The following is a 72089-nucleotide window of genomic DNA, read 5'->3' as shown; positions in this document are numbered from 1 at the left end:
ACACACACACACACACACACAGATGCACAGCCATCTGTTTGTACAGTATATGCCTGCGCAGAAGTCACAAGCAAGTTAATTTAGGATCTTCACCTTGTGTAGTTGACAGTCCCCCCCATCTGTAAATAGAGGCTCTAAATCTAAGCTGTGGAGTTCCGTGAGAGGTGTCAAAATGAATGAAAGCATTAGCACAGTCTGTGACTCACTGGTGATGGGCTTGGTGCAACCCACGCACTTCTTGGCGTAGAGGTTGCTGAAACAGTCCAGGCAGTAAGGGTAATTCTCTCTGGAGGTGAAGCGCAGTCCTGACAGCTGCTTCTTGCAACCAATGCAGAGAAAACAGTCACGGTGCCAGGGCTTGTCTTGGTAGGTGACCCCACCTGTTGTTATGGCCTGAGGGAGATACAAAAGAAAGGCGAAGAGCAAACAACTCTTAAAGCTGAGAGTGTAGAAATGGATGAATTAACACTGAGGATTTTACTGTATACATACACACATAAATGCATGTCACGCAGAGGTTTTTCTTGCTAGCCATCCCCTTAGTATTCAGACACAGTACAAGCAACATAAAAATGCCGGACAGCGTGGGAGATTTATTGCAGCAGTCAAAATAAATACAACAATTGGCCGTAAACTTACTTTCTTACAGGCACAGCACTGGTAGGCAAACTGCTTCTCGAAACAGGGCACACAAAAGAAGCTGGTGTCTTTGGGGATGAAGGACTTTGTTCCTATTGGCTGCTGGCAGCGGTGGCACAGGAAGCAGGTCTCATGCCAGCTGTTCCCCTTGTATTCCATTTTGCGGGAACCTGGCACAGGGGAGAAAGGAGCAGCTTAGTCAGCATATGGTACCTCAGTGGCAGTAACACATTCTGACCAGAAATAGACCACCTCTACCTGTAGGGTTAGGCAGGGCAATGTAATCCACATAATCTAGTATGGGCCAAAGATGAGGTAATCGTTGCAATGAACTATAAAGGTCTGATGTGATTTTGCCTCAAATGATCGGCAAGAGAATTATGCTTTCATGCTTTTTTAATTTAAGTTATTTTTTGCACATGATTTATTAATATAATATTAATATTATCATTAATATATCCAGTATTAACGTTGGATTTGGAGTTGCTTGACTTAATTAACATAATGTTTGGAAACATAATTGTTTTTGTCACTTATCTAATATCATAAAAATGATCAAATTAAAGGAGAAAGGTGTGCTCCTCTGAGCGCAGATCACTCATGCAAAATGGCAGAAAATCTAGTTTGGTGGAAATGGGTGTAGCCTACTGTATAGACGAATCCACAGACGCGCTGCCTGTAGCTGCCTGTAGGCGGCCATTGCTGCGGTGTTGCGGTGCGGAGCGTTGACACCGCAGCTATGGCTGCCTACAGGCAGCACGTCTGTGGATTCGTCTATATGGGTAGTTGCATCATGATCCAAGGAATCGGAATCCAGGGGGGGGGGGACTTTGATTGCACAACCTACAGGTCAAGACTTGTGGGCCGGCCAAAACGTAAAGTGGCCTGTCATATGAGCCAGATTTGAAAACTTCTTCCTTGTATTACTGGGAGCATGCATGCAAAGTTTCAGTCCGATTGGTCCAGCGGAGTACGAGATTATCTGTATATGGATGGACGGACAGACGGACAGACAGACAGGGAAAACATAATCTCCGTCCGCCTATAAAATCCTCAGTGTTCATGTATCCATTTCTAACTCTGAGAGTTAAAAGTGTGCCATACCTGGCATGATAGTTTTTTTGCAGGTGTTGCACTTGGAGGAGTGCTCTTGGGAGTAGCACTCTGTGCACATCAGGAGGTCATCCTTGCTAGCAAAGGCCTTCTCCACCAGAGAGCGGCTGCATTTGGCACACTTAAAGCATTGCTCGTGCCAATGGCGATCCTTATAAGACAGGTCCTATCAAAGTTCAAAAACTTTATTTACTGTACTTACCACTGTAAATATTACATATATATATAGACATATTATATTTAAATAAAAAGGTTTGATAAAATACTGAGCAACCTTGGTCTAACCCTAACGTCGGTCTCTGGTTCGATTCTCGACCAGGGAGATGTTATGCACGCCATCCCCTCCTCTCTGTCCTTGCTTTCCCGTCTCTCTCCACTATTTATTTATCTGAATACATCAATAACATCCCATAATGATAACAATGATAATAATAATAAAACTGCTATCCAATAAATGGTGTTGATACTGTGTTGGTGTGTCCTTCGGTTGACCATAATAATCATGTGGTTAAAATCGTTTCTATGCTTAACCTTTTCCATCAAGTACTTTAGGAAGCTCAGCAATTAACTTGTTCCTTTCCTAGCTACTTCCCTCATCTCTGACGTAGAAGCCATTCTTTTCAGGTCAGTGTTGGCTCGCACTTACCTTGCAGTTGCAGCCAATTGGTAGAGAGCAGCCGTCGCAGCAATTAGCGAACAGGTTCTCATAACACTTAGTGCAGTACTGCGTGTCCTCTTTCATTATGTACTTCTTCCCCAGCAGGGAGTCTTTGCAGTAATGGCAGTCGAAGCGCTCACTCATGGACATGGTCACTCGTTTCTCTTCTTAGCCGCAGGTCAAAGAGTGAAAGAGGAGAAAACTGACTGTAGGGAAGAAAAGGAGAAATACAAATTCCAGTAACAGATGCTCCTTCATACAATCAGAGCCTGAGCAATATCTTCCCGTTCTTATCGACCAATTTTTCCTTCCTGTCCAAAAGCATTGGCAAATGGTGAAGAGTGACCTTCTGTTGAAGTAACTAAGTCTCTACCTCAGTTGATGTGGAGCAGAGGATGAGGCTGAGCTTGGGGCTGTACAGACTACAGAGCAATGCAGGCAGTCGAGTGGGCATGGAAAGGGGTGAGGCAGGATTAAGGGGATACATTGGGGGCTCATCTATAAATACTGGCCCTCTTATTAGCGATAATCTCTGGGGAGACTGTACATGCTCCACTGCATCATTCTCCGCCTTTTAAGGGAGTTGATGGTGTGCATGCCACCAAGCACTTGTCAATTTAGTTTTTATTCTTAAGTCATAGAAATGTGGGGACGCAATGAAGGATGCATGTTATGCAGAAGGCATGCAGCAAACATTGACACATTCAAAAAATATATATAATTCAATATTAAAGGTAGGGTAAGTAAGTGATATTTTTTGGTATTTTTCTTTTGTTTGTTAAAAAGGTTAAAGTACTATATTCTGATAGTAATTATTACTACAGAGCGTTTGTTCGGTCACAGGGGTCTCTCCAGCTCTAGTAAACGGAATATAGTACATTTTCAGGCAGGTGACACATTTTAAGCCAATCAGGAGAGAGCACTGAAAATGCATTTTCTGTTTAATAAAGAGCTGGAGAGACATGGGGGACTCCTTATATGGACAGGACACTCTATAGTAACGAGCACTATCAGAACATAGACCCATTTTGCAATTATTTGAATAATTGCAAATCACTTACCCCACCTTTAATATCCATTTAGATAACATATTGATTCTTCTATGAAGAACAAAATATGTGAAGTAATTAAAACATTGCTAAAGTGAGAAATCTATGTTTGAACACCACAGCTGACTCTTCCTGTTATACTCTTAAATCAAGTCAATTTGTTTCACATCATGTGAAGAATAGCCTACTTTCTGCTCATAAAACTGCTGAACACCATCACTTACAGGCTAATTTTCAGATTTTGCCTCAAAACCACAGTACAGTAGAATATAATATCTATTTGGATGGCATGTCATGTCATGTCCGGACACATTTATGGCCCTGGTCCATGTCTGCTCCACACAAGCAGTAGTACAGTAGATGGCTTACTGTACAGTGGGGAGTTGCCATTCGCCAAGTGGATGCCAGGCACTGAATATTGCCAGGCCCTGTCAATGGCTTATGACAGTAGCTTTAGATGTTTGGAAGCTTTGGCTCTGTGAAGATTGTGATCAACACAGACTGGAAATGGCTGCTTGATTATACTGGTGAATTTCATTTGAAAATCACATCCATTGCTAATGTCACTGTGTTTAATGGGCCCTGTCTCTACAAATGGGAAAAGATCTCACCAGTGTCCTGAATATTACATAATAACTAACAAAATGGAGAAGATCGACTATTGTTTGTTTACAGTATGTTTGGCCGTATCAACTAAACAAATGGCAATAAGTGAAATGGTAGAAAATACATATGTTAGACAGCATGTACTCAAACACCATGCATACCAACTGCCACTTTGCCACCTCATTAAAACATATTTGTGCTTGATTATCTCTGACAGACAGCCAAGTAATTACATTTGAATCTCAGACCATGTGGTCATATCATTTTTCAGGAGGATCAGGATGCAGAGGTCTATAAAAATAGGCTTAGAAGACCACCGGCCCAGCCCAGAGGTCTAATCCTTCATACACCCACACAGGAAGGTCAGTGAGTGGAATATGCCTGAGAGGAATGCAACTTCGATTAGATGGACACACTTCCTCAACATCTTCTCTCTTTAGTCCAGACACATAGCTGGGATACAATTCCCTTACACGTAAGGCAATTCAGTCTTGTAATGGCAATGTTAGTTATTCCATATGGGTTTCCACCTCGGAATAGGCACACCATGCAAATTTGTTGAATTTGTTTCCAGACAACTGGGTTTGTTTTCCAATGTGCTGTGTAGGAGTGATGTCCACAAACCTCTATGGGCAAGGGGGAGATAGACCCAAGTTATTGTTGACCTGCATTCAGCTGTCATTTGGACATATTGCCACATTTTATAAGGCTGGCTTACAGTTGAAAATTACCATATCAGGTTGTGGATGTAGGGCCAGGAAAAAGTTCTGGGAATGGGAAATGGCTTATTTTAAAATAACATCATACTGGCCAAATTCTTTGTAAGTAGGAGGATACATTGGATTACAGTTTTCAACCGCCTCTGGATTACGATGGCATTGTATCAGTTGCCGTCGGCGTCCACATCAGCAGATGCAAATAAAAAAAGCCAGACCTTGAATAAACCCTCACTTCAGTTATAGCTGTTTGAGCCACTCACATGTGTCCTGTCTTTGTTGCATGAGTTGGTAGGCTACTGTGTGTCTGTCCTGTGGCACCAGTCACTGTGGGTCTGACCTATTTTCATCAGCAAAAGCAAAACCACTAATGGCTCCAACAAAACCACCATTTTCTCTCGGTCGGTCAACTTCATGAAATAGTCCTGAATTATTATATTTTTTGTAGGGACACACAAATAAAGGGATTTTTCTTGTGCAAATTTAAATATTAATACAATTGTAATATAATGTGCGCACACATGCACATTTGTGAATTTTCTCAAGTATACAATAAATGCCCTCTCCAATTCACACAATCTCTGGTAGATCACAGGACCAGAGGCTGTCTTTGTCTCTTAGATTATTAACTTTTTAGATAGATGCCAGACTGTTCCAGCTCTGCAGAGCAAAAAGCTTGCTGATCTTGCATATTCCTTTGCCCCGTTTAATCCTCTGAAGTCAACCAGGGGGAAGCTGCCAACAGATTTCGTATGCTGGCTGTCTAGCCCCAACAGAAAGGCCTTTATCTGACCTGGACTCTGATGTCCTCTTATTTCTAATGCATTTCATCTTTAGAGTGAGGTGTCAGTGTGGCTGTTCTCCCCCCCCCCCCCCCCTCACTTAATCAAATGATCTCAGAGAAGAACGGATGCATTTTCTGTGCCTCCTTTGAGGTGGTGACTGGTAGACTAGAGGGATCAACCCTATACAGGCATTTCTCTCTGAAGGACAAAAACCTTGCCGAACTGGAGTTGACATTTCGTCAGCATGGTGATGACAGTATAAGTGGGACCCATTAGGTTCAGACGAGGGGGAAGCTCTGGTAGTTAATGAGGAGTCACACAGACCTGTTCCTCTGAGCTAGGCTCAAAACTCTTCTCTGACATGGAGAGCCTGCTCTCAGCAAAGCATTCAGACAGAACAAGATAGCCACACTGGGGGTTGGAGGGGACAAGAAGGTACAATCACAAATTCTATGATCTAGCAAAACCTTACACCCCTTCAGGGAGGCACTGTAAGTGCCAGGGTAATGCCCACCCCCACCACCAATCTCGCCATTTGGGTCATGGTGGGAGTGGTTGACAACTAAGACCTGTCAGAAATCAGATACAGTATATGAGATGTGGTGCTAAGGAGAAGAGAATGTAGAAGCTATTAAAGCTATTAAAGCGCTCAATCTGTGACATTCATCCAACTGATTTCATTCAGTGTTTGGGACAGTAAATAGCCAGTTTACTGTCTATAGTACTCATTTGCCATATTCTAAATTGTTAGAAATCACCAAATGTGAACTTACCTAGAAGAATGCAGAATCTTTGCTGAGCCTCAGGCAACTGCAAAACGCAAAGACGAACTTGAGTCCCTTGACCAGCCTCCTCTTTTCCTGTAGCTTTGAGCATCAGCTGCGATGACTGCAGAAATATTTTCCCAGGCATACTAACTTCACTCCTCCAGTGCTTTGTGCTTTTTTGGCTAACACAAACACTGCAGCACAAATACACAACTCCACAAGTTTCCTATGAAAATATTCCACATTCTGGCTAAAGCAATGACCTCGATTAGGCTCCAGCAGCATTAATAGCTATATGGCAGGAATTTGATCTGGATGATGGCTCACACTAGTGAATTGGATTCCAGGAGGATTGAGGGAGTAGCATTTAAATAGGGTATTTTTCTTGAGATAACTATTTTAAAATAGCATTACATCACTGCTGACACATACAGTATAGTTTTGCCTGAGAATTATGTCTAAACATTTACAAGGACATCATTATTGTCTAAAGTGAATGAGGAATTCAAGGCCGGCCAGAGAGAATTAAGGCACAGAATTCATACATTTGTTTTATTATGTAACTAGGTCAATATGAAGACTAATGAAGGCAGGGAACTCTCATGTGACACTTTCTTGAGAGCTCCTAGTTAGAGGGACAAATCCTGCCATGAATTTTGAACCTGAACCTTCATGTTAATCCCCATGCTGACATCAGTGGATTATTTCAGTGTTTATGTTTCATTTCAAGTAAGGATTTGGCCCTCTCTTTGCAGTAGAGGAAATGGACTGAGCTTTGTCAACTCCATGTCTTGGATGAGATGTCTACAAAGGCCAGCATGCCAGTGAGGATACGGGGTAACTAACAACAGCTAGAGGATCGAGGCGTAAACATCATGAAATGCTCTCCAGGCTCCCATCCATCATGTATCATAGCTTTTAGGCCCTATTTATACCTCTGCCTGCATTACTACATTGCATGGCACTGTGTAATACAGCAGGCAGCAACTGTGGAAATGATAGCTGCTTCTAATGTAAGATTGTTATAATAGGTAACATAGTTTAAATGTGACAGGATCCACACCCTGAGTCTGATCTGATGGTCCAAACATTTCATGTACACCAGTGTTAGTTACTTTTTGAACAAAATCTGACCCCGATCTTTTCTTGCATGTCCCTTCTCTCTCTGCCCTTGGTTTCCGGTCTCTCTACACTTACTTATCTGAAATAAAGGATAAAGAAATCCTTGACTACACAGAGTTATGCCAGGGACACATTTTGTGTCACACACACACACACACACACACACACACACACACACACACACACACACATACACATACACATACACATACACACACACACACACACACACACACACACACACACACACACACACACACACACACACACACACACACACACACACACACACACACACACACACACACATTTGAAATATTTATTTATGTCCACATAAACAGAAGTACAGGATGTACAAAGGACATAAACACTGCCAGTGCAGTCAGATAAAGGGAAAACAGCCAGTTACAAAGTGCATGTGAAGCATAGCGTTGTTACATACAAAACAAAAGATGGCATACTTGTCGAACACAGCGGACAACAATCATGGGTAAAGGAAACAACGCCTCCTCCAAATTGAGCGGCTTCCTATAATAGCTGATATTGAGCAGTACCTTGCTAATTGTTTAGGCCTCCTTTTGGAGAGGCCGGCCATTTGCAGGCCCCTCACAACCAACTTGTGCACATGTCCTAGACTACCAAAGATAAAAAACAAAAGTTTACATCTGTAGCCTAGCTGAGAGATGGTCTGCTCTAGCTGATGATATTTTAGCACTTTGGTTAGGAAGGCTTCCTCTAAGCTGTAATCAAAAGTACAGCCGACCTCGAGAATGAACACCTCCCTATGGTTTTCACTAACAACAATGACATCAGGGGTGTTAGCTGAAATGTTAGAGAACACAGAATCATCGTTACACAGGTTAAACATGCTCGGCTTCACAGTAGAATGCTTATACAGCATGATGGAGGACCTGAAAATAGAAGTGATATCTTTTGATATCAAATCCACAATTCTGTCATGCCTACTTATGTATACAGTCCCCTGTATACATGGCACCCATTTAAGATGTGGGACATGGTTTCAGCTATTTGTTCATGACCATGATGTATACAGTGAGAAGCATGGTTGCCTGGAAACCAGATGGAGAGGTTAAGTTTAGATGGTAAAACCTGCAACCTCGCTTTCAGAGTAAAGACAACAATGCATTCGTCTAAAGCAACATTTTTGAACACAGAGTGAGAGACAGAATGGTCCGCAGCAGGGAGACATGCAGTCTTCCCTTGCAGCCTCAGCTCGGTCCAATTCTGCCGCTGCCTTTGCTGTTGTGCCCATAAGAGGCGGCATTAGTCAGTGGGAGTTGGTGTTCTGCTCCACACACAATCATAGATGCTCTGAAAGAGATACTGGAGTCAGATATAAAGTCCTCCAAGACAGCCATCGCCTCAGAGTTAGACCCTACCCACTTCAAGGTAACATCAGCCCAACAGCACAGATCGTTTAAGTCCGGCCAGTCTGACCACACACCGAAGCCGGGAGAGCGACTGTCTAGCTTTCCACTAGGTTTCCTCCTGAAGCCTAGGAAGCTAGGATCCGAGCCACATGCCAGGAGGACCTTACGTCGTTTTAGGTCCAGGAACAGAGATGAACGTGCAAGCTCTCTCACATACTGGTCATCGTTGTTCAGCATATTTAACAAATGGGAGAGCCTCGTAGCAATGTATGTCCATTCAAAATTGGGAACACCCATACCACCCTCACGTTTACTGTGAAATATAATGTCACGTGTTGTGTGTGTGTTAAGACCATTCCATTGTCTCACTAGGTGCACAGCTTAGTCAAATCACGTTGTGATTTTCGTGGAACATGTACATTGGAGAAAAGATGTTGTACCTTGGCCAATGCTATTATTCTGACTGCCTCCAGTTTCATGATTAGAGGCAGAGGCGATGCGTGGATTGAATCAAGTCTGCTGGAGTACTCAGAAATGATTACCTCGACCTGGTCTCCCCACTCGCCTGCCACATTAAACTTGTGACCCAAATATGTGTAAGTCTCGTGACGTGAATAGACTTTAAGGGGTTTATTGCAAATTGTGAAATCAGTTAGTGTATCTGTTTTGGAGTGATACCAGCGGTTGCCCCCGCTCCGCCTTTCATACAGTATAATACTGCACATTTGGATTCTTTTACCTCTAATCCTGACCATTCCAAAAAGGAATCGGTTTTGGAGAGCATGTTCTTTATTACAGCCCCATGATGAGAGGCTATCTGGACATCGTCTGCATACCCCTGAACAGGGTTAGGGGAAATTATATTGGCGGGGCACACATACAGAGCCATTTTAACCACTGATTAAGTGCTTACACAAAATTAACAGCGCTCCATGGACAGCCACCTACTTGGAGAGGGATGGGGTCTGTCAGCTGTTTACCACAGATTACCTGTTTGAATGAACCAGTGTACACATCTCTTTAACAATGTCAACATAAACTTGCGGTAGATGGAATTCCTCAAGAGCTGTTATCATGACATTATGTGCTAAAGTGCCAAATGAAAAACTGCAAAGTATTCACTAGACCCATGCACTACTAGACCCATGCTGGTTTCAGCACACCCCAACCCCCTCTTGTGTGTTGGCTAGTGAGGCGCGTAGTCAGACCTGATAGAATGGGTTTCATTGCTCGCATACTGGTTGCACGCATACTGGTTCTTATCAGTGTGACATCGTCTGTTAAGGGGTCTATTTACTTCTGACACCAGCAGGTGTGAAACAGCTAGACTACAGGCCATTCATATAAACTGTCTCTTCCTATATAGCCTCAATTTACAACTCAGACAAGGTGTGCAAGACTCAAGAGAATCAAGGGGGGTTTATTTGTCAGTCATTCAGGGAAGCAAATAAATGTTGGTAGAACATGTTCCGCAACGGCTGTGATAACACAACAGTAGAATATAACACGAGAATAATCTTACCTGTACTATAAATGTGCAAAATCTCTGTGTACCTGTATGCTGAGCTATGCATAACGTTTGTGCTGCGCAGCAGTATAAATGGAACAACGTATCGTTCACCACCTTTTGTTGAAAGAAAGAAAGAAAGAAAGAAAGAAAGAAAGAAAGAAAGAAAGAAAGAAAGAAAGAGATGAGGTCCATCTGATGGCACCCTTTGGCGCCGGCCCATTTTGTCCATGCATGTTGGGACATGCATGGACCAAAAGGGCCGGCGCCAAAGGGTGCCATCCTAGCAATAATAATAATAATAATAATAATGGATGTACTGAAATTAAAATATAAGAAAAAATGTATAAGATAAAAAAGTTACAAATTACATACAGGACAGGTAAGATGAAGTTATACGATAAAATCTCTTTAAAGGAGTAGTTCACACCATGATTTTTTTTGTTTTTGTCCCATTTCTAAGCCAATAATTTGATGACGGGTAAAATAATCTCAAGGCTTCATGGGGTGTGTAATTGATAGAAAATAAGTATTTTTTTGGGTGAACTACTCCTTTAAGGCAGGTGGTCAAATATCTTTAGCAGCAATGAGGGATATGCACAGGGGCCATTCACACTGAGCACTATAACAATAACTATATCCTTCACCATTTTTAGTTGGTGTGAACTCTGCCATCCACTTGACTTAGAACGATTTTTAAAACTCGTAACTTATAGTTATAGTGCTCAGTGTGAACGGCCCTTAAAGGGGGGAGAATAATTTGAATTATGATTTATCGAATGTGCAGAAGGTAAACAGGAAAATTACACTTATCTTTGAACATTTTTGCAGATAACATTGTGCGATTAACTCAAACTTTTTACACATTGAATGCAGTTTTTGTTTTATGTTTATACAGTATATTTCTGTTCCTTTGTTTTCATTTTTTGTCCATGTCCTTGTTCAGGGCTCTGACAGCCACAACGGAAAAAAGTCTTTCTGAGCCTTGAGACACCTCAAGCTCTTATCAGTCTGCATCGTCACAAACAGTCCGTTACTGGGGTGGTTTGTCCTTCAAAATCCTTTTTGAAGAGTGTACATTCAGGGCTTTCACCCAGCCACACAACACTTTACATAGTGTGTTTTACATACAGTAATCCTCCTCTCTATGACTAAACTTTTTGTAGAGGGCAAATATTTTAGATAATAGAAGTGTTATCAGTTGATTTTCTAAAGTGTAGTGTTATGTTTGTTTCAAATCTGAAACAATATGACATCCAAAAAGACAATTGATCTTTGTTGGGAACAAGCCATCTTGATTGATTCCAGGCAAATGTTTAAAAATGAAACAAAGTTGTGAAGTTATGTTTTGAATCAGACCATATGAAAAACACATAATCTACTATAGTGTGTGAGTCTGTCTGTCTGTCTGTCTGTCTGACTGACTGACTGACTGACGCCGGGGGCGGACATACAAATCAGAATGGTAAGCTACTGTTTCTGTTGTGTCTGCCGTCACATGGTAATGCATATATATGCATTAAGGTCCATGTAAAAAGGTATAATTACTTTTATTTCACATTTTCAACAAGGAGTGACTTCTTCAACGGCTAATTTGTCCATATCTTTATTTTCTTTGACAGTATCAGACATCTACAGTTAAACACAACATTTGGCAAAATACAATGATTTGGCAAAAAACTTGCACTGATTGATTCACAAATCTTTCAAGTCAACTGACAGAAAATGAGCATTGTTCGAGAAATGCTTGTGTTCAGCAATACATGAAGAAATTAGTCCATTCGGGTCCTGTTTTCGACATCAGCATTGCCAGTGCCAGGTCCTACAGTATCCAGAGACCTCTGATTCACTCTCTATTACTGTAACACACTCACAGTAGGGAACATCATCTTGCTTGACTTTGTGCAAAAAAGACGACATTGGGAAAAGAGGAATAGAGTGCGTACAGTCAACACAAAAGCAAATATGTTGTTTGCGCTAAGTCACCAACCACGTTTAACAACAAACCTTTGTTTTTTCATACATATGATTAGACTGTACAATGTGAAACCATACCACACAGTTTCAAAGTTATACTCTGGGATGGCCTAAGATGCCATTTTATGAACTCACAATAGCTCCATCTGAGAAAAGCCACCAGCACAGTGAGTCACACATTTCCACATGAATAAAAGTGCTACTGTATATCGCTGCTGCATTTCAGACAAGACTTCTGCAATTAGGTCATGAAAACAGGATTACCGCCTAATCCAAAAAAACTGTCTGTATTCTTCTGTGTAAAATTGCCTCACTTGAGGAAAATGTCCATCTCACAACACTGAAACCATTGTCTCCAGCACTGGCCATCCATTTTAAAATGTCTCTTCTGTTCCCTTCATTCATAGCTATTTTGAAGCACCAACATCACTCAACATAGGTACAGTGAGAAACCATGTACAATGCCTGATACCTCCATGTTAGAAAGAGATTTTAACATTAAAAATATATACAACACACTTGTTTTCCATCAATGGAAAACTTGTGGGTGTTCTCCCCAATGAAAAGTTATAGTTCCCCTGCTGCATACAGAGGAATGATCTATGTTAGTGGGCTAGTTTCTTTTTAACAATCAATCAATCAATCAATCAATCAATTAGTATCAATGGTCCCATTGACAGTAAAGAAATGTCAACATGTAAATAACCTGAAACATGTTTTGAGTAGTTTGACCGCATAGCCACTCTGACTCATCTTGCATAAAATGTTTTGCACAGTTCTTGCTGTAAGACTCAACCTTTGTGTGAAGTGTATAGTTGAGCTGAGTAAAGATTCACTATTCCAGTGGATAGCCTGTAACTAGAAAAATGATGTGGTTTCTGTACACAATGAGATTTCCTTTCACATTGTGATGTAAGTAGTGTAAGCTAGCTGCAGAAAGCCACAGAAAAATAAACAGGAAAGTTTAAAAGTAATCTTTCCCACTAAATCTCAGCTTCTCTGCCTTGCCAAAGAACAGGATGATATGAAGACTCAAGGACAGAGTGTAACAAAATTATATTTATATTAATATGTGTGTATATATGTGTGTATATATATATATATGTATATATGTGTATATATATATATATATATATATATATATATATATATAAACATACATACATACATACATACATACATACATACATACATATATATATATATATATATATATATATATATATATATATATATATATATATATATATATATATATATATAAACATACACACATACACATACACACACACACACACACACACACACACACACACACACACACACACACACACACACACACACACACACACACACACACACACACACACACACACACAGTGTGTGTGTGTGTGTGTGTGTGTGTGTGTGTGTGTGTGTGTGTGTGTGTGTGTGTGTGTGTGTGTGTGTGCGTGCGTGCGTGCGTGCGTGCGTGCGTGTGTGTGAGTATGTGTGTGTATGTGTAATCCCATAGTGATTATCGCTGCCAAAATTCACATTCACATTTCTGAAAAGAGTTTCCCAAACATGTGGGCAGATCTCAGCTTGACTAATTTCTTAATTCATGCTCACAATGCCCATATGATTATATTTGCTTCAAATGCTTGAAAATACGTACATAAATATTCACGATTGTGTTGTGAGATGGGAATGGAGAACATAACAAGCCCACACAGAGACTGTGTGGTCACAGGTTTCATTATTATGTCTGTTTAAATTGTGCTCACATTGTTATTGTAGAATCTGCAGATCATAATCAGAGTGCAACATATTATGAAAAAGCGGAGGACCCTTACACTGCAGAATGATGGTATTATAACTCTGTCGTCCTAATAACATAAATAAATAAATAAATTAGCAATCTCTCTTTAACCACATCTGTTCTGGTGTCACAAACTACTGGAATAATAATTTGCTTTACAGATTATATCTTTACAGTCTGTCTTATTGTGTAAAGACAGGTAACAGTTGGTTTTGCAGTTTTGCAGTGCAAATGCCATTACAATTATGAAAAAGAAAGCCTGATAATTCCAAAAATATACAATATGTACATTTTACAGTAAGATGACACCATTGAACTACTTTCACATGTGAGTTCAGTAAACACTGCATAGGTTAATGCATCACTATTACAGATGACATAGTGTTTATCATATAATGCCTCACAATAAATATTACATAAATATTTCCAATCAAACAATTATGTCATTCCCACCTTCAAGCAAACATATTTCAATGTCCATTTTGTATAATTTCATGACACGACGTGTGATGTTTAAGCAAAGAATGCAACATGTATGTAACCTAATTGTACAGGTATACATCCACTCAAGCACACACATTAATGATTAAAAAAAAATAGCAGCAAATGTATTCATGTGTACAGATGAAGTGCAAAATACGATTCCAAACAGCATAACAAAAACATGTATTGGAACGGATAAAAAATAAATAGAAACCATAAATTAATAACAATATGCAAAACAGCAAACCAAGTAAGGCTTAGAAAGACAGACTTGCAAAAAGAAACAACAAAATTACAAAAAGCATGTCTCATTTGGGCCACTGAACCAATAGAAAATCATCATTCAGGATCACTGTCGAAGATGAACCTTCATGAGGACATGAAGGATAAAAACCTCAAAGCACTGCCCACAACCACAGAGCAAGCACTGCACAGCCCATTGATGTATTATCCACCCCAATACCATTTGTCAAGGTTATTGAATGCCTTGTACTCCTTGTGCCGTCTCACGTAATCACAAGCCAGGCATGTATGCTCTGCCCAGAAATAGGCCTTCTTCACTTTAAAGTGCCGTCGCCACTCAAAGTACCTCAGGTACAGTTCCTCATTTTTGTCCAAGAGCAGCAGGTAGTCGGCCAGCTCCTTGGGTGAAGTGAAATCATCCACATGGATGAAGGCGTCCCCCTGGACAAAGTTCTCGTAGTTCTGCCTGGGTGGGCCGAGCACCACAGGCACGGCCCCTACAGACAGCGGGTTGTACAGTTTCTCAGTGATGTAGTCCTTGTGAATGGAGTTCTCAAATGCCAGGTAGAACTTACAACTGGCAATGGTGGGGAAGTAGTCTTGGTCAGAAATGTATTCCCCAAAGGCTTGTCCGTACGCATGGACCTCAATGTGTTTGTAGAGCTCATTGTAATACTTCACCCGCACGTGGTCCGGGTTCCAGTTGCTCACAATCCAACAGATCAGCTTGCTTTTGCTGGGTGGAACAAAGTCGTCATCGCCCTCCGCTGCCACAATAGACCCGTAAGGCACTTCAATGTCAGCATCCTGTCGGTAGTTGAGAGTCAGATTGAATAAGTTTTCGATCCCAGGCAGCTGGGATGAGTGAGAGGGTGACTCCAGGTTCATCCATATCCACTTCTGGAAGGATGGTCGCTGTGGCGGTGGCAAGTTGGACAGGTCAGTGCAGATGTCTCGGTGATGAATGACAACCCCATCCGACTTGTTGTATAGGTTCCTGTCTGCTGTGATGACGCAGCCGTCGATGTTGAACAGAGAGCTACAGACACTGAGATCATAGGTCTGTCCGAAGGGCCACAGCCAGACCAGCACAGTGGTCAGGTTCTTGTCACTCTTGGTGGAGAAGAGGGTTTTCACCCCATCTGTGGATGTTGTGGACTCTATGGGACCTGATAGCCAGCTGGTAGAGGGTTTAAAGTACATCAAAAACAGAGTCACAAAGCATCCCAGTAAAAAAGTACCAAGCAAAAGGGGTCGTAGAATTCTGTGGAAAGGTGCAGATGGCATAATCTGTCCTGCAAAGGAAAAACCGAGAAAGGCTGTTAAAAAATTGAAGATATGTAGTATGTCAAATCACATCATACTTTTCATTCAACATCAAATATGATTTGTGTTATATGATATATAAAGTAATAATATATAAAGCAATAATCTAGTATGATGTTTACTCTGTTTGCCAGCGCCTTGGAGGGTATGCACTTGCACTATGCACCGTAGATGCCTTGTCACTAAGCTCAGCTGTCAAATTGAATATGCTTTTATGTTCATGATACAGACCTGGTGGATTTGACTTTGTGCTGAAATCCAAGCTAGAGAAGTTGTGGGGATCGGGGGTCATGGGTCCTACATTGGGTCGACGTTGAGCTCACTCTTCTCAGTGAAGTTTGTAGGAAATGTTGCTGCTCGCAGCTGTTATAAGAGATCACAACCGCATGCAGAATAATAAGGATCCTTAATCAACACCAGAATTTTTGCTGTCTTTACTTATGATCCTAGGTTACTATTTCTATGCATTTGATATATTACTTTGTGTTGTCCTTGCTTACTGTAAAGCGCTCTGGATTAAGAGCGTCTGCAAAATACCTAAATTGTAAATTGTATAAATGGCACACAAATGCAATTCCCTGTCTGTAACCCTGAGGTTACAGACTGTCAACATGTGGACACAAACACATACAGTGAAATCCAATTGACACAAATGCACGTTCTAATTGGGTCCATTTTTACATTCTCAGAGTTAAATTAACAAATATGATTTTAATGTGTAAATGAATAGTATGATTTACTTTCGTATTCACTAATTGAGAGTGAATAAGGAGAATAAACAGAAAACACCACCAAAGCAGACATGTAACATGCAAGTTGTTTTTTGACAGACATATAAGAGAATACTGCCATCTTAAGGCTGGAGAGAGTAGAAAGGCTCAATGACTCTCCCAAGTCTCTGGGGCTCAACACACCTGCATGTTGCATAAAGAGGCCATACAAGCAGACAGAGATGCCAAGTCTAGAGGAGACCTCGATAGACCCCGTTTCACTCTATACCTCTTTGAAAAAGCTATAAATTACAACTGCAGAGTCTCTTGAACCCATCTGTTCTAATTAGACCTACACAATGGTTCACATAGAGCAATTGGACCTATTTCTGACAGTCCTGTTAGTATGTCATTCTTGCATAGGCCACTACTGTACAAGCAGCTGTGAATTAGCAGAGTTCCATGTTCATGCTGAACAACCAGGGTAAGATGAATCTAACTCTGGTATCAATATATTTTCATATAATAGGTACAAATCCTCTTACACCGTTGAAGACACTTTCTGTAGCAGCGATAATGCTCAATGCTTTGCATAGAATGTGGCACATGTAGACTATGTAGTACTATATGTATCCTTGCACACAATAAAGGAGAAATAAAATACTGTTGAAGTTTTCTGGTGTGTTTTTGGCAAGTAGGCTATGCAGTTGAGTGAGGTCAGAAGCATAAGTGTAGGGTGTTCAGAGTAGCACTCCCTTTTCCTTATAATTATGTCTGAACTGTATATCTAACAAATAACACTAGAATAAGACACGTGTGAAGCCCCTGCCTTCATTCAGATTTTGAACAAACTGCCTGGGTTCTGCCAAATGCATTGTGAGATATTTGGGACACTGAAAGAGCACCGCATGGGTGAGTAGTCTGCAGGGCAACGTTGAACTGACCGAGAAAAACTGAAAAATACAATTAGGTAGCATCACTAATGAAGGGGTGCACGGGTGATTGCTTGAGGTGGTTCTAATAGCCTAATTTAGCCTATAGACGTAGGCCTACAATGCCATGATGGAAATATGTACTAATTTACCCAGGGCAATAAGACATATTTCATTTCATGTTTCTATTTAATTCTTAAAGGAAGGCCAAAGGCATGGCTTTCAAAAGGGCATCCCATCCAAGGTGAGAATTAATATTCGGGCACTATATAAGCTCTGAAGGTCATTTCAAAAGGCTATGGTAACCAAGGCGCATATACTTAAAACGGGTGTCATTGTCGGTATATGGCATTTAAGTTGATGAGAATAAGAATGTCTGGCAGTGACTGCATAATGTTACCTATAAAAACGCCCTTTGCGCACCCAAGACGCGCACAATATAAATAATAGGACAGCTGTGACAAAAGTATTTGCGATGAAAACACTACCAGCAACGTTATCTACAACGATCAGAGTGACAACATCGATGTGAAAGCTTTTAATGATCCCTTAGGGAAATGTGCCAGTTCCCCAACCCTAAATAGCCAATAGAAAAAAACTCAATAGTAGGCTATAACAGAAAATAAGCTATATGTCTATGAATGTCAATGCATTTTTTTATTTTTATATATAGCTATAATTTCTAATTAGCATACGATGGTTTTGGTTGCAAAACACAGGCTGCTGCTGTTGTGCCATGGATGGAGTGCAGTGGAAAATAGCCATACATTTCACTCACCATCTCGACAGACGTGAATAAAAAAAGGCATTTCGTCTCGTTTCCTCGACAGGGTCGTTTCTCTCAGTCAAAGACACCTTGCAGCAACATACCGGAGGTATGCGGAATCAGGATCGAACGAATGTTTGTGCCGGTGGCCGAATTCGTTGGAATAGATTCAGATGATGAGCCCATCAGATCCATCGTCCTGATCCCGAAAGCCGCTACCTTGCAATGGGAGTAGGCTATGCTTTTCTCACTCTATTGCAAAGAATCACAATGGCTAGAATTCTAAATAGATGCAAAAACCTGATGGCTATCTAATACACTCCTCCTGCCCTGAAGACCAGATTCATCATTTGGTGGTTGTGTGTGTGTGTGTGTGTGAGGACGCCATGTATGCTGATGCTCTGGGATGTGATGCGATGTGGAATAATTCCCTACTGGCTGCCCATGCGCTACCTTAGCCTACTCTGTTTACCGACAATGCAGCTGCAGGCTGCAGCTCAGCCTCGGTGTGTAGGGAGGAAGGATGCTGAGATTTTAATTCATTAATGATTTAATGTTAGACTTTATATTCATGATGGGGTTATGAGATCTCCATCTGAAAACGACTCAAATTATGTACACGCTGGCGCAGTTTAACCACTTAAACCCCATACGGGTGACTGGAGGAGTCCCTCAGGGACCTATGCTAGTGTATTTTCGGTTTTCTGTTATTGTGGGGAAAGCTTTTTGCAGAAAATAGCCGATCGACAAGCTCACAATGCAATGCATCATGCAACGCTTGTCGATCGGCTATTTTCAGCGAAAGCTTTCCCCACGACACACTCTCTCTCTCTCTCTCTCTCTCTCTCTCTCTCTCTCTCTCTGCCAAACAAGATTTGGTTTGTCTCTTTAATGGACATAATTGTGACAGTGGCTCTGGATATGATGATTAAGCAGCCTATTTGGACAGCCTGACATTTGTCCTGGGCTGTCCCGAAGACGTGGCTGTTCGCATCACAGAGGATGGTTGTGGGCAGTCCAAGATGAATCATAAGACGGGCTTGCTTAGGGTTGTGATCCTATCTCTCTACCATACTGTAGGTGGTGCTTCTGCAAGCAAGCGACGAGCTCTGAGAACAAGATGACAGCACTGCAGTGTCATTCATAGACATGTTCTTAAGTTTAGCTATTAAATACTCATAATAAAGAATATACTGTATTATGTATACTTTTGCACAAGCTACTATACGTGACCGGAATATGTCATCATGGAAATATATAGATGAAGTAAGATGGGATATAGACACAAAATAGGGAATAGGGACATATAGAAAACATGATGTTCTAACAAGCATGAGGACAGTTCAACAGTGGCATCCTGTATCCTTGGGCCTGTAGAAAGGAGAGCACCTGGCACCTGCATGGGTGTCAGAAACACATGACATATCTGCTTACACAGTGTTTGAGTATATTTACAAGATCGTGTTCAGTTACTGGGATGTGGGTCAATCCTCATGTATTACAACACTTAGGAGTCATTCAAATAAAAATGTTTATTTCTCTGAAATGTCAACTGACAGGCACATCATATACACACATAGGAGCCAACCAGTGCCCAAGCACCTGCCCCTTGCTTTGATATAAGAAAATGCCCATTTTGCCTGCATAACTTCTCTCTGATTTATCTCTCTCTTGCTGGACCACATTTACTCTCTCATTCTCATTCAGAAATAGACTTTTGTTTAGTTTTACCTTCCTGATAAGTCTGGTTTTAGCAAGAAAAGGGACTGGCGTGCTCAACTCAAATATATCTTCAGATCGGTGCCGCTGCCAACCAAAAGGCACGAGAAAGCAAATTAAGTCATCAGTATTTGCAAATAATGTAACACTTTCAATAATGGCCAAAAGTTAACAGCCCTAGACCTTCCTCAGAATTTCTGAGGTGGGTATGAAGTCTGGTTTACATGGCTATCTTATCTATCGCATAGTATGCACATGATGCCCAAAATTGTGAAAGGGGCAGAGGCACCTGCCCTCCCAGAAGTCTTTGCATAGCCCTGCACCTGCCCTCCCAAAAGTCTTTGCATAGCCCTGTCAACTCTAGAAAGAAAATAAACAGAAGAAAACTAAGAACATGTTTTTGTGTATTTTCTTAAGCAGGGAAAAGTTTATTGATGACCTCGGGTTAGTTGTAGTCAGAATTTGTGTCCATGCAAAATGTATTCTTGGTGTCGATGAAGGAAGTCTATATCAGTGATGAAACCTAGGCATTACCTCTGCATGGCCTAGATGGATTGTGGTGTAAAACAAAGAAAAAGTAGGTGTGATACTTTAAATTAAGTGACTTCTTCAAGAGCAAAACATAATTGCAAATAAATTTGTCTTCTGAAATGATCTTCATTATAACTATGTTCATGCTTTTTTCCCCACCTGTCCCCAGCATTACCATCTCCTGCGCTCGCCACTAAATATTGCTGCCCATTTGCGAGTCATCTCCAGATAAACTGATGGCTTGTTTGGCGAGTAGTCTAGATATACATTCTGACTTGTTTTTGGAACCGCCATTTCTATTTGAGTCCCCTCATGCCATTCATTAAAAGATGTTATTGAGATGATATCGGGCTTGGCTTCCAAGGCAGCACTCAGTGCCGTTTCATAGTACTTTCCATTAATGCGGTTTCGGGTGTTTTGGAAGTTCCAGGGTCTAATACTCGTGTCAATGTACCCAGGGCCTACGCTAGGGACAAATATCAGATCGTTGACCTCGCAGAATGTTTTAATAGACTCCCAATTGCGATGCGTGGAGCCATAGGAAAACCCATTGGTGGCAAAGTATGTATAGAGTCCATCAAAGCCAGCAGTCAAGATGTCCCTCTTGTGTTTCTCTTCGACCAGCAGGGCAATGAAGATGGCATCATACAGGGTATCCCTGATGCTGTGGCTCCCTGTGTGCTTTAGCAGTATGGCCCACTGTTCAGAGTTCAGCAAGTAGGAGTCATACACATAGAACAAAGGCAAAAGCTTCCCAGTGTTTGTCCTGTGTCTGTAGAAGGCAGGGTGTTTTCCATAACTGAGGAGGGAAGAGTTACCAAATAAATCTAAAAAAATCTAAAAAAATAATAAATTGAAACAGGATGAGTCATGGGAACAGATAGGCTCATGAGGTAACTGTCATCATTGCTTTATATCTGAATCAATAAATCTGACTGTTTGGAACCAAATGGTACTTTGACGGATCCCATATTGAGAGTATTGATGTTAATGTGACAATAGAAAAATGACAACACACTATTACTCACTTATCAATGATGTACTTGATGTTAGCTAACATTGTGGCCTCATCTCTCCCTTGGTATGGTTCGATGTGAAAAGCCACCTGTATTTAAACAAATGATCAACAGTGGCAAGAATCTTGCTCATTATTATGAATAGATGTTTATATGTCTTAATTTATATTCATGTTTCCGGAATTTTAAAAAGTATATTTTAAGCATTTCATCAGATGTATAACAGAGCAGACAACCAACAAACACGATCCACACACCTTTACATAGTATTTAAGTGCCACATCCAGCAACAACGGCACAATGTCATCTGTAGGCTCACCATTGTCGTCCTTCCTACCAGGAGGGTACCAGGAAACAGCAAGAACACCTGAAAAAGTAGTTGGATCAATGGATTTATCATTTAAAAAATAAATAAAGGAGATCCAGTCATTTTGTTCATCTAGGTCCTAGGATTATTATTTTATTATTATGTTTATTGTTTGTATTTCACAAGTCACTTGTGAAATACAAACAATAAAAATAATAATAAAATAATAATCCTACATCTAAATAAGGAAACGTCACACTCTCTGTTCCGCATGGTTCTCCTCAGTGGGTTGAGGAATTGATCTCAGCTTGCACACGGGCATTGAGAATTAGCACATGCAGATAGTGAGGAAGCCCGTTTTGCACTTTCCCAAAATGTAAGCCGTTTATTACCGTTTTTGCGAAAACGCCAGAGATTGGGTGTTCGTGAATGAGAACGAAGGTGCAGCTCAGCTCAGCTCAGCCTTACTGTGTGTGTGTTTAACTGTCGGAGCAAGGCAGAGATCGAGTCATAGGAACACATGGCTGTTATATTTTGCCAACTGAGTTTTGAAACTCTAAATATTTAGAATCAATACACAGTGCATAACCCATAAAAGTCTGCAAATACTTTGAGTGCTCACATCCCCGGGTATGGACTAGTATATAATAAAAAAAACATTCAAAGGAGGCGGTCAGTGACTACCCATCTTTAACAGGGAACCATACTTGATTTCAGCGTATGTGTCAAAAACGTTCTAACAGCATGAAATCTAATTTTGGTACAAAGTAAAGTACAATAACATAACCATGAGGTTTAGACTGGAGGAAGCCAAGGTACACCACATACGTTCTCTCGCTGCCTTACCAATCGCTGCTGTTCGCAGCTGCTGCATGTGAGCCTCTATAACAGAGGGGTCTTTGGAGCTGTAAGCCCCCACGGCTGGATAGAAACTGGCCCCAATATCATCAGGTGGGCTGTGTCTCCCTTGTGGATATCCCTGGGCCACTTTGGAGTCCCAGTGAGGCAGCTGTGGGTGATCCCAGTGAATGTATTTGCCATCAAACTGTGGGTTACCATACCAGGTATAGTAGAAGACATGGAGGTTGTAGTTGGGAGGAGAGAACTTCCTAAGTGTAGCTTCCAGCTCTGCACCCTTATTCCCTGAGTGAGCAGTGTCTGTCATTTTGGTCCGATCGACAGCCTTGTTTTCTCTCTTAACTTGAATCTCATTATTTACAACTCCTCTGACCTCTGGGAACGGTTCAAGACTGTCAGAGTTGCCAAATGGCGAATCCTGCAGTGCAAAGGACTTTAAGACCACTGTTACTATGAATGTGAGCAGCACCAAGCCAATTAATGTGATGCAAGATTTGCGCCTCAACCTTGCCATTCTTCAGTTGACACATGAGGTTTTCCACAATAGACTGTCAAGGGAACAGAAAAGGGCTTTTGGACACAGTTCCACTGGAACTTGGCAGCTGGATCTTTGCTTGGCCTAGGATATTAAACAAATATAGGTTGTAGAGAAAGAGAGAGAGTTAGTTGGTTGTTTGAAAACGATGTAAGCACAAGATGGAATGTTAACATGGCCAAGCTTCATGGTTGCAAAATTGAGAACTATGGAGCTGGCCAAAATAAACAATAAATATATCAAGTATGCAGGAATATCCCCATATGCACACATGCACAATTAAAGGGATATTTCACTTTCAAACATGTTTGAAAGTGAAACATCCCTTTAAATTAATAAAAACCCATTATGTATGGCATAGTGCATAGCCAGTAATTTTGTTAAGTGAATTTACAGTTTAATTCTATTTTAACTTTGAAGAACACCTGCCAAGTGACTGAGCAGTGCACTCATACTATGCGGAAGTTTGATAAAAGAAGATAGTCTATTAACCCCGCACACATTATCAACAATTACCCACACATACAAAACACATGAAATAATAAGGTTACTTAAAATTCTACCTGCATACTTAGTCTGGCTAAAAGACGAACTTGTAGACGACCTGTCAACAACAGCTCAGCAAAATCAGAAGGCTATATCGATTTTCCACTCGACACTCTGATAACCATGCTAAGCTATTTGAAGCATAGCATGGCTAGCTTTAAGAAATAAACCCGTAAAACGCCGTTTGTTAAATTAAACAGCCAATCTATTCATATCGAGAAATATCAAGTCCTCGTAATTTAGTGTACTATTATTTTCACTGCATGGGATGTACATGTACGACCACAGTTGTGTGTACAGTAAGCTCAAAGCAATAGGTTTTGATGATACGTCAGTGAACTGGATGAGATCCTACCTGGAAGGGAGGGAGCAAGTGGTGGAAGTAAACGGCACCCAGTCCCCCCCCCTCCCTGTGACTTGTGGTGTCCCACAAGGAAGTATACTAGGACCTTTACTGTTCCTGATATATGTGAATGACATGTCATCGGCCTGCGACTGCAAGCTGTTCCTGTTCGCAGATGACTCGGCCCTGCTAGTCTCGGACAGGGACAGGCTGCAGGTTGAGAAAACTCTCAGCTCCGAACTCAACAAGATCTGCATCTGGCTCTCTGACAACAAACTTTCATTACACCTGGGTAAAACTGAATCCATCCTCTTTGGGTCCAGTCCTAACCTTAGCAAGGCAGAGAGTTTCACGATCAAAGTGGGTGATAATGTCATCAAAAGAAAGGATGAAATTACCTACCTGGGCTCCATCTTGGAGGCAAACCTCTCCGGTAACAAAAACGCCGAAAAAGTGATCAAAAATGTCAACCGAACAACACGCTATTTGTGGAGGATTGATCGCCTAGTCAGTAAGAATACTCTGAAGATTCTTGCAGGGGCCCTCATTCAAGGTCATTATGATTATGCATGCACTTCATGGTATCACAACACCTCCAAGGCCTTAAAAACAAGGCTCCAAACATCCCAAAACAAACTTGTAAGGCTACTTCTTGGCCTCAATCACAGAACCCATCTAACCCCTGCTCATTTTGCTAGGATTGGATGGCTTAGGGCTGAGGACAGAGTACAGCAACTTGCTATGGGCCTGGTCTTCAAGATACACCACAACATTGGGATCCCCCTGTATTTGTCAAAATACTTCAAAAATGTTAATGAAGTCCATGATCATAACACCAGAGGCAGCTCCACTGATCATGTTCAACCCAGATTTGGCTCAACTAAGGGTATGAACTCATTCTCATGCTATTCATCAAAAATGTGGAATGCCCTACCAAAAGGAGTAAAGGAGTGTAAAACCCTACTCACTTTCAAAACTGCCCTAAAGATACACCTTCAGGAGGCTGCAATTCGAAAATGGCCCCTGTCTAAGTCTTAACCTACCCCTCCCTACCCCCCCCCCCCCCTCTTTCATTCTCCTCTTTTGTATATATATATTTTTCTCTCGTCATACCAGTAACCTGAAAGCTGATTGTATGACATTCTGTATAGTAGTGTGTATATCTGCCTGCCTCTTATATTCCATCATGATTTGTGTGCATGGGGTCCTCATCTTAAACAAGCGTAATGCTTAATGAGGGTTTCCAGTTTAGTAGACCTTGTATTGTGAATTTGTACTTCCATGTACTGTTATGTACTGTCATGTACTATTCTCATGTCTTTCTAAATAAACTACATCAATCAATCAATCACAGCTGGAAAGCAGTGTTGCCATAGTTTGAGAGAGAAATAAGCAAAAAGGTTTGGGAAAACAAGCCCTAAAGAAGCAACTTACCCACATGAGCACTTTAAAGTTCAAACCTATATGCATCGGCTATTTGAAAATAGCTGATCTATCGCGACGCGTTGTGAGTTTGTAGATCTGCTGTTTTCAAAAACTCTTGCAATAAAATCTGGAATATTTTGAATATTTTCGAAACATTCTAACAACACAAATGCTCCCTGGGGCTGGGCACAAAACATTTATGAAAATATTTGAGAACCACTGGTTTCAATAACAATTAAAACATTTGGAGGCAAGTCTAAATAAGCAAGTACATTTTAGAAACAAGCCAAAAAAATAAACGAAAACCGCAACCACCTATTCTTACATGTAGCTTTACAGAAAAAGAAGCACAAAGTCACTTATAATAAGCCGACATGGCAACACTGCTGGAAAGCGCTTTCACTTGTATAATTGGTCAACGACGGTGTCGCGCGCAGAAAATAGCAGATCTACAAGCTCACAACGCGTCACATCGCGACGCGTTGCGAGCTTGTAGATCTGCTATTTCCGGGACATCGTCGTACGACCGAGCGTGTGACGTCACGTTAAGGCTGCGTTCCAGACCTGCGCTAAAATCAGTGCGCAGTTGTATATCACAGATCTGTTACCACTACCTGCGGCTGCATGTAACACCATTTATTACATATATAGATTTGTAGTTGTGCTCAGTGGTGTAAAGTAACTAAGTACATTTACTCAAGTGTACTTAAGTACAATTGAGGTATTTTTACTTTTACTTTACTGGAGTATTTCCAATTTTCATTATTTTTGTATTTTTGTAATGATATTTGAACTGTGGTGCCACTATATATGTCTATGAATTGAATACCAAGGCCCTCATTGGAAACAAGTCCGCAAGGACTTTTATGAACGGACCTGTTAGACAAAGTATTTTAAATGTAACTGTGCTGTTTTACATTTTTTTGCCTAATAAAATATTCAATCAATCAAATTACTTAGGCCTACTTCTACTCCACTACATCTCAGAGCAGGCAAATATTATACTTTTACTCCACTACAATTATTTGACAACTGTAGTTACTTTGTAGATTTTGATTGTTATTATTATTATTATTATTATTATTATTATTATTACAATACATTGAGGCACTCACAATGCGACACATTTGTAGATCTATTTTCAAAAGATTTGAAAACTTGTGAAATGGGACATTCTGCTTTAGGTACTTTAAGTACATTTTGACACCAATACTTTTGTACTTTTTTAAAAATTCCGTGCTTTAACCACCAACAATTAAGTCTAACCACATCGCCCCCATTCGTTCGGGAGGGTACATTACATTAACCTGCACAAGTCAAGACAGGTCCTTAAAACTTAACGTAAATACACTTTATTTTACGCACAGCGCACCATAATAACGTATTAATAAGAAACCACCTGTATCAACACAACACCAAAATAAGAATCCATATGGTGTTGTGAAAACTAATTAAACCCGTTAAAGTTTTGGGAAAAAAAACCTTCCGTTGTGTTTATTTGCATATTTTCACTGCATATTTGGCACAGTCACTGTGAAGTTGTGGACGTTAACGCTGGAAATATAACGTAAGTCAATTAGCCTATCAGTTGGCTACTTTTTCCATCAGGCTGTTTATTTTAATAGCAACCTTTTTATTGCAGTTATAGCCAAATTTGTGTTATCAATGACACCAGTTAGTTACTAGCTTGCTAGCTATATTTATTTTTGATTGATTGATTGATTATACTTCATTAACAGTTTGCAATTGGTACAGAGGTGCGGTTTACAATGATTGTTAAAAGGATATCACAACAAAGCCCTGTAGGGCATATTGCCAACTTTGCCAACTATTTTCCTTTCAATGGCTTTTGCAATGTATGCTGTGTTAGATTATTCAGAACATATTCAGTAATGGTTATGACCTCTTTTCAGGACAGGCACACTAGTGACAAAATGATGGAGGCCACAGTTTCACGACCAAAGAAACAGAAGGTTGGAAACAGACGGCCTGGAAGCACCAGTGCAGTGGTTGCAGTCAAGACCCAGAGCCAGCCCAACACACCTGACGTTCCTGAACAGGTTAGCTATGTCCATGGATGGACCCCCATTTTATATTGATATACATTTTTAATCTCGGGGACCCCAATGTAGGCTACAGTGTAAAATCCTCACTGTTAATTTTACTCTGAGAGTACAAATTGAACCAAAATGGACCTTGTGGGTCCATTTGGTTCAATCTGCACTCTCCGAGTTACAGACCAGGTCCATTTGGTTCCTAATCAATCATTTCGTTGGGGAGTCTTCAAAGATATACAAGACTTAGTGGAAATAAGGAACATTTAGAATTTAAAATGTGCCTGCATAACCTCATTTTATACCCATCCATCTCTACTGGCACACACCTCTCTATTCCTAGGCTGCTGACCTTGGGCAGAGGATCATTCGCCTAAAGCAGTGGCTCAGCTCACACAGCGGCCTGACCTTCTGTGTCCTCCTGCTTGCCAAGATAGTTATGTGGATTTTCCTGATCTGGATCATGTCACACCTCCATCTGGGTTTGCCCTGTTTCCTTGTGGTGCTGGTAAAAGCGCTGTATGATGGGCCACTGCAAAAAGGCCTCGAATGGGCAATGAAAAAAATGCAGGGGAAGAAACATGCTACCCATGGGGCAACACACAAGTGACTCAGCAAGTCAGGCAGCAGATGGTTGTTTGTTGAAAGTGCATTCATGAAAAATAACACTTGTTTAAATTGCCATTAACAATTGAATACGTTCCATTTTCATTTTTGCAAGAATGAAAACTAATAAAAAATGTTCATCTGTTCATCTGTCAGAGAAGTGCATTTCTGTAGCACATCTGAATGCTGTCTCATTACAATAAAATTCATTTTGAATTGATTTACTTGATTGAATCACTGATTTTGACAGTTGAAATTGATCATAGTCAAAACAAAACTAATAAGTAGTCTGTACCAGTCAGACTACAACCCTTCTGTGGGGCTTAAATGCTTTATCCCAATACAAAACTGTAATGTGGTAGGATGAAGTGGGGATGAACTTGGTGCACAGAGATATATTTCACTTTAAAAACTGCAATAAAAAGGAAGGAGTAACTGTTAATTAATTTCATCCATTTTATTGAATTCAGACTTTGAAACCAACTTGTACAAATTGCAAAACAGCTTTTGGTAACACCTCAGGTTTTTAGTTTCCTTATTATTATGATTAGGAAATAAATTAAGTGAATATAAAGTAAACAATGTGAATAGAGTACATCGAAAAACTGAAAAAAAAATACAACAGACAGAGCAAAAAGAAAATGAGGCAACTGTTTCACAAAAAGTCTGCTGCAATCATGTGTGAAGTAGACTGAAGCTTAACTGCCAACCAGGTAAATTGTAGGACAGTAGAAGAGAGCTGAAGTACCTCCTGATATTAGTGATACAGCATCTTACACTGGTAACATCAAATACTCACCCTTGCTGTGTACTCTGAATTTGGAAAAATAAGTTATCTACACCAGGTGGCGCCACTATCACACAGTAATGTGAAATCCATATAATTTGTTTATCACTCCTGACTTCCTGCAAGTTCTTATTTTGTGCCTGAACAGACAGGGTGATGTTGAGGAGAGCTGATCAAGACTGTCCCTTCAAAATAACTAACTTTGACTGCTCTTTGTTAGTATTCCATTTTAATTAAAAGGTAGGCTAAGTGATATTTCTAAGTTAAAACAAAAATGTTTTAAGTTAAAGCTCTATATTCTGAGAGTAATCATTGCTATATAGTGTCTCCCCGTCTCCAGCTCTTTAATAAAATGAATATGCATTTTCTGTTTACTAAAGAGCTTGAGAGATAGGGAGATCATCTGTACTGAACAAACACTACAGCAATGATTACTATCAGGATATCAAGCTATTTAATACTTAAGAAAATCACCTACTGCACTAAGTATTGCCGACTGTATCCTGTGCATGCAGTGCTAAAGAGAGATGAATACTATTTCTGCTATTTTACCCCTTGAGGAGTTAGGTAAGCTACACATTTGCAGAACATGCTGTTAGGTATTTCCCACCATTAAGAGCATCTACATACAAGGTCCTGACTAGCAAAGCATTATCATTTGTTCAATTTCCTCTGGTTCCACGCCACTAAAATATCTACCATGAATAATGAATGTCTCAAACCTAGGGAAAAGACCTAAGCATGTACGTGGCTCTCAAGACGTTATCAATTATAAGATTTGTTAGTGTCTTTCAGCGCACAGTAAATTAAAAGTATTTTATGTCAGGGAGTATTACCTTTAAGGTTAACAGTAAGTACACCTGCGAGGGCGTTAACCACCTCTATGTGAGAAGTGACATGTGCTTGTGTGGGTGTGGCAACCAGGCACGGGATGTATGAGAGTGGGAGAGTGTTTGTACAGTGAGTGTACAATGCTAGCAGCATTAGTTTAAGCCCGTGTAGTTCATTCCAGTCCATTCATTGTTTCTCCTTACGTATGAACATGGATCCCCCAATCCCCAAATGGTTGAATATCAAATGTGAGTGTGCATAGCACGCGTACAAGCATTCATACACGCAACTTCATATGTGCACACACACGCATGATGCAATGCATTAGAACTGTTAGCTGTGAACTGATAGAAGTGGCTGTGATGAGCATCACACAGCGTCTAGGTTAGCTGCAATCAAATTCATCTGGAGGCTTTTCACTGTTTTTTTGGAGAAATCAAGGCAAAACAATGTTCAACATCCTTTTCTCTTTTTTTTTTTCAATTAAGAGATCCAAAAGGAATTCCTCTTAAAGCATTCACTTTCCCCATTCTGAACAGAGGGGTTGTTTCCTTACACAACATAGAACCTCAGAGAAGATGGGGCTCAAATGGCATTGCAAGTAAAACCACACATAGTATATTTGTTAATAATATCAAAAATACCAACAAACAGGCAGGAAATAATACATCGATTGGTCACAGCAAATTTATGTACACATACATATTAAGAAAAGAGCTGTCAGTGGGGCTGGAGGAGGAAAGGAAAGAGGAGAATTATCGGGGCGATGGATAAGCCCTGTATATTCCCTATACAGGGGATTTAATGGGGTTGCAGTGGTGGAAAGATTGGGAAAGGGTAGGGGGGAAAGAGAGGGGTAGGTGAGGCTGAATGTTCACCTCTTCTTGGGGGCCTGGGCAGTACGGGGTGGCGTGACAGGCCGACCAGAATTGACCCCCCCATACTGGTACTTGGCCTTTTTCTCTGAGGGCTTCAGGATCTTAAAAGAAATAGAGAAAATGGATAAGAGGTGTGTGCGTGTCAGAATAATTACTAATCATGAATATCAAAGGTTTGTAACTTGTAAGTGTGTGCGTGTTTACCTGGAAAGAACACATGAGGGATTCATCAACGCTCATCATGCCGCCGGCATTGTCGAACTCCCCACAGTAGTTTGGAGCAGAGAAAAGTGTGACCAGTTGGCGTTTGGCAAAGAACTCATATCCATCCTCCACAACCTGTTAGCAGAGGACATGTGACTTTATAACACAATCTGCTATTGTCAATACTAAGACATAGACCTTGACCAAGTATCAGGATTCAATTCAATTAAATTTTCATAGAACCAACCTGCCCACGAGAGCAAACATTACCAAACACTTTCCATCCTGCCAGAGATTACCAGATCATGGTTCTATACCAGAGAACCTGCCATAGAACCAACCTGCCCACGAGAGCAAACATTACCAAACATTACCATCCACTTTCTGGATCAGTATCAAACATCCAATACAAAACCGATTTTGATATCTAAAGTAAGTAGTTATTGCACACACACACACACACACACACACACACACACACACACACACACACACACACACACACACACACACACACACACACACACACACACACACACACACACACACACACACACACACACACACACACACACACACACACACACACACACACACACAGTTCCAAGAGCTCTGCTGTGTCAGAGCATAGACTGATGGCAGAAACTAGCAATAGGAGGTAGGTGGGGATTAATGGTGTTGTTAATGTGTGTGTGGAGGCTATTACACTTCTGTGCCATTTCAATAGCTGCAGTCATTACTCATGCGAAAGAACCAAAGCTTCAAGGACATGTGTAATTAACAAAGTCACAGACAATTCTTTAAATACACGTTTAACATCTCAAGAAAAGTTATTAAATCAGATGTATATCACACCATCCAATTTCCCATCCAAAACATAAAAAAGACCTATTCACACAGGACTAGTATTACATAGGGATCTAATTCATTTTAGAAACCCCCCCGCCGCTCCAATGTCTGTTTTGTGCGGCGCATTCACACAGGATAGATGATGTCTGTACTTTACTCAAATCTATTGAGTTTGACATCCCCATTGACTGAAAAGGGTGTTTGTGTTAAGTCTGTTGAAAGATAGAAAACATGTCTTTACTGCCATGCCACCCATTTCACCATCTTTTGATATTTCACTCTTCTGATGGATTTGAGCTTTGCTTTCTGTGTCTCCACACAGTGAAATCCTCAGTTTTAATAGAGCCATTTGGTTCCATTTGTACACTCAGTTAACTCTCAGTGTACAAATGTGTTATTTGCACCACAATGCAGCCTACATAATTCTCAACCAGGACAAAAAACCTTGCTATAGAAAACGCAACCCCAAATTACTGAGCCGTTTCACACAGCATTAGTATTATCAGATGACCTCTACATTTGCCGATATATGGTCGGTAATTTCCCCTAGAATGTTAACTTTACAAATTACTAGGGGTGTCACGATACGCCTAATCCACGATTCGATTCGACTTTCGATTTTAAGGTCACGATTCGATTCGATTTTCGATACGATATATAATTTAAAAACGTCCTTTTTTTCAGCTTTGAGGGCTATATGATTATTAATTTAGGCTATTGTCTTGATTTGTAAAGAAAAACATGTTTCTCAATAAGTCCCTATTTGAATAATATCAAATGAGAATGAGAATAACAAAAAGGGTTTTATGCCCTTACAACAACTGTCATTTTCAGATTCTTCTTTAAGATGAGTTAACAACAACATTCTTGTGAAGCTCTATAACTAAATAAAATCTAAATACAAAGTTGAACATGTAAGAAAAAAGGATCCAAAGACAACTGTTATTTGGCTACATGTTCTTAAACATCTTAAAGTATGTTCACATTGTTTGAACAGATAAGAGCTTTAACAAACAAGAAATGTGAATAATAAGCTAAGCCAGGGGTCTTCAACAGGGTTTTTATTTTTTTACCTTAAACCCATCCCTTTTCTGAGGTGAACTTTAGCCAAAAAATAGCAGATCTACAAGCTCACAGTGAGCTTGTAGATCGGCTATTTTTGGCCGAGAGGTATAGGTGTAGAGGGGAAAAGGAGAAGACGGAGCAACTATCAATGTGTGCTGCGAGGCGTTGTGAGCTTGTAGATCGGCTATTTTTGGCCGAGAGGTATAGGTATAGAGGGGGAAAAGTGAAGACGGAGAAGCTATCAATGTGGAGCATAATCGACAAACGCTTGGGTGTCCTCATAATTCACTGGGAAGCCAAAATATTGTCAGACTTTTGACTTAATGGAAGCGGGAGGGTTTTCCAATTCTTCCGTTTGTGTATCATCATTACCATCGCTGGCTTCAGCAGTGGCCATGGTGAAATGTAAAGTAGTAGTACAGACGCAACGCTACAGCGGTCTCTCTCTGTGTGTGGGTTTGTTCTGTCGTCTTTTTTTTCTCCCCCGTCGTAAGCACGCATGCGCGATGCACGGAAAAACATAACAGCGACTCGAGCATGGCTTCACCCGGACGTGCAATCGGATGTGCGTATGCGCGGGAGTATTTTTTTTAAATTAACCCTTGAATCACGATACGGCTTTTGATTTCGATACACTGTATCGAACGTCATTTTCGGTTAGATTTCGATACGTATCGAGTATCGTGACACCCCTACAAATTAAAGACATGGCCGATTCGCATGGGATTACTATCACAGATGACAACAATTATTACAAATTACCAGAGGTCCCCAGGTAATACTAGTCCTGTGCAAATAGGGCTTAAGTTTCTAAAAGCCCTACTAGCAGCCCCGGACTCGAGGACATGCTGTTTCTTTCACCCAACCAGACTAAAGTGGTTCAACAGACTGACATTGTCTTTCCTAGAGCCCGTCCTCTCACTAGTGAGGCTACATATTTTGAGGGCGAGGGTGACACTAAACGAAAGGTCATGGATTCAATCACATGTAAAGGGGAGCATGATTCCTGGCAATCCATCTATTACACTTTGAGATATCTGGTATGCAAGAGGAAAGTTTGACCTGAGGTTTCATTCTCTATGGAGCAAAAAGGTGCACAACAACTTCAATGGCACGCTAGTGAGTAGTTTTTGGGATATCCCGTTTGGGACAAAAGTGTTAAATGGACAAACATCTCCATCCTTACAGCCTCCCATAGATCACCACTATGTTTCCTATCTGTGCTTTTCAGAAATGCTATCCCACATCCATCCTCCTCACAAAGAAGTCTGCCCAGCTCCTTATCAAGGCCTCAGTCATCTCCAAGATGGACTATTGCAGCTGTCTCCTTGGTGTCCCCCCCCCCAGTACTCCTCTTACCTTGTATCCATCCTTGATGCCTATTTTGATAGATGCTAGTTATACTATGTAAATATGTTGGTTATTTGTTCACATTTTGTTAAGATTTGTTTTTGTCTGACCACAAATGCTGTTTATTCAATGTTTAGTCAAGATGCCAAATGTGATGGTTACCTGGTATCCCAGTTTCTTTAAAGCAGTAACTCTAGTAATGTGACTATTTACCCTGTTGTTTGTTGCCTAGGGTTCATGCCATTTACTCAGACCTCGAACTTGTAAGACGCTCTGGATAAGAGCGTCTGCTAAATGCCTAAATTGTAATCCATAGACAGGATATCTATTCCTTCGACCACTACCTGGTGGGCTCGGCAGATCAGGTCCAGGTCATGGCGGTTGAGGAACTTGCTGACCACGTCGGCCCCGAAGGTGAAAGACACGCCGCGGTCATTTTCCCCCCAGCCTTGCACGTCCTTGTCTGGATCAGACCACAGCAGGTCACACAGCAGGCCTGAGAGAAGCGCAGACAGGGGGAGATGTAGGCGGTAGATGAACAGACATGAAAGGAGAATAGAGGCATGCACTTGGGGGAAGAATGTCTTCAATGAAAGATCTTACTTTTTTTCCAATGCAAAAAAGGAGGATCTGCTGGTGTAATAGTTTCTCATAAAAAAATATAATTAAAAATGGGAATACTGAGACGTTAAATGAAAGAGAGAAAAACTAAGGTAAACATTGAAGAGGTGAACTTGTTCACTATCAAATTATCTCACACACACACACACACACAATACCCATACCTGTATCAGGAACATCTGTTGGCCTCATGATCCTGCGGATCTGTTCCATCGACTGCAAATCAGGTGACAGACCTGTAAAAAGGAAATTAAGAGATGACTTTTTGTTAAGTTCAAGCAGTGTTGGCCCCTCAGGCACAGTATATTATTCCATTTAAAGCCTGATTCATGCTTAGTGTCATGTGAAAATAATTTAAAATAACACACTTTCACCCGAAAAAAAGTGTCACATAATATCAGGCTGAAATCCAGGATATGAAAAAGTAACAGCTTGTGGGGAACTGAGAGATCATAAGGTTAGCTGGCTTACCTCCATGGCAGCAGAAGATCTTCTCGTCAATGATGGCAGCAATGGGGAGGCAGTTGAAACAGTCTGTGAAGGTTTTCCATAATTTGATGTTGAACCTGCGCTTACCTGGCGAAGTATACAAAACACACCATCAAAATTAGATATTTTTTTGCCTAAGAGTGTGTGTGTGTGTGTGTGTGTCGTGTGTGTGTGTGTGTGTCAGAGTCGGGATCTTTTTATGCAAACTCACACTCATCATAGAAGCCATAGATGCGGTTGATGGAGGCACACTCGTGGTTCCCCCTGAGCAGGAAGAAGTTCTCTGGGTATTTGATTTTGTAGGCCAGCAGCAGGCAGATGGTCTCCAGGGACTGTTTGCCTCTGTCGACGTAGTCCCCCAGGAAGAGGTAGTTGGCCTCTGGAGGGAAGCCACCGTACTCAAACAGCCTCAACAGGTCTGTGTACTGGCCATGGATATCACCTAGGGGAAGGCAGTACATTTAAGTCCGTTTGCAAAAAAAAAGATTTTACAATGAACAACACATCTCTATGACCTCTTGCAGTGTTAAGCGGGGAGAGCAATGAGAAAGAATCTTCTACGTGAATTTCTGCAGTGGATGCGGCGATGTCTGTCGGCACGACCTATACATTCACTCCCCTTCTTTTCTTCTTCTAATCCATGGCTTTGATGGATCGTGATTATGGTCCCTCTAGCTGTGGATCAAGGGTTTCCATGGACGATGGCTGCGGACTGTTATTATAGTTATTATTATTGCTGTGCATCTCCGTCTGTCTACTGCCCCCCACCCTTTCTCTCTTTCTCAACCCTAAATTGGCCAACTTCTCATTTCCCATCTAAAGGCCCTTGCATACAGTCAGATGCAATGTTTTATTGGTCAATGAGTTTTTAACCACTCCTTGACATCCCATCACTCACTCATCACCATGCAGGCAAAAACACACCTTCCATTTGTTTTAGTACACTACAGGGCATGTAGATTGGAAGTGATAAAGGCCTGTGTATAATTCTGCAAGCTCAAGGACACACATGCAGGCAGAATGAGCCATCGCTGCTGTGACCAGATCAGTGCCAAGGCCCATGGGAAATGAGGAAGAGACTATTTGACAATCCAGGTTAATCATACCCACGCAGGCAAACACACGTATGCAAGCATGCGTATACACACATCTTTAATCCTTCAGTGGTTCAAGTGGCCCCTAGGCCACCAGCAAGCCTCAATATCAGCCAAGTCAGTATCTGAACCCTATGCACTGTTACCGAAGCAGAGGGACACTGCAGGGGGCCCTCTCTTCACAACCCAGCCAAGACCTGCTTCCTTTTATATCCTCTTGCACCAACTAAAAGAGCTGCTCTATTTTGGGCTAAGTGCTCCAGACAGAGAGGGCTGGAGAGAGCCACTCAAGATGCCTTCAGACAATAATATGATGCATTTATCATAGTCATAGATGGAAGGGAGTTGTGCACACAACTCCTTCTGACAGCAATACTTCATTATAAAGGTGGCACTAAATACAAATAATAATGAAACAATAGGCCTGATTAAATGTCCGACACTTTGGCCCTGAGAAGAATACAGACTGGAATTATAGCCAATACTTTTCTTAACATTTTATAGTGCCCTCCGTTGCAAAGGTGGCCTTGAGCAAGTTACTGGGCCATATTAACCCTACATACGTTTGTTATTGTGTACGTACGTATGCGTTTTCCTTTCAAACCTCTATTTATTTATTTTTGTACAGGAGTAAGGAGAGAGGATAACTAGTAAATGCTGCATTTAGATATCGTCTTTATCCAAAGTGCTTTACAATGTGCATTATTCACACACACATTCAGATACTGATCTTGGCAGAGGAAACCAAGCAAGGCATCAACTCGTTCATCGGGAACAGATAGGGGTTAAGTGTCTTGCTCAAGGACACTTCGATATAAAGCCAGGAGGACCTGTGGATCAAAAAGAGAACCTTCCAATTGCAAGGCCTACCACCTGAGCTACTGCCGCCCCCAAAGGAGGCAGATTGGAAGTGAGGATCCGCTGATACCTGTACTGCTATCAAGGACAAACCAGGCTAAATGGGGGAGCAGTAGTTTTAGCCCCCAATCCCCCCCCCCAATTGATTTCTGGATGTAGCCCCTTTTTTATGTTTTACTGAAGATTACTGAATTAATTTCCTGAAAGCATTCCTTTTTATTAGATCAGGCCTTCCAACTGAAAAAAAGGAGAAATATAAATAAATAAACTACAATCAATCAGCATCATTCAGTCACTCCAAGCCTTAGTTTAGCATTTGAAGTCAGTGCTGGCAGTGGAAAACGGGTTAAGAATGCCTCACTAGCAGGAAGGAGAGTGGTCCATCATGTTATGCAAGAAGTAACTACACAGCTTGATAACAAAAACACCCTTACACTTATTGAACATTTCCAAGAGCATGAGGAACAACAAGTCCTCCCTTCCCCTAGCTAGCCAATACTGGTCTGAATCCAAACCAAGTATAGGGTGGTCAGTGGCTACATTTCTCATTCAAGTGTGAGCTTCACAATACTCCCCTACACTGAAAGCTCTAAATGACTGGACGTAGCCTAGGTTGTTTTGAGGTTGGCTGTGTCAGGATTGGCTCTCTGGGGGGGTAGCACCCAGCCTTGCCCTCTCACAATGAATTGTAAGGTGAGGGTGAATAATTTACAGTCCGTCTCTGCGGTGTCTGAGAATAGCAGCAGCAGAGATTTAATGTTTATTATAGAACAGGGAAGGAGAAATCCCAAGAGAAAAACACTAGTCTATGTTGGAGCTGTACATTTTAGAGACTTGTCTTAAAGTGACAAAGAGAGTAAAAATGCGCCTACTCTGCCCGCCCCACCATCTCTTGTTCTACTTTTCTCTGCTCCTGAGATATGGCCGATTATTATGTTAATTTGACCTTGACCTTTTATACCCAAAGTTAATAGTTTCTTTGGGGCAGCCTACTGATCATTCCCACCAAGTTTCATAACAATTATTTCATTGTCAAGTAATTGCTTCAGACACCACGGTCTATTATACCCTGTCATGCATGCAGGCAGAGTAATAAGGGTGCTGTGTGTTATAACTTCACAGATTAAATAATCATAATGGCATCATTTAATTTATGTCCCATTTAACCACATCCTTTTGACTAACTGAGGAAAATACCAATGTGTTCAGTATCGTATGACCAGGTCACTAGGCTTTAGTGAAATAAATCAGTCAGAAATTCAGAATGACAACAAAACAAGAGCAAGCAAAGAACATGGACAATGCCCAAGTTATTGGACATTTTGGGTAATTACCCATTTATTCTGAGCATTGTTGAATGGCAAAATAACCAATTCTGCCAGCTTATAACTTATAACACATTTAAAAAAATAAATAAATTGCAAATCCAAAACTGGAATGAAAAATATTTGACAAAAAGCATATATCACATATGTTGATGTTCTAAAACTGCCATAATGTTCACAATGGTATCGCATGACACCTGCAATCCTGCATTAATTTAACATTTATTGTCTCCGCCAGGCCGAAAGGCACCCTGTCCATGTGTGTGTCCTTCTGTCTGTGAGCAGCTGATCTCTGGCACCGTTTGCCCGGTCACTGTGAAACTGTGCAGACACACTCCCTGGATGCCAATTCAGAACCTCTGGCCCACATTTTTCAGATTGGCCAGTTATAGCGCCAAAAGGAGGCCGATTTGTGCACAAACATTTTTTTATACTACTCCAACAGATTTTGTCCAAACATCACACAAATCGGTACACAGTATCTCTATAGTCATGTGATCTGTCTAATTTCCCATATTCCATCCTGATTGCCTAAGATTGGCTTCCAAAGTTTGCAGGATTGGTTCGTTTTGAACAAAATGCCTCAAATCATGAACGCAGCATGCAATTTCAATGACATTTTGCATGCATATTCCCACTAGGCGAGGAAGAAATGCCATCCTTTTCACATTGGCCTGTTATAGCGCCAACAGCAGGTCTAATTTACCAATACACCAAACATGAATACAGTGTCCGATTGCCGTGAAAGGCCTAAGAAGAAAAGCCACCCTTTTCACATTGGCCTATTATAGCGCCACCAGGAGGCCACAATAACCTACCTGACATGGCGGAGACCTGTGCTCCGAGGAGCACTTTTTCTAGTTTGATTTAAAATTGTAGACCTGTCAAAAGTGTCTTCTTCATACTTGATACAATATCAGTTGAAGTTCATTTATGAGCATGGTTTTCTCAAAACACTGAACCCAAAAGGAGATTGAGAAATGGAGTGACACCTTGTAAGGTGAAATTTGACACGTATTTTTTTTTATAATAATAAAATATAACAATCAAATAAACCACCAACTTAAGTGTACATACTACATATCTTTCGACATTCCAAATGGTAATATCTTTACTGTCTTGGGCACAAATTGTGCATTGGTGACATATTGATTGATTATGGGTTAGCATGTGAAAGAGAATAAAAGCAGAACCTCATCCTAGTGGCCTTCGTGAATAATTGAACACAAACATTGTTTTGTGTGACAGAGTTGGCATCAGGCCTCTGAAAGGCTATCATCTCAGATGTGGCTTAAAGACAAGGCAATCGGCATGGGGTTACAAGTTCAGCAACAATAGCAAAAAACGGAGGAACTTTCCATAGTGATATAAACAACCACATTTTGGAGGGGCAATTTATGGTTTGATCTTGTTCATGTGAACCAGATAACATTGCTCCCTCTAAATTACTAAACGTTTGTGCAACTCGATAGCAAAAGGGATATAAAGTTGAGCACTGTAATGACATGCTATCAAATGACAATGCCAACCATGCTTCAACATAGCTACAGTACCTGCTATCTGATTTATATGGACAAACATGCATCAAGTAGTATACTACCATCTGATATTGATTCTAGGCCTATGAGTCGATAACAACTGCACAAAGTTACAGTATGTGGGAAGTAGCTTTATTTAGGAGTACCACAAACTAACAATGTGCAGGACTAGGCCTATGCATTTCAATGCCAGCGTTGAATACTGAAGGACTGGCGAATAAATTAACGGGGTTCAGAGAGGGAGAGTTGTGTACAGCTTCAAAGCTGTGCTGCAGAGAGATGGAGTGTGCTGAGATGTACTTGAGACACTCACCAGATAGAGATAATGCTGGTTATTTCTAATGTAAGGAAGGACAGAGTGAAGATGAATAAATCTAGCTGTCTATGTTTATGCATGTAACAGGGTGACACACGCATTTCTTTATGTACAGTATATAGGGGCAGAGGAGTCACAAAGGAGTAAAAGTGACAAATATGGCCTAGGCAGTGGCAGTGTTATCTGGGCCAGTTTACGTACTACAATAAGTAAAAATTCCAGGCTTCATCAAACCAATAGCTTGTTTCTCTGTTGTCTGAAGATTAGTCTTTGTGGCCAATGCTCTGGCGAACGGAAGCACGCTCACTGCCCACCAGACCCTTCGTCAGAGCACAGCTTTCCTAGACCGAGCCATATAAGTCACTGTCAATGTGTTGTCTGCCCACTGCATCATGTCTGGGCTGGATAATGCATGGGAACACTTGTTTTATGGAAGTTTATGTCAATGGAAATGACTCATAATGAATAGGGCTCTACAAGACTTGTTTATGGTGTGAGAGGGTGAATACAAGGACTACGTTCGACTATTAAGACCCAATAGATTATTTGTCAGGAGATGATAAGTCTATTATTAGCCTACTTCACTGTGATAAGTAGTTGAAAGAATGCATGCTGATAACCTGTCTGTTCATTTAACTATATGTTAATGATTTGAGGTATAACTAATCATAGATAATGTGGAGGGAGGCAGGAAGGCAGTCAGGATTCTATTATGCATTCATTAATCAAAACAAATTCCTGAAATGAAATTCATATTACCCATAAAATTGTGAAAGGAGCTTGTGCACAACTTTTAAATTAGAGAATTATTCTGTTTTGTCTGTACTACAGTATGTAGATGTACACTACAGATTACAGAACACTGAGAACAGCATGGGCCACAACTGACCACATATCTTGAGGGGAGCTTCCAGCTCCAGGAGGATGGGCTGGCTGAGGAAGATCTCCCTGGACTTAATGCAGAGCCCCCGGACCTCTGCCTCGGTCATTTGGACTATCTTTCCCGGACGACATCCTCGCACTGGAGAGGAGACAAGGACATTGGCATCATTAATCACTGCTGCAGCACTGCCATCACCACCAATGCCCACCAACCGCATTAGAATCAGGCCAGCAAAAAATATCACATCACACAATTATTATTATACACATACTTTTATACAACAGTAGGACAAACACCAATATCTTGGCATTAACATAAATAGTGTGCGTAGGGCTTCTAAAGCTTTATAGAGTTGATCCTCAGCTTGGGTAAGCTAAGAAGTTCTACGTAACAGAGCTGTTGCTTAGACTATGAGGGCTGCTTGCTTTTTCAGAAATGGTGTGGGTTTTATTGGCTCTGATCCTAAGCCTACTTTCTGGACTTCAGCCATGGGGTTCAGAGTACAGATTTATATAAAGATGATAAACATAAGAAAGAAAATTGCACGTGTTGGCTAGCTGAGAGTGGTGGTTCGAGAGCTGTGTTTTGAGCTAAGAGGAGAACATGAAAATAGTTTCCTTATTAGGGTAGCTATTGGCTGATACACTATGAGCTAATCCGAGTTGCGTCTTCAGTTTCGTGAGGGAGAGCTAAGTGATGAACTGGGTTTATAGCCTACATTTAGGGTAGCCTGACGGGGGAGGGATGAACTTGAGCGAATAGCGAGCGTGACAACAGCCCCCTGGAGCGTGGAGCGGCATTACCCCCCCCGCCGGGCCCCGTCGTTGTAGCTTCGAATTTTTATCATTATAAGGCCCAGAAGCTTGGACTTAAAAAAATTCATCGAAGGTCAGCCCTATAACATACTCTTTTTGTGTGCTTTTGTCTTATTGGCCTGTATGCGATTTGGAAAAATACCAATAAGAGAAACGTTTAACAAACTTTTTCTTTCTATGCCATTCTTTTTCCTTTATTACACTCAGGCCAATAATTTACCACTGACAGCCTCCTAATTAACAGCCATTCATCTGGCATAAACACAATAATTCATGATGTGACATAATGTAGCCTCAAGTAAAACTGACCTGTAAACCATGGTCAAGGTCCAAAATGAATGAATACAATGCTAAATAGAGGTGTAAACATGGAAATAGTGACCAACTGTTCGTTTCAATAACATGGGTGGACGGCCAAAGTTTCTAACGCTAGACCAAGCATGGTGGGAAGATTTGCATTTGACGCTAAGAAGAAAGTGACAAACCAGCTCATGACTGGCTGGGTTATACAATAACTACTAGTCATTTTGCCCTCAAGCTGGAGCTACCCACACCCACTGCAGATTCCCATTTAGGACAGCTAGGCCTGGCCAAATTAGAGTGTGGTAGGCAGTCAGTTCCCCTACAGCGTTTTCCTCTCCATCTTTTTGTTGGCAAATTGCAGAATGGTACCACAAGCAACAGTTTAAGATGGATTAATTGGTGTATTGGTGTGGCTTAGTGTCCCTTGGCTTAGTTAGCACACTCAGGCGTGCACACGCACACGCACAAACATGCATATGTACACGGAGGCCGCACACACACTTTCTCTCAAAGTCTCACTCTCGTTAATCACGTAATCCAACTCTGTAAATCCTAGAGAGAAGAGGCGAGTAAATGAGAGCAATGTTGTTGTTGCAGTGATGCTGTGACAAAACAAGCAGCTATAAAGCTCAACCAACCTCACTAAAGTGGTCTTGCGCTTCACAACATCAATTTCACACAATCAATTTCCTTATCAGCCATCTAGACTATCTGCTCTGCCTTACAAATATCTGAGAGCTGTGTATGTCACAAAGCATGAAATTGCATTAAGCAGGGCTCTGCAGTCAATAGCGAAGCTGACTCATTACTGACTGAGTGAGCTAAGTTTGACTGCTCAGTGTTAACATATATTGTTTACCGTTTGGTATTTTTGTAGGCTGGCACTTTTTAAGCAAATAGGTTCTTAAAGGTAGTTTTTGTTAGAAATGTAAAGCTCTATATTATTATAGTAATCATTGCTATACAATGTTTGTTTAATAACAGGGGTCTCCCCATCTCTCCAGCTCTTAAATAAACAGAATTCTGAGGTGGGTTGCCAAATTCATCCAATCAGGAAAGAGTACCCAATAATCAGATTCAATGTTATAGTGTTCCAGTTCCAATTTTGTCTGCCCACTTTTTGTGTCATCACTTCCGATTTCACTTGTTCCTGTATGAGTTCTCTCTCCTGTTTGGATCAAATTGGTATCTCGACCTGAAAATGTATTTTCTGTTTACTAAAGAGCTGGAGAGACAGGGAGAACTCTGTTACTGAACAAAGCACAGCAATGATCAGACTATAGAGCTAAAACTGACAACAGAAATTGACACTTTGTGTACCATAAGGTTTAACTAAATAAGCATACACTCAGTAGGGACTTGGTGCCAAAAAATGCTAAAGCCCAGATAAACTAGCTATGGAAAACTTCTGGAGTTTATAGTAGGCTTATAGCTACTTGACTGAAGGACATCTTAAAACATTAGTCAAGGCAAAGCAAAGCACATTCAAAAAGCAGTTTCACTGGCTTTCCTCAGATCAGATCAGATTTAGGTGCAGTAGGCATATAAAATACATAAAATGCAAAAACAAAGATTCTGATCATTGCAGCGAGTATAATCAACTTTCTAGAGCCAACATACTGTAAATCCAATATTCCTTTTTGGAGTTTTGAATGATGCAGAATAATTTTAACATAAGAAAATCTAATTTCCTGGAAGGATCGGGGCCATTGAGCTCCTAAAGTAATTTCTCAAACTTTTATTTTCAGTCCAGGCCCCAATAACTCATATCTTAAGCCCAGTCTCGTCTCGTCATTTTACTGTTACTCTTGTTATGTGGCAACCTGCTAGCACAGGACTCCACAGTGCAACCATAATAATAATAATGCTCCTTAAAATTATTTCATGCTACTTTGGACACAGTCAATTATTTCCACAAATCATTCCATCATAACTACTTATCTGTGCTCCAATTTCTTTTAGGAGCATGTACTGGTCATGTCACCACAGTTCCCTAAAGTACTACAGCCACAAACAATGTAAATGTATGGCATTAATATGCCTGGATCTTTCCAATAAATAGAAGATCTTTCCAATAAATTCAAAAAATATTCTCACTGTAAATATGTGATACTACTGGAATGAGCCTACAATATGACAATTCCCAAATCTAGGGATGCTAGCGTTAACACTATAGATAACAGTCTCACATCAGATGCTCTGAAAATACACAGAAAATGAAGTGGATGTCCCCCCCAACTTCCGTTGTGCCTTTGCAGTTGAGTAAGTAATTCCTAAATCAAATTAGTCGAAGCCTATCTAGCTTGCTGCTTCACAGAAATCAGAAATTCAAAATATATATATTTAAAAAATATTTTAAAAGATATTTTCAAACATAAATGACAGCTTATTTTACAAGGCAAAATTACAGACTCTAACGTTCGAAGATAGTGGAAGAGCTTGAGAGTCTAGTTGTGAGCTGGGACATGCTGGTCTGTCCTTCCAACAGTTCCAAATTCTTGTGGAAGCTGTGCCAAGGTGACCTGAAGGTGCTTTGGAGGTTTATGGTCTTGATGACTCACCCTGCCCTCCTAATACGCGAGGGGGCCGTATTTTTTCGATAACTTTTTTCATTTACTTTTAATATTTTTTGGGGAAAATGAAAACAATTAAATACAATTAAAAAAAAAAAAAAAAGTAATCGAAAAAACACGGCCCCCTCACATATTAGGAGGACAGGGTGAGTCAGCAGAAACAAGGATGGGTGTTTTTGCTAACAGGTTAAAAATGGAGTTTGAAGTTATAATGTGTTTGTATAGGAAGGGGGCGTGTCTGATAAAATGATTAACAAATATCTAAATACTAAATCAAGCAACTTAAAAACGGTCTGGGGGGCTCACAAAAGCCTGAGTAGACGATAAAATGACCCAAAGTTTTTTTGAAAGTGAAATATCCCTTTAACAAGCCCCGGCCCCTGGAATGAAGTGAGATTTGGCTACACAAGCGTATTGGTGGCCCTTGTACCAGTGATTGCTATATTTGGTCACTGTCCAATTTCAATGATAGGTATTAAGGCTATGTGACAGGCTGCATGTGTATCTGTCTGTACTGCTACTGCCTCACAGCAAGATGTCCACCTACAAGCCAAGTGTGTCAGTCAGATAAGGTATATGTGCTTTCACAAAATGCAAACTAGCTGATAGGACAGGCCATTACTATTACACCACGTTAAGGCATGGTTGCTGTGATGATCACATCGCTGGGAAATGTTAATTACTTTCATCGTATTAACTAGCGTTCTAGTGTAGATCAGTGGTTCTGAAAGTGGGTCCAGGGACTCTCTGGGTTCCTTTAGGGGGGTCTAAATTGACCCTTACAAGTCTGTAACTCTGACAGTATACAAATGGCACCAAGGGGGGTCCTTGACATTTTAAAGTTTGAGAACCACTGGTGAAGATGGCTACATACATGTACAGTTAGTACCGGTAAGTAAGTTACAAGATAATATGCATATTTGTATTTTTTGGTAAATTAAATTGTGTCAAGGACAGGGGGGCAAAGGGGAATTTAACATTTTGACATTCAACAATTTGATCCCAAGACAATGCCATGTTAATGCCAGACGTGTGGTTGTCTCCTCCTAGCTCTGGTTCATAGCTAGCTCCATTAAGAACCTCTCACTCCACTATATCTCGGAGCCGTATAGCGGAGTGAGAGGTTCTTAATGGAGCTAGTTCATAGCATTAGGAGTTGTCTTTCTCCCAACCAACACACCAACCAATATCCCTGCATAGTAAACCAGCAAAACCCACGATAACAATGAAATGTGAAACTTCAATTGTTTGCTCTCAAGTAAGACAGACACATAGTCAGTGGTGTATACAGTACTCACATTTGTTACTTAAGTAAAAGTAGTGTAGCTCTGTGTCAATTGCCTTTCGGGGGGAACGAGAGGGAAACGAGAGAGAACCCGAAAGGTAATGGACCAGAGCTATCAATACTGCAATGTGGAAATACAGTTACAAGTAATCGTCCGGTATACAAAATTTACTTGATTAAAAGTACTGATGTAAAAATGCACTTAAAGTACCAAAAGTACTCATTATGCAGAATGTCCCATTTCACAAGTTTTCAAATGTATAAAATGTAAAACAAATATTTTTAAAATAGCATATCTACAAGCTCACAATGCCTCACATCGAGACACATTGAGAGCTTGTTGATCGGCTATTTTTAAATGGCCAACATGTATATGCATAGGCATATAGGGCTGAAGACAGTGGTAATGTTTTGTAATAATAATCAAAAGTAACTAGTCACTAAAGTTAAAAAAAAAAAGAACTGCAGTGAAGTTAAGTACAATATTAGCCTCTGAGATGTGATGTGGAGTAGAAGTACTGAAAATTGGACATGCTCCAGTAAAGTAAAAAAGGAAAACTCAGAAATTGTACTTAAGTACATGTACTTAGTTATTTTACACCACAGCACAGTATGTTTGCTGTGGATGTAACGACACAGTACAGTGAACACTAAACCATTGGTTCTCAAAGTGAGGTCCGGGGACCCCTAGGGGTCCTTGAGGGAGTTCCATGGGGTCCCCAGCTAAATGATAGATGGAACCAAATGGACCCTAACGGGTCCGATGGAACCAAATGGACCCTAACGGGTCCATTTGGTTCCATTTGTACACTCTCAGAGTTAAATTAACATAGATTTTACTATATCAATTGGGGTCCAAGAGATAGAAATGCCATTAAATGGGGGTCCGTAGCCCTAAAGCATGTCAAACTGGGGGACCAATTTAAATGGTCGAGAATCACTGCTAGAGCCGTAAAATAAATCTTCTCTTATGGGGGTCCCTGGCATATCTTTTCAAATGGGGGTCCACGGGCTAATAACTCTCAATTTGGGGGTCCTTGACATGAAAAAGTTTGAGAACCACTGCACTAAACAGAGAAAGTAAGGCAGGCGTTCCCTCCTGCTGCTGACAGATTGTTTATAAACACGACAGCAGCTCATCCTAGACTGGGTCGCGCGAGCCTTTCCATAAACGGTCACTTGACAAACATTACACAATTCTCATCTGAAATTAAATGCGTCAGCTTCTCTTTATGTTGAAAATACGTCATTTTTTCTCGAGCGACAGGGGACGAAACAGGCTATAAATGTAGCCATCAACATTAGCCACCACGTAACGTTAGCTAATGGTATCGCTAGCCTAAATATGCTCTCCAGTTAAACGCTGTTAGTCTTTTGAAACCACCACTGCGTGCACTGACATACCAAACTACAGGACCGATTCGACTAAATGAAAACGCTGGTTGCTTCGATTCCAAGATAATGTGTTTTTGAACGCACCTTCCAGAAGCCGAGAGATGATGCTGTCCACGTTCAGTTCACTCTCCGCCATCTTCAAACTGCTGTTTCAAAATGTTCCTCGCTTCAGTTCTCTCGACGCACGCCAGAGGGCGTTGAGGTGCCGGTAATGCCAGCCAGGTCAATAATAGGCTACTTTTGGATCAACACATTATTATCTGTTCATAAAGTTTCATGTGAACAGTGGTGGGGGGAAAGTACTCAAATGTTTAAGTTAAGTAAAAGTATCAATACTGCAATTTAGAAATACTACATGTAAAAGTCTGGAATTCAAAATGTACTTGAGTAAAAGTAAAAAACATATTGGTATCAAAATGTAGTCATTATGCAGAAGGTCCCATTTCACAAGTTTTCAAATGTATGAAATGTATAAACAACTTTTGAAAATAGCAGCAATTAAATAGCACATGCGATCGGCTAATTTAAAATGGCCGAAATGTATATAGGGCTAATGTACGTTTTGTAATAATAATCAAAATCTACAAAATAACTAGTAACTAAAGTTTTCAAATAAATGTAGTGGAGTAAAAGTACAATATTTGGATCCAAGATGTAGTGGAGTAGAAATAAAAGTATTGGAAATTGGAAATAAAGTAAAGTACAAATACCTCAAAATTGTACTTAAGTACAGTACTTAAGTAAATGTACTTAGTTACTTTACACCACTGCATGTGAATCCTACTTGAGTGATATTGGATTACTGGGATATTATTGATGATTCTCTTGTGTTGGGCAACAAGGTCCTAAAAAAATGATTTGTGAATGTCTCTCACTCCCACTTGAATACAGCCAGGGGGGCAAATAGTTGATATTTTAATTGTAATTTTATTCCAAATAAGTACAAAACATTTCATTGTTTAGTTGATAGCTGTACACATTTCTGTCAATCACTGACACATTTTATGTAAATTACCAATCTGAACCTTTAATGTTATCAGAACACAATATTTACAAACAATTATCCAAAAGTTGAAATTTCAGTGGCAGTTTGTTGCTGCCACCAGTGCACATTTTCATCACAAAACGCTGCGTTTATAACTTTCTAAATAACAAAATGACAACTCTGAGTGTACTGTTGTTATTACCACCAAGGAAAATCATTGTTTAAGGGAAAAGGCCAATAATTAAGCCAACTCAGCCTGACACGTCATCTAGAAATTGGGTGTGAATCCCAAAGGTGTGAATGTATGATCACTGCCTTGAACACCACCTCATGTGTTGTCAGCCGAGTATTAGTTGTTCATATTCTTCCAGACTTCCACATTACATTTTGAATGATGGGCAATGCTGCTTTCTGCGTTGTTCAAATGAAGTGATGCCCCCACATACAGTAGGCCTATATGTCCCAGAGTCCACAGTAAGTACAGCACTGCTGTGAGTTCTAAAAGCCTGTGCCCTTCAACTCGACCGCCGTTTCCATCTTCTTCTTGTTTCTTTTTTCTCTGCATGAAAGGAGGAGCCAGGTGACAGCCCAGCCAATCAGAAGACCTGCAACAGCCAGCACAACAGCAGCCCACAATGGTACATATTGATCTGAGGAGCTGGGGTCAAGTGGTGTTGCTGTGGATGGGATTGTGGGTGCTGGTGTGGTGGTTATACTGGGAAAACTGTTCACTCCTGAGAAGATGTAAGGGTGTTCCTGAAAGACATAAAGTGAACAGTATTATAGATCTACAATTCAGGACTGGAAAGTATGCACACAAATGTGGCATATTTCTTACCGTAGTGGGACACTTGATGCGGTGTCTCTCATTTGTAAAACTGTTGTATGTGCGTTTGTAGCCCACTGGCTCCAACTACAAGCAAAACAGAAAACATTTTGCTCAACTTTCAAAACAATTATAATGAGGAGTTTAAAATTGACTGCAACCAAAGCACAGATAGGCCTTTAACTATTCCCCTTAATAGACTCACCATGTTATTCCACAGCTCCACGGCCATGTCGGCGTGCCCCCGTTCACTGAAGTGGAAACAATCCACAGAGAAGTAGGTGACATCAGGTTTCCCTTCCTGAAGCATAAAGAGTATAACACCAGTGTTTGGATGAATATTGCTCTCTGAGGGCAGTGGTTTGTCAAGCATGCATGTATTCATTTATGTATGCATGTACAGTATGTATGTATGTTCAGTGTGCATGTGTGTGTGCGTGTGTGCGCACACACGTGTGTGTGTGTGTGTGTGTGTGTGTGTGTGTGTGTGTGTGTGTGTGTGTGTGTGTACATGGGGGATTTACAGCATTCAAAGGGACAATGGTGTTTCGGAAGAAGGGCTGCAGAACCACAGCAAAGTCCTCTTTACTGTCGTAGCGGCCTCCACTCACCACCCTTTCTGTCTCAGTCTGTGAGAGAAACACCACAAATGGCAGTAAATACTTACTACATTTATACAAGGGTGACCTATAGATACCTATTCAGGAAAGGAAAGAAAACAACATTCCTGTCCACCAACCTGAATTTCCCGATTGATCCGTTTGAACTCAGCTAGCTCTGGGGAATCTTCCCCAGGTTCTAAGAAGCACGGACAGACAAATCTGGGGGGAGAGAAAGCAGAAAGACTAGAAAATGAAAATGCAATACTGTTTGATGTCTATATTGAATAGTTTATACTCTTTCACCTCTAATTATTTTTTACACAAAACTGCCTGATTGTTGACTCGGGTCTGTCAGTGCTTTGGCAGGTGTAGAATTTCAATGTGTTCTTTTGCTCAACTAACTATATAGAAAATAGAATATCAAAGATAAGCCTAATTGTTCCCAAGTGCCAAATCAGCTGTGGAATCTGTGATATTGAGTTATGCATGAATGGATGTGCAGTGAATTAACTGATGAGCATACTTTTGTAAGAGGCTGCACCCAAGAGTGTCTTTCTTGATTCTGCGAAGGCCTTCTATTTCTAGGATCTCCAACACATTTACCATCACCCTGGGGACCTAAGGCCATAAGGAAACAACGCCACATTTAGGCTACAGCAGGTGTAGAATTTGGATGGTATTTAGGTCAGTCATAGTTATATAAATGATACCATAATTTCATTGGAATTTCACCCTGCTTATGCAAGATACTTTATCTAAAGATACTGCATTATGAACTATTTCCTGATTAAATAGATATACAACTTTTATGCCTTGCCTCTTTGTAGAGCATATCCAAACTTGTCATCAAGTGATGCGTATAGTTCTGAGGTGACAATGTGGCCTGTGTTGTTGAGGGAGGAATGATACAGGTACATTAATAGACATAAAGACGTTATATCATTGTTATATCAACACATTAAAGAAACCCTGTTGTGGTTGACTCATACCTTATTCACAAATACATTCATTGCTCTGCAAATGTACATGGCAAGTCAAATGCAAATGCATTATTGGAAATTCTTCAAAGCAATCTACAAAGCAAATATCGACTGAAGAAAGCAATAGCATTCAATATGCATGAGAATAGCTGCAACATTGGTGATGAGCAAACGCTTAGCTGTTACTGCCATCACCTCAAATCTCATCTCCCTTTGATGGAGCACTTTGATATTCTGCTTCAAGGTAAAACATTTATCAATTACTTAATATTAAGAAATACATTAAAATAAATACTGCCCCAATAGTGGAAAGGGCAGGGGCAGCAATGGAGAACAAAACAAAGAAAGAAACAAGCAAGGAAGAGAGATAATAAAGAAGACAGAGGAGACAGAGAGGAGGACAGAGGAAAGATAAGAGCGAGAAGAGAGGGTGAAGAGAGTCTGGGTTGACTTCTCCCCTGTTGATGTGAGAACAAGGGCTGATGCTGTGTTTGTCTCATACAGAGGGAGGCAGAGAGACAGGGTGGGGGGGGGTTGATTTGTGTTTGAGGGCTAGAGTGACAGAATGTGCTCATTCAAAGGAAACCTTGTCTGCCCACATCTCACTGTGACACAATAAATCAATTAGGGCAGGCTTGGTCACAATGCTTGATTATTCTGCCTCAGTGCTTATTCCACATGGACCATGATACTATGAGACGTCTCGAAAAACAGGACATCACAATGCACTGAAGGAATTGTAGCCACCTTGCTATGACATGAAATTGTCTATGTGAAGGGGGCTGTTTTATGGCTGGTTTTAACTAGCCAGTCATTCTGTGGAGCTTATGCACCTCCGATGAAAACTCATAATGTTAGTGATGGCTGCTCATCGAAACTCACCCTATCATTACAATACTGACACAGGTCATTGCCACCGATGAAGAGGGTCACCAGCTTCCAGTCTTTCTCAAAATTGACAGCCTGTATCCACAAGAAGGACAGAGAGGGAGACAAAGGGTTGAGAGAGATTCAGAGAAATAGAGAATGAGGAGGAGAGATGGCATAACATTCGATGTCAGGCCTGATTCTTTCAGCTACTTTCTGTTGCAGAAATAGTACATATAATTTGTGTCAATGTAAAATACAACAGAATCACATCAACGCTTATTGTAGAAAGTAAAATCAACTCACAGAGTGGGTTTTCATGGCATCAATTAGTTTTCTGACCTGCCCTGGGATTCCTCTGCATAAAACATTAGAATATGGTTTCAACATGTACAAATACACCCTGTGTATATAAATACACAGGGAACCTAGAAACTGTAACCAATGAACAAATAAATGTCAACGTTTTATGAAGGCGCTATGATATCAAAAGACAGTCCAGCACTCACGCTATTTTAGCTCCTGATACAGCCATGTTGAAGCCATTCTGTGTTTTGTCTTCACCAAATGACATTCCCATGATGCTAGGATTGAACTTCTTGAGGATATCTGATCACAAAAACAAGATACTTTAGAGACAAAAATTATTAATGTGATAAACTTGGTCAATTAAGGTCAGTTTGTCAACTCTGTCACCTAGTGGTGAGAATATGTATCACACGATGTGTTTCTCTCCAAGTTAAGTGCTTACTGGGTAATGTTGTGACAGTTTCAAGTTGGTCATCCCCTCCGATGCTGAAACAAAAGAATACACAAAATTATATCACAATGCAATGTGTACGATAAGTCAACCACAGATATAAGATATATGCTTTTGAGTGATGACTCTCACCTCCACGACACTCCTCTGGACTCAGTCATTAACTGTAAAAGATTCTTTGCCTTAGCTCCAAATCCAGCCTATAGAAGGAAAGTAAATAATATGTAAATAAATGTATAAAATAAAATGTCTAACAAGGGTATGAGATATATCCACAAAACACATTTATAGCCACAGATAAAATTCATACATATATTGCACACACGCACGCGCACACACGCGCACACACACACACACACACACACACACACACACACACCACACACACACACACACACACACACACACACACACACACACACACACACACACACACACACACACACACACACACACACCACACACACACACACACACACACACACACACACACACACACACACACACACACACACACACACACACACACACACACATTCACATCCATGCTTGTTGTGCACTGCACTCACTGTTACAGAGTCTCCCAGTGCAGCCACCACATTGATGTCTCCTGGTCTCAGCCTGTGTACTGTGAGGAGATTTGTATAAATAGATCTCACAATCGACCACTTCTTTTGCGCATAATAATACCCAAATAAAACACTGAATGCACACCTGAAGTTGGGACAGTATCAGATGGAGCTATGTCAACACAGGAGAAGTCACTGCCCCAGTTCTAAACAATGACAGAGAAGGACATGCTTTAGTTTAGAGGGTTACAGAGTCAAAGTGAGTGGTTACTAAAGACTAAAGGCACATTTATATGTTGTCGAACGACCGTGCTAGGGAACAGAAATTATGTCTTTTCAATTGAAGACGCAGACACTTTTTTTTCAGTTGAAAATAATTAACTAAATAAATGGATTAAAAAATAAACAATACAATTTGTCAGCCAATGCTGTCGGCAGACACTTGTCTTACGAGTAGCCTATAAAACAACCTGCCTACCGTAAAAGGTGGAGAGGTTGGAGGTGGACCTGGGAAGGTGTAATTGCTGTTGTGAGCAGTTCTGAAGAATGGGCTAGTCTATTAAAGAGAATCAAAAATACATTTACTGTATAGTTATACTGAAAGAAATCTATGTTTGATATTGTTTAATTATGGTGTAGTTAGCCATTTAAAGTTATGGTACCTCTGAAGGACACGTCAAATCGACACCAGCTGTGAAATCTTGGGTAAACGTCTTGTTGCCCACCGGCTCTAACTGAGACATCGTGAAGGTGAGTAATTTGAGTCAATACCAGAAAAAAAAATTGAATCATGCATGCCAGAATATCACTGAAGTTGTAATATCTTATATGCTAAGAAACATCTGACCATGTTGTTCCAAAGAGCACGGGCCATGAGGCTGTGAGCTTTCTGGCTGAGATGGAAACAGTCAGGAGAAAAGTAGGAGCGATCAGGCCGGCCATCCTTTAGTTTAGAGGAACAAAGAAAGACAATAAGTTCTGTTATGAACAAAATTTTAAGCACAGTGCCTGAAGACACACAGTCAGGCCTAGCTCCAATCGGAACCTCTCCCTCCGGAGGGAGAGGTTCTAAATGGGGCTAAGTCAGGCCCACAGTAGTACACTTTTCATCATACGATCGCTCATACGTGATGCATCATCAAATTTAAAATTCCTAATCTCAGCAGCTGACCTCACCTCCAGCTTTGGGATAAAGATCTTTCTGAGGAAAGGCTGCAGGACCACAGTGAAATTGTCATGAGTGTCATACCGTCCTGAGTCAATAAGCTGTTGCATGGCACGCTGTGAAGAGAGACATTATGTAGGATTAGACAGAGCAATCTGTAATAAATAAATAAACATACTCAAAATAAAGCCTGAGTTAAACTTAGTTGCACGTGGTTGTTGTCGCACAGTGAAAATAGCAGATCTACGCACTCACAACATTTAGCACGGCGCATTGTGAACTTGCAGATCTGCTAGGATATCAGGAGACTCGTTAGAATGCTTCTCAATGCGAAGTTTGAACCACTACTGTAACTGTGGTTTAACCACTTAAACCCCAAATGGGTAACCGGAGTCCCTCAGGGCTCAATACTCGTGTATTTTCTATTTTGTGTAATAATAACAGTTATTTTGTTCTTTCTGTACCTGATAAGCTCCGTTGTAGTCTCTGACCCTCTGGAGTTCAACAGATCCCTCTGTAGGCTTCAGTATGCAGGGGCAAATTAATCTGAAAAGGGAATACAAACAAATACAAATACAACATTATTTGAGTTGTTTGTGTTTAATATCTGCCAATAATAAGGTCTTGTAGGCAACACTTACTTTACAAACCAGGTGGGACAGCGTAGGCTCGCATCACTGTGCACTTCACGCAAGGGGACCATGTGTAACATCTCAACAAGATTCACAATGGCACGAGGTACCTGGTTAGGTACAAAACCAATAAAGCCACAGATTTGGAAAGCTGTCAGTGTGCTCCTTTAGGACATGAAATCCTGTAACTTTGGTATGGCACATTGTTTTGTGAAGTTATAAATAAATATTGTTTAAAATATTGTTGTTGTTTTTTGTTTCTTTTATTGGTCACTTGTACTGTCTCTGATCCAAGAAGCAAACATGATTACATTTATAACTGAATGTAATGTGTTGGATTGTCCTGTGTCCTGTTCTCTTATCAGTATTGTTATTTCCGCCAGACCGGCCGACAGAAGGCCAGAGATTATGTTTTCATCCTTCTCCGTCTGTGTGTCTGTTTGTCTGTCTGTCTGTGTGCCTGTGAACAGCTAATTTCCTGCACTACTGGACCGATCAGTGTGAAACTACTCTCCCAGTAGGCCAAGGAAGAACCTCTTCCCCAAATAATACTGGCAGGGGCATTGGTACAATGCCATTTCTACTATGCATGCACATCCTGGTACTCCAACATACCAAAGATCCTCAAGAAAAAGCTCCAGACCTCGCAAAACAAATTAGTTAGACTGATCCACAAGCTACATCCCAGAACTCACCTTCTACCGGCCCATTTCACAGCCTTAAGTGGGTCAAAGTTGAGGAAAGAGTCATTCAAATAAAAATGTGTATGGTTCACAGGATCATAAATAATGCTGCACCTAAATACCTACATGAATATTTTCCCAAGGTCAGCACAGTACACAGGTACTCAACCAGAGGAAGCTCCACTAATTTTGTGCCTCACCTATTCAGCAGTTGTATGGGCCAACTTATTCTTATTCTTATTCTTATTTTGCAGTTTGGGCTTGTCAGCTAAAATGACAAAAATGAAAACATGTAAACATGTGAGTATGTATACCTCTTTGTGGAGGACATCTAGAGCTGCACGGATCCGATCAACCACATTCCTAGCTGAGAAAAAAATCTGTGGAAAGTAGAACGCTGTTTGTCACAAAGATGTTTCTCATATTACTGGCTTTACCTCATTGATTCTCTGCTTGCCATAAATGATTAATCTACTAGCGAGTTTATTCAAAATGTATATGGCATCAAGCCCATAACTTAAAAATTTGGCTGGATGAATGTTGGAAGCAGATCTTTGGGACTACTGCTTGATTTTGTCTTTTATAAACATAACATTGTTGTACCACAACTTAGAAGTTGCCACTGTACAGATTCAATAACAATGCTTACACTGTCTGTGCAAAAGTCACACAAGTCATTTCCTCCGATGAACATGGTGATAACTTTCCAGTCGTTCTCAAAATCAATGCGCTGTGAGGAAAAAATAGGTTAATTTATTGGGTTAAGTTATTTCATAGGTCAATTAGCGTAATTAGTTTTGCTACTAAAATAAAACTCAGACTGAGTTTGTATGTAGGCACCTGCTGTGCATGGATTCATGTTTGTCTACTAGTCAAGACTTACAGGGTCATTCTTCATCTTGTTCACTAGGATCTGAACCTGGCCGACCATGTTACTGAAAAACAAATACTTGTGTTTGTGTTTTTAGAAAGGACAGTAGAGAGGCAAGAAACTGGGGGCAGAGAGGGGTTAGGACACACAACACAGGTCCCCTGACGCACTGAACCGCACCCCAAGAAAGCAAAAACAAAGGTAAGGAGAATATGACTTACCCACACTTTGCTCCTGCTACGGCTTGGTTAAGGAAGGCCCGAGGAGTCTCCTCATCACCTATTCCCTCTGAGAAGCCAGTCAGTGAGGGGTTAAATTCCCTCAGGATGTCTGTTTGCCACAATCACACAAAAAAGCTTATGGAGATTGATTATCATAAAGAAATGCTCAGTATTGTGTGTATTATGCATTACAAATGGTCCACATCTAAACCTGATAGCAGGTAAGCTACAATACATGGCCAGTGATCTGGCAGACAGTGCAGTAATTATTAAAGACTAGACCATACCCGGTGAAGGGTGCAGGCGAAAGTAGTTGCAAACTTGGGGTTATTGCACGTCCTGTCGCGCGGTTCCCCCCCCCCCCCCCCCCCCCCCCCGAAAGCGAAACCTAACTGCAGCATGCAAACCGAAAGCGAAACCTAACTGCCGGTCGACCCAACCAAGACGGACAGACACCAAGACAGACACCAAGACAGAGGTTAGTGGAATTATAGGTTGATAAGATCACAGCAAACTTTATTGGGCTATTATAACATTATCACAGAATGTTATCAATGACCACGCTACTGTACAGTGCACTAATAGGAAAGATAAGGCAGAGGAAGTGCTGAAGACGAAACAAATAAATAAATAATAATAATAAAAAAATATTATTTTATTTTAAACAATAACACACACATATACACACACACACACACACACACACACACACACACACATATATATATATATATATATATATATATATATATATATATATATATATATATATATACATATACATATACACACACACACACACACACACACACACACACACACACACACACACACACACACACACACACACACACACACGTATATATATTTTTAAAATCATTAGCATTGAAGAGGAACATACTTGGCAGCGTGGTCACATTTGTAAGGTTCTGATCACCACCGATGCTGAAGAATGGATACAAAACCGGTTACAATTAAACACTACTCATAAACAACCATGAACTCTTCAGAGTCTAATCAGCGATTTTACTGTAAGGTCTAATTACTGTATACTTTGTCAGACAACCAAGTCACTTGATGAAAAGAAATGGTTTTGAACTGAACAAAACAGGGTCTAATAATGGCATGGCATGTTTTTTCTGTCGATCTCTGATATGACATCGACAATGTCATATTGATGACATCAGTCTTGCCCAAATTTGGAGGGTTGGCGGGTCTGAGATGATTGATTCACAAAATGTGAAAAATATTCACACAAAAAATGATATGTAAAACGCTTTTTGACCTTTACTTCCACAGGACCATTCATTTTGCTATTATCGGTCCAGTGGTTAGTGAGATTATCCATGGACACACAGACAAACAGACAGATAAACGTTCTTTTGGTTTTGGCGTTTTCCGGTTTGAGTGACATAGTCATGCGACAAAGTATAAATTAGGCTTAAATTGTATTGTTGAAGACTCTACCTCCATGACAATCCTCTGTATTCATTCGCCACCAACAGAAGGTTGTCAGACTTCGCACCCACACCATTCCCTGCCTGTACAGAGGAAATTAAAAAGTAAGGTTTGCCTGGTCTGGCTTAAGAGCCAGACCAGTACCACACACATAATCAATTCCCCATGTCAGCTAAATTATTTTCTTTGGGCATACAGCATAATATACAAGTCTTTAGAAGAAGAGAGCAGAAGAAAGCAACATCTTGTTGTTACACAGTTAAAGGGATACACTTACTGTCAGAGAGTCTCCTACTGCTGCTACCACTTTGATATCCCCGGGTCTTAGCTCATGAACTGTGGATGAGAATAATAACTCAGTTGGGACCGAAAGCTCATTAGTCACACTTCCTAGAATGGGTTAAGAGCGCAATAACAGCAACATAGTCCTTACCAGAAGTGGGAACAGAGGGGGATGGATTGCGATCAGTGCAGGGAAGCACTGTACCCATTAACTGAAAGAATACATGTCAGTATAACAATTTTTCTAGTCTTGCTTTCCCCTCCCGTCTTGATCTTAAAAGAGTTAAAGAAAGACACTCACAGGGTCTATCAGAGGAGATAACTCAGACTCCTGCCTGTTAATGGGGGAATTCCTCTGTGTCTGTAGATAACGTTGCTCCTAAGATGAGATTGAGGAAAAATATCTGTAAAAAATTAAGGCCATAATATGCTCTCACTTGATATTTTGGAGTTGTTGACCAAGCTCGTTCTATCGTTGGGTTTATAGAATTGTTTATTTTTTACACACAGATGTTGTGATATATTTCCCAGTACGTCAATTTAAATATGGTAATAATGTGTTTAGGTTTGACTGACACCTCACCTCCGTATGACATGGAATAGTGAGGATATCGTTGTCCTTGATCCCAGATTCACCCGTCAATGGCTGGAGCTGGAAATAATGTGATTGGTTAACAAGTTTATGTTTGGGACAGTTCATCAGGGGAAGCCAACGGTCACAGGCAGCCAGACAATGATTAGATAATTCAAATATAGTGACATTATACAGTATGGGCTCTATTCACAGGCCAAAAATTCCCCGTTAAATCGGGATAATGGACCTGCGCCGCCCCAATAGGTTATTCTAGCACCTGCTCTACCCGTCACCATTATGCCGACGCCGTTATTTGCGCGTGGAGGTGTGTCCGTGGGCGTGTTGTTGCTATATCCCCCACATTGCAATTCTACAGACACACATGGGTACGGCTTGGGGACGGGGGATAGTGGATTCTAGAAGCACCCGCTGGTTTATAAAATCACCCGTCAAGTGCACACAGACACTACAATGGCTTTGTGCGTTGGACCATGAGCCGTGTTGCCAGCCTTGGAGAGAAATAAGCAACCGCAGTCGCAGGTCTATGAAAACAAAAAGAAGCAACTCTAAGGCCACATGAGCACTTCAAACTACTAACTAGAGCTTTCATATCCCCTAAATATTTCAGCCCAGCTCGACTAATAATTGACAAATTAGACCCAGCCCAGCCCATCAGTCATTTTTCTAAAGAAGCCTTATTTCTCATTAAATCTTGGTAATATATGAATGATCTGTGTGTGAAATGCGCTCTTTCTTTATACAAACCCATGCTCGCTCACTCTACCGCAAATGCCTCTCTCTCTTTGTACAACCCCATGCTCACTCTACCGCAAATGTGCTCTCTCTCTTCATATAAACCGATGCTCACTCTACCGCATATGCGCTCTCTCTCTTCATATAAACCGATGCTCACTCTACCGCAAATGCGCTCTCTCTCTTCATATAAACCCATGGTCACTCTACCGCAAATGCGCTCTCTCTCTTCATATAAACCCATGGTCACTCTACCACAAACGCCACCACCACTCCCAGCGGGGTCATTTTGATTCTATGACGGCTGCCGTCTAGTTATCATCAGTGCCAGTGTTGTGAGGAAAAACAACTAACGGTACGTTTTAACAGCGGGCGACTCTCGGGCGATCACCGGCGACATCGTCCAAAAGATAAAGAAAATCCATCTTTTCATCGCCCATCGCCCTATCGCCAGTAGACGCCGGCTCTCATAGACTTTCTTTATCTTTTGGACGATGTCGCCGGTGATCGCCCGAGAGTCGCCCGCTGTTAAAACGTACCGTAACAAGCAACCAGGTCTAGGAAAACCAGCCCAAAAGAAGCGAGTCAAGCGACTATGGGCCACATGAGCACTCTAACATATACATCAGCTATTTGAAAATAGCAGATCTACAAGCTCACAACGCCTCCCATGCAAACGCTACGTTCATGACCCCCCAAAATAACCATATTTGAACTGGGGACCCCCCCATTTTGTTTGACTCGGTTCCACAGATAAATATTGTGAAAATAGCAGATCTACAAGCTCGCCAGGCGTTGGGTGCTCCATTGTGGTCTCGACCCACAGGTTGAGAACCACTGCATTAAAAGCTCCAAGCAAGTTACATGTCTAGTAGGCTATGTTGTTGACCACGTAATGTAATGTTTTTGGTTTAGTGATAGGCTACTCCGTGGCGCGCGCGCGCCTCATTGTGCTGTCCAAAATAACAGATCTGTAGCTGTCGACACGACATGATGCAGCGCCGTTGATAGCTTGTATGTCTGTTATTTTGGGTAGGTATAGGCGACGCACATACGCATCGCAGCAATGTGTCTGGATTTGAGAGGCTTTGATTGATGTAAACTTAAAGTTTAGCTCTGTTCGGGATTACTGAACAAAGGTGGATGATGAAAGATAACGGGGACAATATGGATGTAAGTTAACTTTAATTAACTGCGTCACTTCAGAGGAAACTATGGAGCAACTTCAGAGATGTTTACACACCCCTGGAATCCATTAGAACGGTGGAAATAGAACGATAACAGCCAACGTGAGTACATACTGTAGGCTATAGACCTTTCCTAAAACTGTCCAATTTATTATACCCATGTGCTACTGTTTGTCTGTGTACCACGTAGGAGCGTTGTCGCAACATGATGTAATTAATTATTTGGGAGCAGCCAGTGTGTACCAATAGTATACATATTTTAAATGGCTTTCATATACTATTCCGGATCTGACTAATATGACAAGCTTATTGTGAACACAATAGGCTACAAATTAATATAAAAATGTATTTGGATAAAATAAAAAAAAAGAAGGAAAACAAGCCCAATGTGGCTTATAATAATCAGACCAGGCAACAGTGCAGACAGGTAGATAGGCTAGAGCATATATTGGATCGGGATGACGGCTAGCGCAGTCTTCTCTTAAAGGCAATGGCTTCTGGCACGGTGATTGGTTTTATCATTGTAACGCCCAAACCACACCTATGCATAATGTAACGGGTAGCTCAGGTGTTTGGCGGGTCACGGGGGTGCCATAGAATACCGAATTTTGCGGGGAAACGCCTCTTGCCTAGTCCTTCATCCCTAATTAGTGGTTTGTTCAAATCTGGCTCTGAATAGAGCCCTATGTGTAGCAAAGAAACAAGGAAGAGGAAGATCATACAGTTTATAATCAGGATCAAGATAATCTTTACATCTCTTATCTAATCTCCCTTCTCTGGAATATCACCATGGTGTTCAAACATCTATTCTTTGACGGGCAACTCTTCCCTGCTGACTCACTTTACAACCTGGGTCCATTTTACTGACAGAGTGACATTTAAAAAACATTGGACAGTTTTCCATAGCACACAACATAAGAAATATGAAATACATCTTAATGACATGCAATGTTGTGTCTAACAAGTACCTACCATGTTTGTCCACAGCTGAATAGCTAGTTCATTTGAGTCAGACACTGTAGTCTCTTCCTAAGGAGACACACATACATACACAAGGTTGCTAGTTATAGCCTTCTGGCCACATCAAGGATCTTTCATGGTTACATTTGTTATTGATCTTGAGATGTCTAGATCATTTGTTGATAACAGATGGCTTCTGCACAGTCTAGACTATTCCCTATTCAGTATTTACAGAGTCTGAGATGAGCTCAGTTATGAGCGGAGTAGCCTGCAGCAGTACTGAGAAGTCTTCACTTTGGCTGTGCCACTTCTGGTCTGCCAAGAGATGATCGAGAGAGTCCTAGACGCAGAGCAAGTGAGCAAACTATTAGGTAAGCAGCTAAGCATATAGTATTCAGACAAAGCCTCATGCACACATGCTTTCAATAACACTCTCACTTAATATGTATGTACCTGAAGCTCATTTATTAGTGTGGCTCTCTGTAGTTTCTGGCTCTTGCTGTCATCTGGCATACACTGACATTGACTGCAAATAAATAATAAATAAAACATAAGCAAGCACATTAATGTCTAACAGATGATCATTTTACAGTTATTAGGAAATTCTAGATTGTGTATAAAAATACTCAGATGTCTATTAGCAAGATCAAAATATGCAATATACAATAGCTTTCATACAAGAATGAAGTGGGTTGTGGGATTACTGCAGCAATTACTCACTTGTCCTGCTGAGGATGGACAGTCTGGACACTCCAAACCACTGTATGAATAAGGGTGTGATGTAGCTGAAAATACCAAAACAACATTGATTGTGTGCAGAACACAGTACAGCACATATGAATGCATTGTCTTTCGCATTCTATTATGTATCTATGAATCCCTTTAATGCAATATAATTGCACTCCATGATGACAGGATTTCACACACAACAGACCTTCTGTAATATCTGCAGAGCTGCCTCCACCTCCTGCACAATATCTTCAACTTTTAAAGCAGCCTATGGACATATGAACAGAGTTATGTACTGTAGTACTATCATCATATCCTGCTAGAATGTATGATACAAACATATGTTTTCTCAAAGGAACAGAGAAAATCTGAGTTTTTTGTGTGTTTCAGTCTTACCTGTGATGAACAAACACACATAGAGTCAACTGGGACAAACAGCAGGACCAGATTCCATTCTGTGCCTGTGGCCTGCAAGGACATAAATGTAAATTACAGGTCTTTGGCCTGAGAGAAAACAATCCACTGTTGTCAGTGTTGCATCATTTATTTAGAGCAGAATGTGACCAAGTTTTCATCCTCAAATATATTTGGTAAAATATTTCTCATTCATTAAAAGTTAGCATTAGCTACCAGTATTACCAGAAAATAGTATTAATTTCCCCCACACTGTATGTAACATCAGTGTAGATTTCTATCGAAGGGATTTGTAAACAATGGATACACAGTATGGGAAATAGGGATGAAACAGAAAAAAGCACCTGATGATGGAAGAGGGAAACTGACAGTTCCTCAGCCTGTTCTAACAGACTCCTGCAACACAATACAACACACCACTGCCTTTAAATATGTCTTCAGTATATGCATGTTAGCATGTGTCTATGTGTATTAGTGTGTTACCTATGCTGCAATGATGGCAGAGTGATAACTTCAGAATTAAACCTGGACATCAGTTCTGTTTGAAATGGAAAGAGAGAGCAATCATAAATATTTCAAGGCAATCAAAATGTTCTGTTTACCAACCGAAAACTAAGTTGGGAGCCACTCACTTTTAAGGGCCATCCACACCAAGCACTATACAACTATAACTATATTGTTTACTACTGTTGTCATTATGTTGTAGTTGTGGTGTGGACTCTGTCATCCACTTGCGTTGGAACAATTTCTAAAACTATATATTCATTGTTATAGTTATATTGCTTGGTGTGAATGGCACTTTAACTGTTGTCACTGTATTCTATCAGTTTCGTCAAAATAAGAATGATAGTGACACAATGGTTAGCACTGCTGATTCCCAGCAATAAGGTTTGGGGCCTTTCTTTGTGGAGTTTGCATGTTCTCTTAATGTTTGTATAAGTTTCCTTCAGGTACTCTATGTAGTTTCCTCCCACACCAAAAGACGTAGATACATACTCCTGCCATTGCCCTTGACCAAGGTACTGGCATTACAGCTCTTACAGTTAAGTGCTATACTGTGGGCTGCTGCTCACTGCTCCTCAGTATTTAAGATGCAGAGACATTCAAATGCAGAGGATGAGTTTCCCCAAGGGGATAATAAAGTATATATAGCATATTAGAATAAAGTACCCATTACAGAATAAGCCATAGAGGTCAAAGCCCTGTGTTTATGACCCCCTCTCTTATCTTCAAAGATAAAAGTTCACTTTAGTAAGATAAAGTAGATACTTTTCAGATCACCTTTATCACTGACTTTTGAAACACATTGTCTTAAGAAACTGAAGTCTGGTTTAATTACTATACTACTGTACCGTACCTGTGCACATATCTAAGCTGATGGATGTATTTATCTGAACCCATAGTGATACTGACATAATACAAAATATACATAGTTGTGGGCATTCACATCATACGACCACCACCATCAACGTCACTATGCATAATGCTGCATGGAAAAGTTTTGTGTAAAAATGTGTCTGCCTCAAGTTGAGAAAAAATGTAAAATATGTATGACATTTCATTTTCAAATGTCATGCCTGCTTGAAATGTATTCATAATAGCAACTTGCTATTACTGTACAGCATAGCTACATGGCCATACCTAGTAGTGTATTGATAGATGGATCTAGTTATAGGTCAAATATCCACTCTCTATTCCATTTACAGTATCTCTACAGTTGATATACAGAAAAACCTACCTGTCTTTCTATCTATTGATAGGTATCTGGTGATATGAGAGCACTGTGATAACTGACTGGCATATGACACCACTAATGCATCTTTGGAACAATTCAATTTAAATGTTCTTATGTGCAAATTCTCCCAATATTGCCACAATATTGTGACCTTTAAGCAAACTCTGAACTTGGATTGAACTTCAGTTGAGACAAAAGTCATTCCTCTTTACAACAGCCCTATATTACAATGGTGATTAGATCAAAGAAGGTCTCTGGAAACCACTAGCTCTCAACTAGATAATCAGGAAATCCCCCAAACCACCTGAAAAAGGGTATTGTTGGCCAACTTCAATTCAAAGTTGATGAATAACAGAACAAGTTACTGTACTTTAGATTAAACTGTAAGCAAGAATCCTTTAACTAATGGGCCTGGATCAAATAATACTATGATGCAAGTAGATTATGCTTTCCAAAGGAAAATCAGAAAATATCAGTATATCAGTAAAAGACACAAATTTAAATTTATCAAAATCCAGGACAAAGGGATCACATAATGTTCAAAACCAACATCATGAAGAATATTAAGCACAGTATAATACCCTTTTGTAGTAAAGTGGTATGTATGATTAAATATGTACTGTACTATGATGGGAAAGATTTAGACTGTGATAAAACAGACATTCAGACTCACCTGCTAATCTACTGACAATTCTGTATGCCTCAGTCCTATGGGAGGAGACACAAAATGTTGTTAGATGTGAGACAGTGCAAGACAAACGTCTACAGAATGTGCTCCACTTATCACTGAGCAGTAATGTTGTCACTTGTTGTCACAGATGATCAAAGTGGTGATGGAGATACGGTATATTGGCAGATGGTGCACTTCTTCTTAGTGTTACATGTACCTATAAGAGAGCGGTAGGCCCATGGCAGAGATCACTGAGATATCAGCAGGTCTGAGGGTATCAACTGATGGAGAAGAAACAATAATGGTGTATGCATCACACAACCATTGGACACTCTTTTTCAATAAAACTAAGTAGATTAAATTATATAATATGTGCCTTTTTTAATCACTTTCAACCTGGCATCCTTAATCTGGTCACGTCAGTATACTGTACGCTACAAGTCTCACACATTTTCACATATTGTTAAAAAAAAGAAGAAAAAGAAAATAAAAACAATTCTAAATGTGCTGATATACTAGCTCACAACACATTGCATTTTTACACATTGTGAGCTTGTAGATCAGCAATTTTTCTTCTTCTTGTGAAATAAGGCTTCATTAATATCAGAGTGCAGTAGAAAGGTCTACCAGAGGGTGATGGAGATGAGAGGGCAGGTTGAGAACAGAGGAATGGCATGTAACTTTCCCTCTGTAACAGAAAGAAATCAAATGCACAGATGATCAATGAAATAGATTGTATGAACACCCACATCATCATATAGCAAATATACAAAGAATTTATCATACAGCATACAGTACCACTATACCACTCACATTCTCTGATTCTTCTGTTGGTAGCTGATTAGAATGTATATCATTGTGGACTGCATCTAAATGAGACAGAGAAACAAATGAAACAGCTTGCTGCAATACGGGACAACTTTTACACACATATTGTACACACATTATGAACAGGTTAGGATAAAAAATAGGTACTAAATGGACAGGTGAATACCAATTATTTTCTCAAGCCAACAGTGGAGAATTGCCGTATTGTCTTTTACCATCTGAGTTCAATGAACTCAACCTTGACATTCTCAGGACACTGCTCCTGTTTGATAATAGACTGTGGTGTGATTTACACTTTCCCTGCATTTGTAGCCCAAAGTCCCTTCTGCACAGAGGAGTTTTAACTTATATTTAACTAACTGCGTAAGTGGTAAACATTCCTCATTCTGTTCAAATTGGCAACAAATTAACCCTACGGTACATCATTCCAGAGAGGGCTCAAATACAGCAAACAATGAAGAAGTCGCTGGTCAAAAAGTCAGTCACACTAATATGAACACTTCTTTCATATTATATTGTCCATTACTGTTGAGCACAATAGCCTTTCTATTCACAACTTTGCTGACGCGCGTTGGACTTCCCTGTGACAGCAAACAATGACTTTGTAAGAGTGGTGATAGTGTAGTTGGATGGTGTAATTGTATTTCAACAAGCAAATGTCTGGCTGGTCAACAATTCAGTCTAATAAATAACATTGTACTAACACAGTACAATCCTCAGTATAGTAAAACATTTACCAAAATGAACTCAAAAGCATTGGGTCCATTTTTACTCTCTCCGGGTTAAATTAACACTGGGGATTTTACTGTGTACTTTACCTGAAAGATGTGCACAGGGTCCCAGAAAGGTTGCCACAAGAGAAACAAGAATCATGAGTCCCAAGGTAGTCATGATGTGGGGTGTTATCTGAGGACCTACTCACTAAAGGATCCCTACTCTTCCTCAGCATGAGAGACAGAATGACTGCCTGGCACCGAGTTTTATTCACTGTCCTACCTTTTTTTTTATCACGTTATCAGCCTATCAATCAACCAAATCACAAGAGCTGTACCGCGCCCTAACTGTCCCTGTCTTAATTGGTTTGTCTGTACTGTGTCACAGTCACCTATCCCAGCAGTCTTGCAACAGATGTCAAAGATGCATGTGGAAGGTGTAATAGAGTGTAAGAGAGGTGGAGCCATATTTATGGCCCTACTGTATGTCATCATAATGACGTACAGTAATGTCAATGTTAATTTATGTCAACTCTGTATAAATGTTATCATACATTGCCACAAAATATTGGGAAATATTTGATGGATTAAAGAGACAGAAGACTCTTTAATTCACAATTATGCTCATAACATTTATATCACTTTGTTTTCATACAGAAATATTTCAAACTCTAGTCTAGTACATTTGCTGTCTTACCTGTCATACTAATGTTGTCTGGAACGTTGATTCATGTAGCTCAATAAGTCAATTGAATTCCCTTGTAGGTGTATTTGTTGGTTAAAATACTAAAAGCTTGAAAATGCAGAAGAAAATATGCGATGTCATCAAGAAACATTTTCTGGAGTTGTTGCATTGACAAGGCACAGGAGACTGACTTTGTGGACACAGCGATAGTAACCAGAGTGATTCTCCACATATGTGCATACATTTTGCAGTTCATAGCTGATTACAGCACTACTGCTATGAAATAAAGCTCAATTAGGTGTACAATTTCAAACAGATATAATAATAATCATAATATTGAGCCCATAAATGTAGCCTCTCAGTGGTAGTTTTGCAGCTCCAAGAGAGAGAGAGAGAGAGAGAGAAAGAGAGCACATGAAATCCGTCCATTTCTTACAGGTTGTAATAATGATGTTATGGTAGAATACTCCAAGTCCCATAGGGCACAATAATAAAACACACCTACAAAATTAACCTGTGATGGTGAATTTTACGATAGCGATAACATCCAGCGATAAATAACTTTTTACGAGTTTTCTGCAAAAAAAACAAAAACCCATTAAATTGTAGGTGATGTGTCAGGCTGTTTTAATGTCACAGCACATTACCGTACAAGCTTAACTAGCTCATTGGCTGTGTTATGACAAGTGCTGACCAGGGATCAGTTTTGGCAATGATGATGAGATTAGATGATTAGATTGTTAAGTGTTTTATGAGCTTGGACTGAGATTGGTTTTATAGATACCCTGATCTGACCCACACACACACACACACCATAGACGCCGGTCACACGGTCCCGAATGTCCCCAAATCGGCGTTTTTAAAAGTAGAAAAGTATTGGTATCAAAATGTATTTAAAGTACCAAAAGTAAAAGTACTCATTATGCAGAAGGTCCCATTTCACAAGTTTTCAAATGTGTAAAATGTATAAAAAATCTTTGAAGAGAGCAGATCTACAAGCTCACAACGCGTTGCAAATCTGCTATTTTCAAATTGCCAAAGTATATATACTGTATAAGTGGTTTTGTAATAATAATCAAAATCTACAAAGTAACTATAGCAACTAAAGTTATCAAATAATTGTAGTGGAGTAAAAGTACAATATTCGTTTTTTTTGTTCATGACATTCCGGAGTTGATCTCTGGCTCACCCAAAAGGCTGGATATCTTTGAGAAAATGCGTGCCTTTCACACTCCTGAAAATCAACCAGGCCGTTTGAAACCCCTCTGCCCGACTCGTTGGACCTGCAGAACGTCAGCTATCCAATCCCTACTTGATAACTACGATGACACGGTTTGACCAATACCTGGGACTGAGGGTTGCACTCTGCCTTTTCGCCCAAGCGGAGGAGATTGCACAAGTCCTGCAGCATGATGACAGAAGTTGACAGAAGTGCAGAAGTTGTGACTTCGTGTGTAAACATTCTCAGAGGCTATACAAAAATGAGGACAGAAGAACTTTCATGATTTGTATGAAAACTGCTCAAAAAACGAACTGATCGAAGCTCCGACCCTCCCTTCAAGACGGCGACGGCCTCATCGCTTTGATGACGATGGTGTAGAGTCACATGGTGGGGAAACCCAGAAGAGCTGTACAGGAGCCAGTTCTTTGAAGTCATCGACCTGCTGACAGCTGAACTTGACAGGAGGTTCGACCAGCCGACGCTGCATCTCCTGTCTCACATCGAAGAAGTCCTGCTCACTGCTGTCAATAGGTGTGCTGTTTTTTATGTAGCCTAGTTGATAGATTACATATATATATTATATATATATGTATATATATATATATATATATATATATATATGTATATATATATATATATATATATATATATATATACACACACACACTGCACTGAAGACGTGGACATGGCACGGCTCTGTACACAGCTGTCTATGGTTCAGGTGTGATTTTCTTGAACAACCACAAGGACTTGACTGATGCGTTGGATCTTAAAGTAATACAATGCCGGTCCACAAATAACTAAAAATTTTAGCAGCCTCTGATGGTCATTACCGTCACTGCAGGCCGTTCGTTTATTCCTCCGTTACCAAGAATTCCATTGTTTTCACCGGAAGACGGAAGCGTTCCAAAAAGCGTTCTTTTAATAGTTTTATACTATCTGTGGATCGTTTCTCTTAGCCAGTGGAGCTTTAGTTACCGTGAGCTGTGTTTTCTTTTTCTGTTGTTTTTCGATCTTCAAATCCTACAATCTCTTAAAGATGGAGTGCCATGATATTTTTCAACCCTAAAACCTGATCATAAGGTATTATTATTATGTAAGGATTTTTTTCAACAAAAAAAAAGTGTACAGTAAGTGTTAAAATGTTGTTTTTATGTAGACACACCCACCAGTGCATTAAGTATACCTGGTTCTCACCTTAGCACCTCCTCCACCACCTTAGCACCACCCACCTGTCCTAGTCCCTCCTCCTCCTCATGCCCACACCTGTTGTGTTATGATAATGAGGGGGAGGGTGTGGGCTTTGTGATGTCACTAAAGCGCTGTTTCTCTATTGGCACATTTGACCCTCAAGGTTTCAGCCTCCAGGAAAAAACTCCAAATAGTCAGAGAAGACATAAAACACCATAAAAACACCACCGGGGGGCTTAATGAAGTTCTATCAACCTCATAGACACATGAAAAACAGAAAAAGTGCAAAAACATGGCACCACCTCTTTAAAAAAAGCGTGAGATTCCTTTTTGTTATTAGCGCGGAAGTTCCTGGCCAAACAGGAAACCGGTGCGGTAGTTCCTGGCCAAACAGGAAACCGGTGCATTTTCGTTTCGGGGGTGAAATTCATGGAGTGGGTGTTGTGAAACATCTGCCAATCACAAAAGATATACAATTTAACTTTAGTTTTGTTGAAAAAGTTACCCAGTATTACTTTAATGAAGTGCTGACAAGCTTCTGTTTTGGGCATGACAGTCGCACACGATACTTTGGGAAATGTTGATGAAACTATGGCTGCTATTTTGGTGCTGAATTGTTCAGTTATGTATATATATCTATCCAATATCTTCATTGTTTATTCTGACTTCCATCTGCCTTCCTTTTTCCTAAATAAAAAGCTGTTTATTGAAATGCAATGTTTCATGGAGTTCTTCTAACTTTAACTATAGAGTAAGCTTGAATTTACCTTAAAGTCAGAAAATTACTCAGAAATACATTGCGGGCAGAGCCCTCATTTTCAATGATGCCAAGATTACAGAAGGCATAATACAACAGTAAATAATATTGAAATAAGAACAGCAAGATAAAACAAGTTATGTATTGTGAAAACAACATTTATTAATGTTACATTTAATTCTTTAACCAGAGCTAAACAATTGTCATCTAACAACATCTAACAAGTGCTTATTTTAGTTCAAGTCTAAAGTCTGAGGTTTCCATAGTCAGTGGTTGTTAAGGTCTATATTGTAGCGTCCCCAACCCGCCACAACTTCCTCCACTGAGGGAGCTAGCTTTACAATATGTTAGACGAAATGTATCTGTTTGGCTGTCAGAGCCAGAATATGGTTAGCAACGTTAAAAACCGGCACATTTGGAAATCCATTAATACGCTGCATATGAACTGCTGCGCCGTTTTCCGGAGTCATAAAGTTCCCATCGATGTGTCCCAGACGTACGTGCCACTTTACTCTTCCCATCTCCATCATTTCCTTGGGTTGAGAGAGAGGAAAGTGTAACGTTAGTATATTTGATATATCATTGCTTGAAAGTTGCTTGAAAGTTGCTTGAAAGTTGCTTGAAAGTTGCTTAGAAGCCATTAGAAGCAGTGTTGCCAAATTGTGCGAAAGAAACAAGCAACCAGGTCTATAAAAATAAGCCCCAAATAAGCTGATGAAAAGCTTTACATAACCATTGCATTGTCAACTGTTCCCAAACAGCACACAAGTCCATGCCCTT

General features: G+C 40.5%; 5 protein-coding genes across 8 annotated transcripts in view; all 5 read right to left on the bottom strand.

Annotated features, from left to right (window-relative positions):
• Positions 1-2888, bottom strand: part of fhl5 (four and a half LIM domains 5) — a 4381-nt gene extending 1493 nt beyond the window's left edge. The window contains exons 1-5 of one of the 3 annotated variants that reach the window (XM_080413338.1): positions 2784-2888; positions 2399-2616; positions 1744-1918; positions 640-809; positions 207-393 (exon numbers count right to left, since the gene is read on the bottom strand). In XM_080413338.1, coding sequence (XP_080269464.1) covers positions 207-393; positions 640-809; positions 1744-1918; positions 2399-2560 — 694 coding nt within the window. In that variant the 5' untranslated portion in view covers positions 2561-2616; positions 2784-2888. Of the gene's footprint in view, positions 1-206; positions 394-639; positions 810-1743; positions 1919-2398 lie in introns of all 3 variants that reach the window. The other 2 variants (XM_080413339.1, XM_080413337.1) reach the window with 2 other exon arrangements.
• Positions 2889-14994: 12106 nt separating this feature from the next.
• Positions 14995-18802, bottom strand: fut9a (fucosyltransferase 9a). The gene is made up of 3 exons (XM_080414065.1): positions 18604-18802; positions 16415-16546; positions 14995-16152 (listed from the first exon to the last, which is right to left on the bottom strand). The coding sequence occupies exons 2-3, from the start codon at positions 16473-16475 to the stop codon at positions 15062-15064; spliced, it is 1152 nt and encodes a 383-aa protein (XP_080270191.1). The 5' UTR covers positions 16476-16546; positions 18604-18802; the 3' UTR covers positions 14995-15061.
• A 1302-nt stretch (positions 18803-20104) lies between these two features.
• Positions 20105-25817, bottom strand: manea (mannosidase, endo-alpha). Of its 2 annotated transcripts, none has more exons than XM_080413305.1 (6): positions 25799-25817; positions 24121-24407; positions 23011-23641; positions 22115-22224; positions 21870-21946; positions 20105-21640 (listed from the first exon to the last, which is right to left on the bottom strand). In XM_080413305.1, the coding sequence occupies exons 3-6, from the start codon at positions 23534-23536 to the stop codon at positions 21013-21015; spliced, it is 1341 nt and encodes a 446-aa protein (XP_080269431.1). In that variant the 5' UTR covers positions 23537-23641; positions 24121-24407; positions 25799-25817; the 3' UTR covers positions 20105-21012. The 2 variants fall into 2 exon arrangements, with proteins under 2 accessions (XP_080269431.1, XP_080269432.1); XM_080413306.1 differs by having other exon boundaries at positions 24129-24407.
• Positions 25818-28973: 3156 nt separating this feature from the next.
• On the bottom strand, positions 28974-48167 carry LOC308073993 (serine/threonine-protein phosphatase PP1-beta catalytic subunit-like). The gene is made up of 8 exons (XM_080413307.1): positions 48075-48167; positions 41626-41757; positions 35817-36047; positions 35588-35692; positions 35281-35352; positions 34840-34991; positions 31232-31366; positions 28974-31128 (listed from the first exon to the last, which is right to left on the bottom strand). The coding sequence occupies exons 1-8, from the start codon at positions 48124-48126 to the stop codon at positions 31024-31026; spliced, it is 984 nt and encodes a 327-aa protein (XP_080269433.1). The 5' UTR covers positions 48127-48167; the 3' UTR covers positions 28974-31023.
• Positions 48168-49473: 1306 nt separating this feature from the next.
• On the bottom strand, positions 49474-69848 carry plb1 (phospholipase B1; the record flags this gene model as incomplete). Its single annotated transcript, XM_080414241.1, has 35 exons — positions 49474-49731; positions 49814-49888; positions 50007-50102; positions 50326-50430; positions 50541-50622; positions 50927-51021; positions 51221-51286; positions 52266-52346; positions 52557-52608; positions 52760-52859; positions 53002-53045; positions 53143-53210; positions 53580-53638; positions 53725-53785; positions 54058-54135; positions 54242-54313; positions 54427-54522; positions 54756-54860; positions 55209-55290; positions 55386-55486; positions 56374-56439; positions 56709-56789; positions 56943-56994; positions 57152-57260; positions 58053-58096; positions 58619-58692; positions 58887-58945; positions 59043-59103; positions 59193-59270; positions 59475-59543; positions 62378-62434; positions 62598-62680; positions 65917-65951; positions 66131-66194; positions 69746-69848. 35 exons carry the CDS (start codon positions 69846-69848, stop codon positions 49474-49476), a joined length of 2811 nt encoding a protein of 936 aa, XP_080270367.1.
• Positions 69849-72089: the final 2241 nt, after the last annotated feature.

Source organism: Gymnoscopelus braueri (assembly GCF_963280865.1).
Source record: "Gymnoscopelus braueri genome assembly, chromosome: 19".
NCBI classification, from domain to species: domain Eukaryota; kingdom Metazoa; phylum Chordata; class Actinopteri; order Myctophiformes; family Myctophidae; genus Gymnoscopelus; species Gymnoscopelus braueri.
Note: the sequence above shows the minus strand (reverse complement) of the source record. Positions and strands in the feature narration are given on the sequence as shown.

What these genes read in the sequence shown, in the direction of transcription:
- fut9a (XM_080414065.1), bottom strand. Translation starts at nt 16,475, where the DNA reads ATGACCCCCGATCCCCACAACTTCTCTAGCTTGGATTTCAGCACAAAG. An exon ending in CACAAAGTCAAATCCACCAG is followed by an intron (nt 16,153 to 16,414) that starts GTCTGTATCATG and finishes TTTCCTTTGCAG; the next exon opens with GACAGATTATGCCATCTGCA.
- LOC308073993 (XM_080413307.1), bottom strand. Translation starts at nt 48,126, where the DNA reads ATGGCGGAGAGTGAACTGAACGTGGACAGCATCATCTCTCGGCTTCTG. An exon ending in AACAGATGTTCCTGATACAG is followed by an intron (nt 34,992 to 35,280) that starts GTATGGGTATTG and finishes CGCTTCTCTCAG; the next exon opens with GCCTGCTGTGTGACCTGCTG. An exon ending in CCCTCATGTGTTCTTTCCAG is followed by an intron (nt 31,129 to 31,231) that starts GTAAACACGCAC and finishes ATTTCTTTTAAG; the next exon opens with ATCCTGAAGCCCTCAGAGAA.
- manea (XM_080413305.1), bottom strand. Translation starts at nt 23,536, where the DNA reads ATGGCAAGGTTGAGGCGCAAATCTTGCATCACATTAATTGGCTTGGTG. An exon ending in GCTGCGAACAGCAGCGATTG is followed by an intron (nt 22,225 to 23,010) that starts GTAAGGCAGCGA and finishes CTACTTTTTCAG; the next exon opens with GTGTTCTTGCTGTTTCCTGG. An exon ending in CACTTAAATACTATGTAAAG is followed by an intron (nt 21,947 to 22,114) that starts GTGTGTGGATCG and finishes GTTTAAATACAG; the next exon opens with GTGGCTTTTCACATCGAACC.